The sequence below is a fragment of the Sphaeramia orbicularis genome, chromosome 10 (genome assembly GCF_902148855.1).
Source record: "Sphaeramia orbicularis chromosome 10, fSphaOr1.1, whole genome shotgun sequence".
In the NCBI taxonomy this organism is placed as follows: Eukaryota; Metazoa; Chordata; class Actinopteri; order Kurtiformes; family Apogonidae; genus Sphaeramia; species Sphaeramia orbicularis.
In genome coordinates, this window is record NC_043966.1 from 39,866,060 (window position 1) to 39,938,148 (window position 72,089).

The window sequence follows — 72,089 nt, forward strand, 5'->3', positions numbered from 1 at the left end:
AATTTCATGTAAGTGCTCTTTACACCTCAGTCTGTCAACATCAGCCATTATCTTCTTATTATCAGACAATATCACCGTCAAAAACTATATTTAATTTAAGTAATGTGACAAAACCTCAAGTACCTTGGCAAAGAGCTGTTTTTGACAGTTGAGTATAATCTACTGCTATGTCTGACAGCTGCTTTTAAGCCAGTGTTCTTTTTTTAAAAAATATTTTTAACAATAATGTATTGAGTGTATGAAGCCTCCACAGCAAGTCTGGACAACTGCAGTATTTTCAAACAAAAAAACCCAAAAAGTTTTACTTACTTATTATTTTTTTGTACTTACCCTGACTCTGACGACTGAAGAGTAATGGAAAATGTATGAAGCCCACCATTATCACATACTCCAAATAAATGAATAAATAACTTAATCCATAAAGACCTAAATAGTCACTGGTGACCCAAACCATCTACTGATCTAAACTGTTTAATATCTGTTGATCCACTAATCCAATCAATACATGTAAATAATTGGTGTAAAATACAGTTTGTCATCTTTTCATGCATTAGTGTTTTTCTCTCTCTTTTTGTTGTATTGATAATTTATTTCCTGCTACTTTATATTATACTTGAATGGAGTAACTGTAGCACACAATAATCCCCCCTGGCATTGATAAAGTATTCTTATTCTGTAGATTCCAAGGCCTTATTCTAAGTGAACGCAAACATCATTGTCATTTTCATGTGAGCACACACTAATGAAAACAACTATAAACACTATTTAACATTTCAGTGATCTTACATTTCTGTAAACATACACACATGACTTTTAGTTCAATTCAGATGCTACTTTATTTGCACGCCATATGTTAGAGAAATTCTAGCATCATCATCCATGTCTTAGTTCTAAGATGTGGTGATAGGTTATGTGTGCTGCTGTTTGCACATTTTACCCTGTTCTCTGTCCTCCATCTGCATCTGCAGACAACATGCGTCCAGACCAAGGTTCAGACACATACTGTGCTTAACCTGCTTTTGTCCTTCAGGAATGTGCAGATGTGCATCATTTGTTCTGTCGTCTACAATGGGAAGTGCATTCAGGCATAAATTCTTCAATGTCCTATACTGAGCAATCTGTGCAGGATCTACATCTATGTCTATGTCTATATAAAACATCCCTACACCACGGTAGAAACAGTGTATTGATGAGACTCAGAGCTTTGAAAATAAAATAAAAGTGTCATAGTAATAATAGTTATAATAACAGTATTAAGACATAATATCAAGTATAATAATGTGTCTGTTTAATTTGATTACAGATGACATGACCATTAACTATACAGTTTTCCATCCAAATGCATTGCAAATTTTACATGTAAAAATATATAAAACTAGAAGCACTCGTAGAGTGCAGACTTCCGCCAAGGCAAATCTGTGCCCCCCCCCTGTGGCCCCCCCACCTCCGATCACTACCAAATTTTAATCATTTGTTCCTAGTGCCACTATCAACATTTCCTGAAATTTTCATCCAAATCCGTCCATAACTTTTTGAGTTATCTTGCACACAAATAGACAGACAGACAAACATACAAACCAACGCTGACAAAAACATAACCTCCTTGGCAGAGGTAATAAATTGCTGTTTTGACCCGCTGATATTAACCCTTTCATGCATGAATTATGAGAACCTCAATCAAGATTTTTTTCCTGAGTGTTTTTTTATTCCTCTTTAGGCATGAAAAAAATAATGTGATTTTATTTATTTATTTATGTTTTTGTATGGACCTATTTTTCACGGGGTTACAAAAATGTCCAGTCAGCTGAACACCGTATGTTTAATTTTTGAAGCTCAAAAACATACATTTACTGACATACTGTGTAAAAACTATGAAATAAAACATTTTTACCCTCCTGAGACCCAGCAATATATTTTTATCCTCTGCAGAGGACAAAAGTTTGACAGTTTTACTTGCTGTGCATTGCAAAGAATATTCCATTAAAAAATAAATAAATTAATAAATTATTATTATTATTATTATTATTATTATTATTAATAATAATAATAATAATAATAATAATAATAATAATAATAATAATAATAATAATAATAATAATATATATCTCTCTACTGTTGCATTATGCAGTTTCCAATCAAGACAACTGTTTAATGGTAAAAAGCTAAAATTTTCATATTCCTGGGTTTCAGGAGGTTAATGCTGCTAATCTGATGTTTTCTCACCTTTTAACATACTATAATACTAGTTATTACTCACTCAGATAATATGCAAAAAAAAAAAAAAAATTATATGAGGACAAAAAAACCCAAGACAGAACAGTTGACTGGCATAGTGTTATACACACTCTGCAGGAAGGAGTTTTCTTTTCACCAAAGCACTTCCAGCTTAAAATACTAAATTAACGCGAAGAATACGTTAGTCTGGAATTCTGCTGGTGCTTCGGCTAATGCGTCACCCAGCTTGCAACAAACAAGTTAAGTGTATATATTCCCTTCTTTCTTGAGTCTGTTTGCTCATGCAAAATGAAACACGATTCTGCGTATCTCTGTTAGAGGGGTACATCTGTGGAATAATCTGGAGCAAAACTTAAAAATGTCTTCTTCAGTTTGTGCATTTAAAAGGATGTATAAATCCAGTATAATAACAAAATATAGAACATTATCTGAATAAGTGAATATCTAGTTATAACACAGAAGTACGCATAAAATAACATATTATTGTAATAAATTAATTATCATTGTATTGTAGTAAATATTTAAAGTGCAAACAAATATTATAGTTTATATTAAAAAAAACGGTTGATTATACAAATCTGATTGTGTGTGAGGTGACTAAAAAAGTGTATGTGAATGGCTTGTATGGATGCTTTGGGTTATTGTAAAAATATACAGAAGAAAAGGTGTGTTAACGAAGCAAAGGAAACGGATTTAATTTAATTATTAGTTTGTAAATAGGAGTGGGAGTCAATAAAGTTATATTTCTTCCCACTCCTTTTCGAGTGCAGAAAAATTTGGTCTGACCATGATGTATGGTTCTTTGTTATCTGATGATTCTATGTACTCAAAATAAAACTAAACGACTACTACTGTTACTACTAATATAGATTTAAAATGAATGATATTTAATCATGATTTATCAAAATTAATCTGCAGCAACCCTGTGATTAATCTGATTAAAAATTTTAATCGTTTGATGGCATTAATTTAAACCCATCTCCTCTTATATGATGTCTGTGTATGTATCACATAACATTGTTCATAGGGTTTTGCATTAAAAATGTCTGTCTGTAAATAAGTTTGCATGATATGATGATTTAATTGGGTCTAGCTCAAGCAGTTCTGAAGCTCTTATATTTATGCAGCAACAAAAATACAACAGTTGTTTTGTTTTTCTTCCAAAGTTCAGCCAAAGAGGGTAAATGGGCTGTTTCTGGGGTGATTTTAGCTGAGTCCTGTACACTGAACGCCTTTAATGTAATTAATTCTGTTCACTGTACCATGTCTTTCCTTTTGCATTTGAATACACTTTACATATTCCACTTAAACTGTATCTGTATTTTTAATATTTTACCTTTTCTTGGTTGGTTCTATTTGCTTAGATTTGACACTATGCTTTCACATGATTGCATTTCGAAATGTAATGTAAATGTAATTCTTTCACTTCACACTAGCCTTAGGTACATTTTCTACTTGACTATTTTTGCCTACATTTTCTCTTGTACATGTGCCAAATGTCTAAATGATGATACAGTGAGATTAGTCAGAACTCATGGTGTGCTGCCAGCACTTCTTTTGCTCCGTATGATCAACTCTGAAACAGTTTTTTAGTGACAGCTGTGAACAAAAAAGAACAAGAGAGGGAAAAAGCTTACTTTCTGGTTGACTGAACAGACAGCAGTTGCCTTTCCTTTTCTATATCACTCACCGCAAGAAAGAGTCTTGTCTGTGTGGAGTTTAGTCCCAGAGGGATGCATTGTAGGGCGAGAGGCCTCAGACCCGTTTGTGACCTTTCTTGAACGAACGCCAGGGGGTAGGAATGAACCGGAACAAGGTCTTGAACTCGCGATCGGCCAGGTTGGCCATTTTCTGCTGCTTTCTCCTGTCTGACTGCATGGTTGTCTGTGCTGTGTGATTGTCAGGCTTGGCATTTTTACTCTCTCACTGCTCTTTGTGCCATTTTTTTTTTCAAATATATAATAAGATATAACATGCTTTTGTTCCCTTCCATTACCTTCATGGTTTCCTTCTTTCATGTCCTGTCATTTTATTTTAACCCATAAAAACCCAAACAGCCACTGGCGACCAAAACCATCTACTGATTTCAAATGTTTAACACCTGTTGATCCACTAATCCTGTCAATACGTGTACGTCAGTGGCGGCTGCTCGTCTTTCAGAGAGGGGAAGCTCATTGTCGGCTTACATAGGGGTGGCCATGGCTCAGGTGGTAGAGCGGGTTGTCCAATAACCGAAGGGTTGGTGGTTCGAATCCCGCTCTGTCCATGTGCTGTGCTGGCTAGACACTTCACCCCCCTTGCCTCCAGTGCTGCTACTTACACTGGTGTATGAATACGTGTGAATGTTTGGTGGTGGTCGGAGGGGCCGTAGGCGCAGATTGACAGCCACACTTCTGTCAGTCTGCCCCAAGGCAACTGTGGCTACATCTGTAGCCACACCACCTCTCACCAGAGGGAGAATGTGAGAGCAAAGGAATAATGGATCCTCTGTACGCGCTTTGAGTGTGTGTTCATAGAAAAGCGCTGTATAAATCTAATCCATTATTATTATTATTATTATTATTATTATTATTATTATTATTACATAAATAAAAAAGTCAAGTTATTTAAACATAAATTCGTCCCTCTGTTCCTTTTTAAGAAAATGGTCAGTGACCTTATTGTACCAAGTAAACGAGAAAATGTTGAAATTATGTTAAATTGAAACAAGGAAGTATAATGAGTGTGTTTTATTTACAGTGCAAGAAATGAACAAGTAATTTCGTAGTGGTTTCTCTCTCGATTTCACAGCAGCATGCGTGATGGTATTAAACTGAACTCTGTCAAGTAAAGGGGAAGATCTCAAAGTAGCTGTCAATCAAACGGGATTCAGCCTTTCGACTGATCCTCCAATCAGCACGTGGAAGCCCAGCGTCCAGCCCGGCCGAGCTCCGCCCACAGCTCCATTCACCCCCAGAGATGCTGAGCATCTGGGGGCGGGACAACATCGTGGCATTTATCCAATTACCGTCCAGTTTTGAGGCAATGAAAAAAACTGTTCCACTCAGTCCCATTGAAGTGCATGGACGCTGAGTGTCTATGAGCAAATGCACTGAGCAGAGATCGAATGAGAAAACAGCGCAACGGGAATGTATGAGAAGTGAACAACATCAAATCTGTTGATTTGTGATAAAGCTGATTCTGAACGAACTCGTCTGTGAGATGAACGTGTTCCAACACATTTGTAGTCAATGAAATGTCAACACAACCGCACATATTTAACCATTTAATTTTCATAATTTTAGGGGAAGCTGAGCTTCCCTTGCAGTCTATGAGAAACCACCTCTGATGTACATTATTCATGTAAAATGCAGTTTTTTCGTTACTTCATGGTCATCAGATATGACCCATTTGGACGTTCAGAGGCTCTGAAGTGAATGTGGACAACAGTGATTGATCACTGTTGTTATTCAATGTTTAAGGTCATCGAAGCAGCCATTCCAAACGTAGAACACTCCTCTTTCAAATGGCCACTGACTCATTCTGTGACAATGCTTGAGAACTGAAGCCATGCGTCATTCATTCTTTTTGAATAACCTTGTATTATAATAAATGGGGATAAATCACTTAAGAAAGGTTAAATACAGAGAAAAATTCATTTGGCAACTGCCACAAAGTAGCACTGGGTCTTTATGAGTTAACCCTTTTGTGCATGAATTATGAGAACCTTAGTCAAGATTTTTTTCTGGAGTATTTTTATTCCTCTTGAGGCATGAAAAAAACAAAGCGATTGAAATTTTTTATGAACTTCTTTTTTCTGGAATTACAAAAAGGTCCACTCAGCTGGACGCCAAGCGTTTAATTTTTGACGCAAAGATCATCAGAAAGTGATACACTATGTGAAAACTATGAAATAAAAAAAAGTTTTCATTCAGCTAATCTGATGTTTTCTCACATTTTAATACATACTAATACTAATTATTACTAACTTCATGGAGATAATATGCAAAAAAAAAGAAAGACAAACTTAATAAAACGTTATTAATTGATTTAAAACATATTACTGCAGATCAGGTTTATCCAGAATAGCAAAGTTACAGTAATGGTGTGAATTGTAGTGTATGGGATGATGCATAAGTGTCTCTTATTATGAGATATTACGGAAAGCAATTTTGAATTTTATACTGTGTTTAAGTCACTCTAGAAATGTTGTGATTTTTACAATTGTTAACTCTGACTTTTATGCAGATTCTACACTTGTTAAATACTGGCACCAGGATCTTTATACTTATTATTGAAGATAGGGTGTGTGCATGCATGTTGTTTTTATATATATAAAACCATTATTATTATTATTATTATTATTATTATTATTATTTTTTTTTTTTTTTTTTTTTTTTTTTTTTTTTTTTTATGTTTATTATACTCTATGGACTGTAACTATTTACATGTCTGATACAAATAAATAAATGGAAATGAAAAATGAATGTCCACTGTGTTGGGTGATATCAAACTAAAACAACAAAACCCATGAATATACAAAATGACAGCTGTAGAATATGTCCACTGCAGTGACCACTATGCATGAAAGGGTTAAGATCCTCCTTATAAATCACCACAGAACACCCCTTGTGGTCCTTAGGGTGCCCTGCGGGGCTGCTTCAGGAGAACAGGGTACAGAACCCGCTGTCACTGATTTATTTCATACATTTTATGGACAGAATTACAGGATTGCATCTTTGCTTTGTGTAGATCAGTCGTCCTTTTGGCTTCATTGATCTACTCCAAGTCCGAGTCCGTGGTTCTCAAATGGAAGAGGAAAGGATTGCCCACTTTGTGTTATAGAAACATGACTCCACTTTTCAACGAATGTAGCCGACCCTAACAAATATTTGCAATGACTGATGATTAGACTGTTAGTTACAGCAGCAGATGACGTTCATCACCAATTTTTCATCAAATCTGTTAAACCTGAGTGATAGCCTAAGTACACAATTCTGTTAGTCTTTCTGTGATTATGGACCTGAATCACTTCTGTCATGTTGAACAACTTCGAAGTATACTCCACCACAAGCCATCTGTTTGTTTACATACCAAACTGAAACCGAACCCAAACTGTCACTCGGGCCTTTTCAGAATTCCACACAGCCACAGCAGCAAGAAGCAATGAAGCCGTTTCCATGTTTGTTGCTGCTGCAGCCATACTGCAGCTGTGTGGAATTCCCATTTCCACAATGCACTTTGCAACAAAATTTCCGAAAAGGCTAAAGTAACATATCAGTTTAGTATTTAGTATTTAGTATTTTGAATGTGCTCTGATTTGTATATATAGGAAACAGCCAAACTCATCGTTGGTGAAGTCTGGTACTCCCCAGGGGCTGCCATTTTTGAATGAACAGAATTTCTAAGCACTGATAGGGAATGGAAGGTGTCCTCAGGACAGTAAATCTACTTTTTGTGGATGATGGAATCCAACTGGGGTCAAAAAGCTGTGACTTCAGACTCATACTTGGATGACAGTAATCACCTCCAACTCTGTTTTTTAACTGGAAAAGGTTGGTAAACTGCCTAATGTTGGGAATGAGAAAGTACTCCAACTGGTAGAGTTTATTTTCTTGGGATCGTGTCCATGAGTAGGGAATGATGGAACAGGAAACTGACAGGTCAGGGAGTGTGTCTGCAGTGTTGTGGATGTTGTACTAGTCTAGCTGAGCCAAAGGTCAAAGTTCACTTTATACTGTTCAATCTATGCACCTATACACTGTAAGCCTGGACTTTGTATTAACTAAAATGCTTTAATTACAATGTACTTAAATGATTTAAGTTTTATTACATTACTATAAAATGTTAAGTATAATCTACTAATTTGTAGACATAGTCAAAGGTATGAAAATTTTTTACGTTGAATGGAATTAAATCACTAAGTTTTGGTCATGACCACACCTTTTTATCTCCACATTGCATTGTGGGTATTGGGCATGTTGTTGAAAATGTGTTATTTGTCTGTGCAGGGGTTCAGCGGGGTTGTGGTGTTAGTGTTAATTTTGACTTAATGTGTGTATGGCAGTGTTTATTGGCCTTTTTGTGTTTTTGTATTTTTGCACAGCTGCACCATGAGTCAGAGCCATAGGAAGAACAATAGGTTTCCTGTTCATCTCAAAATGCTTTTGTTTGTCTAGCACGTCCTGCACTGGTTAATTACTTTGAGCTAACGTCCTGCTTAACTTCAATACATGCTACAATATTAAATTGAATAATTATACAAAGCAATTTGTATTGCACAAGATTTTAATTTAAATCAACTTGGAACTGAGTACAATGAACTGATGATATTAAGTCTAATGATTATACAAAGCAACAAATTTTAAGCTAAATTAACTTGGCATTTATTGTGTTGTGTAGTGTGTTGTAATGGTTTAACTATGAAAGACAAGAACAGTCTGCATGCTATGGAAAAAATTTGCTCCAAGATCATTGGAGTCAGACTCAGAGACTGGTCTTCCCTCTCGGAGCTTCAGGTGGTGAAAAAAGCCCAGTCCAACATCAGGGACCCTCACCATGTGTTGCATCTGAAGTTTGTTTTGATGCCTTCAGGCCGGCGTTACCACGCTCCTCAGAGGAGAACCAACAGATATTCAAAATCTTTTATTCCCTCAGCTATCACACTTTTAAACTCTGACAGAAGCCATTTTAGTCATTTTATATGATTTTTTTTTTTTTTTTTTAATATATTAGCAGAACCAACAGGGTATTTTAGTCTTTTAGTCTGCATTCAATCAATCAATCAAACTTTATTTCTATAGCACTTTTCATACATGTTACATGTAGCACAAAGTGCTTCACAACAAAACCGCCCACTGTCCCGCGGTTGCAAATAAAAATACAAGCAACAAAGTAAAGTTTACAGTAAGGGTTTAATTAAAAGCTAGACTAAAAAGATAAAGTTTTAAGTTTTCTTTTAAAAATATGAATATGCATTGGTATTTATTGATTACACTGGTCAACAACAAATTTATTGTTTAAGTTTTTTGAGCTGATTTAGGATAATTTTGGTGTGCTGAATCCAAAAATCACATTAATTTTGCTCAATCAGGTCAACTTTCTGAACTATGCTACATATTGGCTTTTTAACATTTTTGCTTACATTTATGGGCATTTTCACATCATATGATAAAAAATTCTTTCATATTTCTTGCAATAAACGAGTTCTGAAGATTTTACTTTTGCCAATTTATGATTAATTTTTTTTTTAATATTACAGGTGAATGAAATGGCTTCGACTAGAAGATCTTGCAAAAATAAGCCTGATGTATTCTGCTACATCTGCGGTGAATACACCATTTTACCTAACAGGAATCAAGTCACAAGTTTCATAAAGTGTGCTTACCAATCTTATTTTGGTATTATTATTATATTTTGTGAGAAGATCAATTTTTTCAAAATCAAATTAGCAAAAAAACCTGACCTGATTGAGAAAAACAGATGTCATTTTTGGATTTAGCAGTGCAAAATGATTCTAATTCAGTTGAAAAAACCTAGACAACTTGCAAAAAAAATTTTTTTGTAACCCAGTGTTATTTATTGTTGATTATTTAAATGCATTTATTCATAGTTGCTTTCAATTGTCCTGTATTTGTGCACTGATTTATTTATGTTTGTCACATTGCACTTTGGATGTGGGCTGATGTCTGGGCTGATGTTCTATGGTAAGCTGCAAATGAATTGTCCATATGGGATAAATAAAGTTTTCTGAATCTGTACTTAAAATAGTAATTCCATTCAAATCAAGCATTTAAGTTTAATACACTTAAGTTTTCATTACTTAATTTTTTTAAGGCAACCGGTTTCCTCAAATTTTTTAAGTAAACTCAGCTTATCCGGTCTTACAGTGTACCCTGTATGATGGACACAGACTGGGTAGTTCTGCCTTGGTTCCCTGGTTCTGTCTCAGAGGTAGAAGTAGACACTGGGTCTTCTGGGAAGAGGATCAGAGTGGAGCTGTTGTTCCTCCACTTACACTACAGTCAGTTCAGATAATTCAGGCATCTGATTAGGATTTGTCCTCATGGCTTCCCAGGTGAGGTGCTTCAGGCATGTCTAACCAATGGGAGACCCCAGGGCAGATGACTGGGATTAAACCTTGGCTTAGCTTTAAGAGCTGGAGGGGGTTTCCAGGGAGATGGAGGCGTGGCCATTTGTGCTTAAGCTGCTGCTCCTGTGACCCAGACCTGCATAAGTGGAAGAAAACGGATATTAATTTTCAAATCAGGGTGAAATATTATGAACTGTCAGACAGGTGGAGCCCATGTCAGATTAAGTATAAATCTATTATACAAAGTCTATCCACACCATTTTAAATGTACTGTTCTACTGGTTCATCTGTGATTACTGAGGATCATTTGGACTTTAGCACAGAATATAGCCTTAATTTTATTTATTTTATTGGTTTATTTAATAGGGACCATGCACATTTTTTAACATTGCTGTATAAAAAATACACCTATGTAAATATGCCCTAATAATAATAATAATAATAATAATAATAATAATAATAATAATAAGAAGAAGAAGAAGAAGAAGAAGAAGAATGTACTGTATGTCACACCAAATCCTAACCTTACAATTGGGTTAGGGTTATGTTTAAGATAACAAAAGAAATTTAAGGGAAAAATGTATATATTCGACTACATTTTGAAGGGAACATATTGTCACTGTCAGGCGGAAGTCCATTTTTGGTCTTTTTTTTTTTCATAAAACAATTCCATTGGTCAGTCATCGTGTTTGCCTGATGGTTTTAGAAACATTTAACCAATAAAAAGTGTTGAAATTGGCTTGTAACTACATCTTTTAACTCCATTCATTTATTTAGAATATACATGATTTTTGTAGTTTCCTGAAAAAGAACCATTTTGGACATAAGAGTTTTCTGCCCGACAACAACAATATTCTGTTTTCTGTGTTTAATGCAGTTAAATACACGTCTTAGATCTGTGGTTCTCAACCTTTTTTCAGTGATGTACCCCCTGTGAAATATTTTTTCAGCCAAGTACCCCCTAACCAGCGCAAGGCATTTTTGGTTGAAAAAACCCCCCCAACTTAAAACAGAATGCTGTGCCATCAGTATCTGATTTATTAAACTTTGGAACTCCATTTGTAGTGGTCTCTCTTGAACTATTTGGAAATAAAAAGATATAACTAAAAAAAGACAGAAATAATTTGTGCGCATAAAAATAATTATCAACATGAAGTGTCCTCCTTTGGGATCATAGTAAGGATCTGTTCTCAAAAAGAAATAATTAACTTAATTATAAATAAAGATTTGTCTACATAAAAATAATTTTCAACATAAAGTGTCCTCTTGTGGGATCAGACAGTTTCCTCTTAAAAAAGTCAGGTGGCTTACCAACGCGACATCCATGTTTTGTCTTAAAAACCTCTTTAGCCTGATCAGCCCGCCCGCGGGCCGAAAAAATTATATTAATATTCATCTACTATAAAAATATAATAAATCAGGACAATGGATGTTTTTTTCAACTTTCGCTCAAAGTTTAGACCCTAATGTTAATAAAACTACATCAAAAGTGTATTTTAGTGCAAACTTTAATGTTCAAACATGATTTTTAATCTTTGTGGGGTGAAATATACGCTATTAAAAATCCCCGACACGAACAATTAATTTATGCATATCATCGTCAGTCCAGCCGAAAAAAAACAGGTGAGGATAAAAAATTCTAACTTCTCTTTTAGTTTGTTACAGTTTACTCAGGCATAGTAATAGATACAATATTTTAGACAATGGGAATAGATTCTGTGAGGTCCCTAAATGTCCATAGACACCAAGAACATCCATATGAACCTTATTATTATGAAGTAATTCTTCATTTACTTTGGGTATGTTTTTTTAAGCGTTTTTCCCCTAAAAAATATGGTCAGGGTTAAACAGATTAAGATGACGCTGCAGATGTGCTGGCTTCATGCTACTGTTAACTCGTTTCTCCCCACAGAAAAAACACAGTGCCTTGGGTGGGTTGCAACTTGTGGACGTAAATCCAAATAAAACAAAATCTTCAAGATAAAGCTGGAATTTTGCCGGCTCTGGTTTGGCCTTCTTTGCCACTTGTCCCTCCGTTTTTTCAAAAGAATTACGCTTCAACCACGACTCCATTGTGTGAATTTTCAAGTGATTGACAGGCGATGCTAGGTGGCATAAAGGGTGGGGAAGCAAAATTTACAATGAACATTTAGTTGTTTTTTCTCAGCAGGCACTACGTCAGTTGTTTTGAAACCTTATATAACATATATTGATGTCATAATCATACCTAACACTATTATCCATACCTTTTCAGAAACTTTTGCCCATATGAGTAATCAGGAAAGCAAACGTCAAAGAGTGTGTGATTTGCTGAATGCACTCGTCACACCAAAGGAGATTTCAAAAATAGTTGGAGTGTCCATAAAGACTGTTTATAATGGAAAGAAGAGAATGACTATGAGCAAAACTATTACAAGAAAGTCTGGAAGTGGAGGAAGCAACAAAAAACATACCAAAGCTTTATTAAAGCTCTCAAATCCAAAATCCTAAAGGATCCAACCAAATCCATGAGAAAAATGGCAATTGAACTTGAGGTAGACAACAAGACCGTTAGAAATGCAGTAAAATATGATTTGAAGTTAAAATCTTACACAAGAACACCAAAACATTTGTTGACAACAGCAACAAATCCAACTTTAGCAATTTTTGGGAATCATGTTTATGGCCGCCTTCTAGCCCAGATCTAAACCCTCTGGATTCTGCTATTTGGGGCGTTTTAGAACATGCTACCAATAGAACATCACACAGCAATGTCGACTTTCTTAAAGATACTATTAAAGAAGAATGGGAGAAGTTGTCACCCGAATATTTGAGGAACACTTGCACAAGTTTCAGGAAGTGTGTGAAGGCAGTTATTGAGAAAGAAGGAGGACACATAGAATAAAAACATTTTCTATTATGTCAATTTTCTTGTAGCAAATAGTCTCATGACTTTCAATAAACTAATTGGTCATACACTGTCTTTCAATCCCTGCCTCAAAATATTGTAAATTTTGCTTCCCCACCCTGTATGACAGGTTGGGTCGAACCATTCTGGTATGGGGGAGACTCTGGGTTTTTTAGGATGATGAAATTGAATAGCCTACTGAATATAAAATTCATTTTATGAACTTATATATTTTCCTGAAACATTTAATTATTTTTAAAGGATTTTTGCATGGATGCTACTTTTTAAATATATTTTAAAATCTCATGTACCCCCTGGAGTGCCTTTACGTACCTCCATTTGAGAACCACTGATATATTCCAATTATCATTTTTACAAGCGCATTGTTATTAGAATCAATATCGTGCTTTATTTTTTTGTTATAAAAGTCCCTTAGTGCGTAGAAGTGTGTTTTTAGGTCTAGATATGACCATACCATGGTGATAAAGGCATTTTAATGTTTAACCCTTTCATGCATTGTGGTCACTACAGTGGACAGTTCTTCTCCAGCGGTTCTCTTGTAAATTCATAGGTTTTGTTGTTTTAGTTCCATATGAGCCAACACAGTGGACACTTGTGCAACATCCCATAATACACTGCAATTCATACCATTACTATAACTTTGCTGTTCTTGATAAACCTGATCTGCAGTAACATGTTTAAGTGTAAATCAGTTGTTATTTGTTAGACAAAAAGAGTTGTTTTTTGCATATTATATGAGGTAATAACTTGCATTAGAGTATGTTAAAATGTGAGAAAACATCAAATTAGCAGCCTTAAAAATGTTTGTATTTCATTGTTTTCATTTTACTTTCTGATATTGGGTTTTAAATACATATTTCTTTACTTAAAAAATTAAATGCATGGACATTTTTGTAACTCCATGAAAAAAAACTTGATTGCAATATTTTTTTTATGCCTAAGGAGGTATAAAACACTCCAGAAATAAAAAAAAATATTGACAAAGGTTCTCATAATTCATGCATGAAAGGGTTTTTCTTCCAGTTTGGTATCGTACCAAATTAGGTTTATAGATTGCCATTGACTCAGAATATATGTGAATACATTTTGGGAGACGTAGGTCAAAGTTCAAATTTTGTATGAATTTTTTTAATCTTTTTTTTTTTTTCCTCCATTTACTTATAATGGGTGAAATTTTGTTTATAAAAACATCAATTTTGTTTCAATTTACTTCAAAGTTGGCCCATGTATAGAGGCAATTGATATACTGACATTAGCACATGCTTAGACATGATGACATCAGCTGGATCGATGCCAAAATACGCTACAATACGTGCGAGGGGTGGGGTTTATTGTGCCTGGGACCACTTGTTCTGACTTTTTTTTTGGTTTTTTTGCTTCTTTTACTGACTTAATAGGCCAAAATAAAAGAAGACGCACAGGCACATATTCATTTTCTCTATATTTTGACCCTCTGCCGCACAGTAAGTTGGCTTTATTTTAGCCATAAATCTCTCCCTGGACTATTTTAAAATGCACACTTAATGTTTTGGTTTACAAGGAGGTGTTTTGAACTGTGGCATAAGCCTGCCTGATCACAATCAAAGAATGTGTGGCTTTCATGGGTTTGTAACTGATAGGGTCTACTGGGCTCAGCCTGTGGCCTGAGGCATGTGCGCTATCATTTATACAGTTCAGTCGGAGGTGGATGTGGTCTTGATCACATGTTGTAAACCTAATCAGTCTTCTGATCCAAAGTATCATAACACAGCTAAAGAAGACAGATGATGAACGTAAGTGATAGGCTGGTGGAGGAAATTGCTGCTGCCACTTGAGGGATATTCATCTGTTCATGGCCAGGGACGTTCTAAACTATAAAACTGGTTACAACCCGTCACTGTCTAATCACTCAGCGCTCAAGTGTTTTTCTTTTGTATCTCAGCAACCATGGCTTCACTGTTATGAATGACAGCCATAAAACATAAGAAGAGGGTTTTACCTTTCTTCCTCTTTGTTTTCCTTCTTCCATAATGCCTTTTCTGCCTCAATGACCACTCTGACATTTACTATTACTATTAACCCTTTAACCCATGAGACATTATTCCAGGTAAACGTTCTGCTGTGAATTGTCGTCTGTTTCAGTGTCATTAAAGCTGCTGTGAGTATTTTTTTGTGTTCCTTTTCTTCAGTGGTTTTGTTTTACTGTGTGTTTTAAGGTTAAAACAGGTGGAATAACAGAAAAAGACAAAGAGAGGATCTGAAGTTTTATAGTTTTTACTAAATAAGGTAGTCAGAATGTACATCAATAAGGGATTTAGGATGTTGAACATGAACTGTGAACTGGAATACACTGAACAACAACAAGGATTTGAATTTTGACCCACTAGGTTTTGTTTTGTCTTTTTTTCTAAATCAGTTCAACTGCTTTTTGGCACCTGGTTGAACTGCAAAAAGCAGTTATACATTCAAAACTCAGCCAAAAAAAAAAAAAAGGAAAGGAAAAATCCCCACAACACTGCAAACAGCAGTTAAAACAAAAAACTACAAGGAAAACTGTTTTTTAAAAAAAGCCCAAACCGTCTTTTTATAGTGAGTCAGTCTCACCCATTGCTCTGTGTTTTACCACAGCCACCAGGGGTGCACTGAGCATGCTCAGATATCTATGGAAAGAACAAGGTCTATTCTATCAACACGTTTGAAATATTTCCTATTGAGCAAACGGTTGAATTTTTATGAATATTTCAAATAAATCATACATTCAGAACGCTCACCACAGACACGTCAGAGGTTAAAGGGTTAAATGTTGACATTTACTCATGAAGGTCTTAGTCATTGTTCGTTGGCTGACTCAAAGAGTTTCTATTTATGTTACATGGGCTGTATGTAATATTAAGTCAGCTGACCTCTACATTTTGTATTGCTTTTATGTAAGACGTTCACCAGGTGGACATTAATGCAGTATCCCTGCAGGAACCTTAGGGCTAGAATAATTCGCCCACATGAAATGTGTAGAGCTTCTTTTTTGTTTAATGTTTCTTTAACATTACTGCAACAGGATTCAAAATCCTGTTTTTACTCTTATATTTGAGACAAACATGAGTTTATGCTGATAAATCAGTATGATTAAAAATTGCTGATTTGTTGGTGTTACTATTTTTTGTCATATCACATCATATATCCTGTCATCTGTTCAGAAATTTACATTATTACATGTCCAACTATTACATAAATGGCTAACTGGCAAAGAAGCAAATTTTTTGTGACTTTATCATCATAAGTACATTGACTGTTCATTTCTTATTGATTTTGTATACTATGTAGTTAGGTTTTTTTTATACTATATGTGACAGCCCTGCACCTTTTGGGCACTAGGGGCACTGTAGAGTTTATCTTTCAGATGTAGATGTGACAGGTGTGACACACCTATTTAAGCAGTTCGACATGGATGCTGACTCTCTCTGCTCTCTTCCCTGGTCTGATGTGGTCTGGTCTGTGCCTGCCTGGTCCACATGCTCCTCTCAACTGGCGTTTTTGTAGCACACTGTATTTTGTTCATTGTTAGTTTGACTTAATAAATCACTGTTGTATTTTTACCACCTCGTTCGTCTCCGTTTTTGTCCAGCTTCAGAGCCAGGTTGTGACACTATAACTGTAAGGAATAAGAATCAGAACTTTTTTAAAGTCTGCGCTACGATTGGGAATTTAGCAACTAGCTTTTTACAAGTGATAGCTAGCAAACCTCACTTGTTCGCTGGGCGTGTTTTATAATAAACAGACTGCCGACACTCAGAGTCATGTGATTTATTAAAAATGGACAAAACAATGCTTACTTTTAAACCTTATTATACTGTGGTACATACTACTTCTTTACTGCACACGAATAACTCCGTCTTATTACATTGTACTTTGTGAAGCAGGACAACATTTCTTACCATCTTCTTATCAAATGCAACCATGAATATTTAATCTTTGTAATTGTTTTACTTGGAGGCCCATCTGAAAAGCAGAACAAAGCTTTAATTCAATGCTCAGTGCTAATGTCATCAGATTTATTCAGATAAAATGCCAGATGGCTGTTATTCAGTTGGATATAAACCTAGCAAACAAAGCTTGTTAGCCTGTCGAATACAACTGCTGATACCCACAGACATTTAATTTGTTGGAAAAGAGAAAACAATGCCTCTGTACTTGATTTAAAACCATATTTTGCCGCGGCGCAAGGATTTGTGCTCCTCAGTAATAAATCCATCTTATTGCTTTGTGTTTGAGTAAGGAGAGGGACATTTTATATAGGCCTGTTTCTACAGCTCACCAAGTCCTGCATGAGTTTAAAAGGAAATGAGAAATCGATGTTCATCTCAGCGTTTTGCATCTCTCCCGTGAGCTTTTTAATCAGAACTACTAATCACCTGATAATGTCAAATTAATGAACCTTGGCAAAATGTACTTGTGCACATGTGTTCTGTACTTCCAGTCTCTGTTTAATTCTTCTAATCATCTGGCATTATTACAATACTGAACCCAGGAAAGCAGTGGTTCTGCAGTGTGTGCATGTGTTTGCATACATGTATGTGAGTGTAAATTCACGGCAGTAATTTCCGGGATCTGTGTCAGAAGGTTAATGATGCATGAGTTCATTAATCAGGACAAATGAAGTGTTGTTATAACAAGACGTGACATTATTGAGTGTTTGTGTATGTGTGCAATAAGCATGCAGTCAGGGCCGTCTTAATAGCATTATGGGCCCCCGGGCAAGGCAGTGTACTGTGGCCCCTACGACAACTACTTACTTATTATTGGCTTGAAGTCAGTGATCTTCAGGATGTCATTTTCCGAGTACATCAGTGAAAGCCAGTTCAAACGATGCTGCCCCAGTGCGTTACGAAGCAAATTTTTTTTATAAGTTTCAGTCTTTAAGTTAATTTTGCCACTGGCTCTCTCACCTTAGTGCCGCTAGATGTCAAGATGCCTCTGTCTTGTCTATATATGTTGTGTGTCTCTAAGTGTCTGTATGTTTTGTGTGTTCGTGTGTGTATTTTTATAGATTATGTATGAAATTTCAACATTCGGGAATACATATTTCAAATTGTCAGAAATTATTTTTCTATGCAAATGCTAATGCAAAATAAAAAAAAAAAATGTTAAAAAATTCTTGAGAAATTGCAGTACAAAATAAAAAAAATGTATATAAAAAATAATGAAAAATTGGAGTACAACATAAACACAATTATTTAAAAAATAATTGAAAAAAGCAGAAAATAACTTAAATTAGCAACTAATGAAGTACCTATAAGCCTTTGATCGGTAGGTATCATATCCTCCTGAGACCCAGGAAAGTGAAAGTTTTAGCTTTTTTACATTGAAAAATTGTCTTGATTAGAAACTGCATAATTCAACGTTTTTTGTTTTTTTTTTCAGATATATTTTTAAAATGAATTTTATTTATTTATTTTTTAATGGAATGTCCTTTGCAATGGTCAGCATTTTTTAAGTAAAACCGACACTTTTGTCCCCTACAGTGGACAAAAATGCAGTGCAGGGTCCTATGGCGCTGCTAGCAATTGTGGGCCCCATGAAAGCTAAACGTCATAAAATTCAGTACCTTGCTGATTTCTCTGAGTGCAGGGGGTTGGGGGTGGGTTGGGTATGTATGTGGGGTAGGGGCTGCAGTTATATACATAACTAACATAACTAAGGTGTGAAGCGGCTTCTATGCCTCTATTATACCACGGACCTTACACAAAATTTTCACAACTTCTAACCTGTATCCACTGGACCCCTCCACTACTCTATGGACCCCACCAGAAATGCTGGGCCCCATGAATTTGTCACGTTTACCCCCCCTTTATGGCACCCCGGGCTGGGTCTCTGGAGGATATGACACAAGGTTATGGATAGGAATTGAGAATCGGTTCTTTTTGAGAACTGGATCCCAGTAGCTTGATTCCTTGGAATCGTTTGCCTGCCTGCTTAACGATTCTGCTTATCGATTCCTCCTTCGTTGCACATGCACAATGATGTCACGTGTATGCTGCACTGTTTTGGTCAGAACCTAGCCAACATGGCATTGAGGCAGAAACGGTCTAAAAATATGACACCAGGTCCACTGGAACACTGTCAAAGCTTCCATGTCTTCAAAAGGGTGGAATCCCTCCAACATACTCAAACATTTGTCCACAGCATGTGAATCATTTACAGGAATGTCACGTATTTGATACTCTACTTAGCAGGGCTTGTGAATCTAGCGGCAGAGAGAGCACCAGGCCGTCATCTGGGCCCAGTTCAGGTGTGGGCAACAAATGTCCTGCCCCTCAAATACAAGGTTCCGAAGGTAGGGGAAGGAAATGAGGTGCACAACAATGGGAGCAAAGCTGAGCCGATTCGAGCTGGTTCCACGTAGTGGAAATGCGGCAATAGAGGAAATAGGGAAGTGTCTTAAGTTTCACTTTCACTGTACGGTGCCCCCCCTGAACCAGGCCCGGCGCCATCTGTTATTATTATTTGTGCGTACTGTATATGTTATATTTTCTGTGCAGAGAGGGAAATATAAAAGACAGTTAATGCAAACACACCCGTTTGTACTCTTTTATCCCTTCACCCAATGAGAATTGGTAAGAAAATTGATAAGGAATAGGATTGAGAAGCAAAATCGATAACGGAATAAGAATCGTTAAATTCTTTTAGATTCCCATCCCTATACAAGGTGCATTGAAGGGTCAACATACACAGATTAGTATGGGGCCCCTACGCTTGTGGGGCCCATGGACAAGTGCCCATCAGGCCCATGTGTTAAGACGGCCCTGCACGCAGCTTCATGCAGCTTTTTCTGTACTTACAGCTATTGTTAAATAAAATAGTTCAGTTAATTTGCAATTTATGAGATTATGTAATAATAGAGTTTGAAAGTGTTCACACTGCAGCTATGCTTGAACTTCTAGAGCAATCTGGTACAATATTCAGCATCGTTCATGTAGCACAGATGGGTCATGAGTGAAGTTTCTAACTTTCACTTCCTCTAGTTTGGGAAGGTCAGGGACTCAAGTATTACACACTCTATGGTGATGAGACAACTTTCTCTCATTTAGATGCAAATTTATTAGAATGACTCAAACAATTATAGGATAATAATATGATGAATAACACTGATATTAAATGTAGGAGAGTTTCTGATGGTCAGTGAACCGGCAACTGTTTAATATTCTGTAGCCTATTCAGTAACAGAAAAAAAAAAAAACAAAACAAGCCTTTAACAAAATTCCAAAGACACTTATTTTAAGCAGAAAACTAGAGGATCTGATAGGGACACACGAACATACGGAATTTAGAAATTAGGTGGAAACAGCTGGGATTGTTGTGTTACCATCTGGATTTACTTGTTTTGTGCAACCCAACATCAGAAAAAACCCCAAAATATATCGATAGAGTTTTTAAGAAGATGGCTTAAATGGCATTAAATAGGAGATTGATCTAATGAAATGTATGTTGCCAGTTCTTATGGCATCTGGCATGCTATACGTATGCATTTTCATCCTTTTGCGTGTAATTCAATGCCATTTGATCACGTGTCAATTTACACCAAGATCTCTGGTTGTAATAACCCTAACCCTAACCCTCAGTGCGAGATATTTGAACAAACACATGGAAAGTGTATAATACGTACAGATAACACGCCAATTACCATAATTTCCAGTCTATAAGCCGCTACTTTTTTCCACACACTGTGAACCCGCAGCTCAAAAATGATGCAGCTTATTTATGTTTTCCGTTGCCAAAGTGTGAATGTAAATTGTGTAAGAATTCCTATGACTATTCATTTATTCTGTGCACCTTCTGTATGTTGTTTTTGGAGTGCCAGGTAATCAGCCTACTCCGTCATTCAGGTATGAGGACATGTTTCTCTGACACTTTTGTAAATAATGCAATATATCATTTTTTCTCCTATACGCTCTAATGACTTCCAGTCTTACACTAACCCATAAATGGATGCGGACACAAGCCTTTAATCACCTGTTCCACTGCTGGTATATCAATACTTTTGACTGCTCCATCAGTCTTTCCAGCTGAACATGTCAACATCCAACAGTGGAAGAGCGGCTGTGTGTATACTTGGCCTTTACCCAATGGCCGAGGCTAATAAGGTTCCCTGTATTATTCTAAATATTTTACCTGCACTCATAAAAAAACATCATATTCATCATAGGTTTTGTTTTGAAACAACGCCTCACGATAATGAACATATTAACCCATAAAGACCCAAACAGCAACTGATGACCAAAACCACCTACTGATCTAAACTGTTTAATACCTGGTGATCCACTAATCCTATCAATACATGTAAATAATTGATGTAAAATACAGTTTATCATCTTTTCATGGTCATCAGATATGACCCATTTGGACGTTCCGAGGCTCTGTAGTTACCATGGAAACACCATCATCTTTAACAACATTAATTCACCAGTAAAACCCATGGAGTTGGATCCATGACAGTGGTTATACATGCTTATTTTTGTGTTCAGTTATTGATATCTTTGCTTAAAAAGTCACTTTTTTTCTGTTTTCTTTGTTTTTTCATCTTTAATCTGAGCTTCCATGAACATCTGCATGATCAGGAAAATAACCCTTTCATGCATACTGGTCACTACAGTGAACAGCTATTCTACAGCTGTTCTCTTATATATTCATGGGTTTTGTTGTTTTAGTTCCATATCAGCCAACACAGTGGACACTTGTGTATCATCCCATACACTGACATTCATATCATTCCTGTAACTTTGCTGTTCTCAATTAACCTGATCTGCAGTAACATGTTTGAATGTAAATCAATTGCTAATTGTTATTAGACTGTAATTTACAGGGTCTTTTTTTTTTTTTTTTTTTTTAATTTTTTTTTTCTTTTTGCATATTATCTCCATGAAGTGAGTAATAACTAGTATTAGAGTATGTAAAAATATACAGTATAATGTGTAAAAAATATTTTTATTTCATAGTTTTCACACTTTATATCAGTAAATATATGTTTCTTTGCCTCAAAAATTAAACACATGGTGTCCAGCTGAGTGGACATTTTTGCAACTGTGAAAAATAGGTTCATTAAAAAATGTCAATGTCGTGCCTGAAGAACAATAAAAATATTGATTAAGATTCTCCTAATTCATGCATGAAAGGGTTAAATAGAAGGGAAAAAAACATGATTTTCACTGAAAAAATACAAAATACAGAGGATAATATTACATTAAATTAGGGGTGCAACAGTACTCGTACCATTAGGGATGAGAATTGTTAAAAATTTAATGATTCTGATTCCATTATCGATTTCGCTTATCGATCTGATTCCTTATCAATTCTTTTATCGATTCTCACTGGGTGAGGGAATGAAAGAGAACAAACGGGTGTGTTTGCATTAACTGTCTTTTATATTTCCATCCCTGCACAGAAAATATATCATATACAGTATGTACAAATAATAATAACAGATGAAGCTGGGCCTGGTTCGGGGGGGTGGGGGCGGCGGCATGCAGTGAAAGTGAAACTAAAGACGTGTTACTAATTCCTCTATTGCCACATTTCTACTACATGGAACCGGTTCGGTTCGGCTTGTCTCCCATTGTTGTGCACCTCATTTCCTTTCCCCTACCTTCGGGAACTTGTATTTGGGTACGACATTTGTCGCCCGCACTGGAACTGGGCCCAGTGTTCACTCTGCTGCTACATTCACAAGCACTGCTAAGTAGGGTTATCAAATACATGATATTCCTGTAAAGTCACATGCTGTGGACAAATGTTTGAGGATATTGGAGGGATTCCACCCTTTTGAAGACATGGAAGCTTCGACAGTGTTCCAAGTAAGTGGACCTGGTGTCGTCTTTTTAGACCATTTCTGCCTCAACACCATGTTGGCTACGTTCTGACCAAAACAATGAAGTTTACGCATGCAGAAATGATAAGCAGAATCATTAAGCAGGTAGGCAAACAATTACAAGAAATCGAGCTACTGGAAGCCGATTCTCAAAAAGAACCGGTTCTCGATTCCCATCCTTACCGTACCTTTCGGTACACCCCTCACAGTTCGTTATGAGCATGTATGGCTCATTTGTCATTTTCAAATGACATTTCCAGACAACTCACGTTTATATTAGAGCTTTGCAAGACGACTGACTTACAGAAGTCTTCTGTCATTGGTTGGAGCTGGATGCGGAGCCCGTCTAAAGCAGGACCCAGCTGTCCGGCTCGACCTGGTGTACAGCCCTTCTATTTCCAACTACCCCTCTCAATATAAACATTAGTACTCCATATTAGTAAAACCTCCTCTGTCGTCGCCATGTTTGTTATTATTGACTTTCATCTTCCTCTCAAAAAACTTTACTCTTCTTCATGGTATTCAGACAGTACGGTAATTAAGAGTGCCGCCCTCTGGTGGATTGATTTAGAAATGCTCATTCCAACGTACATGACACATGGAAGTATGAAGGCAGTGATGCATGACGACAATAGAAATGGACGCACCTATTTATGTACAGAAAGTGAACATAAATTAGCCTTAAGGGTCTGCATCAGCTCCCAGTTATGTTCTCCCAGTCATACAGCTGGGCTCTGTATCCGAACCATACCGTACCATGAACCATGACTCAAGAACTGCCGAACCGTGGATACCCTGTACCGCTGCATCCCTACAATAAATGGTGACAAATCATTTAAGAAAGGTTAAATCTAGAGGGAAATTCATTTGGGAACTGGCACAAAAATAGAACTGGGTCTTTATGGGCTAATCTACAGTCGTGGAAAAAATTATTAGACCATCAAACGTAATAAAAAACAATGGTTATGCAATCAAGTACTAACTCCTGTGTGTATCATGTGACTAAAACAGACAGAAAAGAAAACATGGAATGCCTAAAAGCACTGTTTTTGTCAGTACAATGCCACAGATAATGATTTAAGAACTGAAATGATTTTTCAGTTATTATCAATAAAACACGGAAAATGGATAGGTATCAGCTCTGAAATTAAACTCTTATGAGCTCTTTTTGTTGTTATCATTATATTTGTCCAAACAAATGTACCTTTAGTTGTACCAGGAATTAATATGAACATGAAATTTAAGAAAACAAGGGTGGTTTAATAATTTTTTCTGCAACTGTATACTGCAAATATGTACATAGAAGTCCTATTTGTATCCTTTAGTTGCATTTTATATCACTCTGTGCTACCTTTAGAGAATAGATTGATGAAAAATCGTCCAAGAAAATGATCAGATTTAGTCTTTAATAGAATCAGTCTTCCTCCTTCTCTTCAAATGTTTGTCCAATGACTCTGTGCTGAAATCCTATCCATGCTGTTTTATATCCTGTTGTTGGCAAATGAAGCCCGAGGCTGGTGAGCTGTGATTTTCAGCCACAGTCCAAATCAGCTGCAGTCATGATCAGTTACCATCATTACCTCTGCCTTTGTGAATGCGCTGCCCATCGATAACCCATGTGGCGTACAGGGGTGGTAAGGCATTAGCTTTATGAGAGCTTAGATGGACTGGATTAAGGAACTGGAGGATGTAAAGCCATGTGCATGAGTATGTGTCAGGGGGCTGAGGCACATATGGCTCATTATTAATACATACCGTTAGCCTCGTAGCATAACAGCCTAAGTCATACAGTACACCGCAGGCGTCAAATATACGACCCATGGGCTAAAACCGGCCAACCAGAGGGTCCGATCCGGCCTGTGGGATGAATTTGGGAAATACAAAAATTACACTAAAGATATTAACAATAAAGGATGTTAAAATCATTTTCATTCAGGTTCCACATACAGACCAGTATGATCTAATGTGGGTCAGACCAGTAAATTACTATCATAACATATAAATAAGGACAAAATTACATGAAAATGTGAATAACTTGAACAAATATGAACAACCTACAATGTCTTAAGAGAAATAAGAGCAATTTTAACAATATTCTGCCTTTTACTAAATCTTTTGTGTGTTTCTAAATCCATTATCATCTGTAAATTGTAATGTAGATGATAATAATGAGGGTTAATATTGTTACGATTGCACTTATTTTTTTCTGAAGACATTTCAGGTTGTTCATGTTATTCAGATTTTTAAGCTAACTTTGTAGATGTACACATTTTCATAATGGAATTGTACTTTTTTCATTCTTATTATTATATTTGTCCGGTCCACTTCAGATCATATTGGGTTGTATGTGGCCCCTGAACTAAAATGAGTTTGACACCCCTACAGTACATGGACAAAAGTATTGGGACACGTTGAATTCAGGTGTTTCTTTTCTAACAGGGTTCTGGGATACTAAACAATAATGACACATTTCATAATATAGTTTTATATTGTCATAAATATCATTGCATTGGTTACTTCTGTGCAGTAGTTAGCACTGGTGCATCACAGCAAGAAGGTCCTGGGTTCGATTCCAACATCAGTCGATGGGGGTGGGACCTTTCTGTGTGGAGTTTGCATGTTCTCCCCATGTCTGCGTGGGTTCTCTACAGGTACTCTGGCTCCTCCCACCATCCAAAGACATGCACTGATAGGTGTGAATGTGAGAGTGATTGTTTGTCTCTATATGTCAACCCTGCGATGAACTGGTGACTTGTCCAGGGTGTACCCCGCCTTCGCCCATAAGTAGCTGGGATAGGCTGACCCTAGTGAGGATAAAGCGGGATCAGAAAATGAATGAATGAATGGTTACTTTTGTTTAAATTATCTTTGCTTCCAAAATGCCTCAGAGATGGTTTTTACTTAATTTCTCACAAAATTGATTTTTTTCCTTTGTTATTTTTACCTATGGCTATGATTTTAAATGTTCTACCTCTTTTCATGCTCTGATTGTAAATAATACTTTTCTACCTCAACTACCTACTTTATTCACATCTCACTTAGGAAGAAAAATCTCCCATTAACCCTATAATGCGAAATGTATTATATCTGATACATAAGTTTTGAAGCCCTCAACATGATCAGTGTGATTTAAAAAAAAGAAAACAAACTGATGTATACAATTAGATGCATGCAATACACAGATAATCCACCAGGGGGGAAACATTTGTTCACCAGAGGCCTTTCCAGTGACATTACATTAATGAGGAAGGAGGCAGAACTTTGCCAATTTTGAAAAGGAATTACCAATTTGTTAGACATGTTTGTGTTATATTATGTTTATGTTTGTTAAAAAATAATGATATTTGAGCATTGAGACCCGCTGTATCAAATATGATACAAAATTCAAACTCATACATGGAAATTGATATTTGAAAAATAAATAAATAAATAAATAAGTTTTTGGTTGTTCAGAAGGACCAATGGCTCCAGTTTCAAAGAACTGGAATTTTCTGTCAATGATTATATGGTTCAGCCTTTACAGGGTTAAACATGAAGGAAATATTGATGTTTATAAACTGGGGGGGCGGCCATGGCTCAGCTGGTAGATCAGGTTGTCCAATAACCGAAGGGCTGGCGGTTCGAATCCCGCTCTGTCCATGTGCTGTTATGTCCTTCACCCCCCTTGCCTCCAGTGCTGCTACTCACACTGGTGTATGAATGTGTGTGAATGTTTGGTGGTGGTCGGAGGGGCCGTAGGCGCAGATTGGCAGCCACGCTTCCGTCAGTCTGCCCCAGGGCAGCTGTGGATACATATGTAGTTTACCACCACCAGAGGGAGGATGTGAGAGTGAATGAATAATGGATCCACTGTGTGCGCTTTGAGTATGCGTTCATAGAAAAGCGCTATATAAATCTAATCCATTATTATTATTATTATTATTATTATTATTATTATTAACTCTTTGGACAAAAATATTAGGATACATCATGTCTACAGCTGTAAGATGTCCTGTTCATGCTGATTTGAGATAACAACATCAGTGTTAATAATCAATATAATATTTATCACAATTTAAAATCATATTATGACATTTGTCATATTGTTTTGTATCCCAGACCCTTCTTACCATACCATACCATACCATACCATACCATACCATACCATACCATACCATACCATACCAACTTTATTTATAATGCACTTTAAGAACTTTACAGCTGGCCAAAGTGCCGTACACCAAACATAAAACAAGGGATTAAATAAGTAAATAAGTAAGTAAAACTAGTGATAACACAGGGTGTAAAGCGGGCTAAGAACAACAAAATACAACCATCATAAAAACAAAGACAAATTAAAATCTGATGAAAAACAGCATAAAAAAACAGACATGTCACTCATTGATAAAAAGCCAATGAGAAAAAGTACATTTTTAGACGTGATTTAAAGACAGGTAAAGACTGAGCCTGTCTAACAACTAAGGACAACTGGTTCCACAACTTCGGGGTGACAACAGAAAAGGTACGGTCCCCACGAAGCCTCTTTTTAGTTTTTGGAACCACAAGCTGCAGCTGATCTGCTGACCTGAGAGCACAAGGGGGGGCGTAGGGGTGGATCAGGTCCGACAGGTAGGAGGGGGCAAGGCCATTCAAACATTTAAAAGCAAATAGAAGAATTTTAAGATCAACTCTAAAACATACTGGCAACCAATGGAGTGAAGCTAAAACTGGTGAAATATATTAGAAGAGAAACACCTGAATTCAACATGTCCCAATACTTTCGTCCATATAGTGTATGACTTAGGCAATAATAGTATGAGGTTAACAGTATGTGTTGCTATGGATTTTCATGCTACACATCCAACTGTACGTGTGCTTTTATGACTCTAATGGTGATCTATGTTTGGTTGCGGTTGAACATTTTGTTGAAGTGGAACTAGTAAACAGTTTCAGGGAAAATGACTCACACACACACACACACACACACACACACATTTATACATATATATATTTATAGGTTCTTACATCCTTAGGTGTCTTACATACTGCAAATTTCCCTCCAGGTCAGAGTCTGAGTTCATTCCTGTGTGTGTCTGTCAGGCATTGACAGTAGTTGTGCTGCTGATGAGGGCTTACTATACATGCAGGGTGAATAATTCCTACTTAGCTGGCTACACGCTGCGCCCACCAGGTCGTGAAAGTCACTTTGTGTCGTAGTAATTGGCAGAGTGATCCGCCGCATGGTGATTAGGCAGCTTGGCATTGCTCAAGATGTCTGTATTTCCTGGGGAGATGAAAAAGGCAGCACTGGAGGGAAAGATGTCACACCAGTTGAATACATATTGTTATAGAGTACACACACACACACACACACACACACACACACGCACACCCACGCACACACAGGTGCATTTATGTACAATAAGAGCCACAGTCGTTATGGGTATGCTAACAGGTATGCTTCTTCTTAACCCTTTAGCAGGTAAGTGACTATTTTTGGTCATTTCCACAAAAATAAAATATAGGGCCAATCCTGTGTCTCAGTGACGTCAAGATGCATGTTGGTTTTTATAACTATAAAGGGAGTCAGAGAGATTTTATATTGATTTTGAGGCTGTAAATAGTGAATATGAGTGATGCTTGTCAGTTTATGACCTTAGAACAGTTGTTTTATTGCATGTGTTTACTTCTTAGCAAGTGCTGCTCAGACGTTTTATGGCAAGAGGAGGGAGACTGTTGTCACGGATACCAACAAGAAGGTAGATGATGATGTCCAATAACACACTAAGGTTGAAATTTTGACTTTCAGAGTATTTCAGTGACTGCCCTATAAAGGGTTCATATGCCTACTGCCAGAGGATGTCTGTAAATTCATTTAAATTTGATATATATGAACATGTTTCAGTAATTCCAAAGCCACAATGAAAGTTAGAATAAAGATTACATTTTAGGGATTACAAGTCGCCACCTGGATTTAACTAAGACAATAGTTCAGATCCTTCCATGAGATAATAACTGCATTATTTAATATATTTCTGTCTCAACAAGTTCTTTAACTCTGACTGATCCAGTGAGTAGCTTCTCATTTCTTAAACAGCCATCAGTTTGATGTGTTTGGAATGTGTTTCAATGGAAAAAAAGGTCATGTGGTCTCATGAGTCCAGATTGGGTGAGGAGAGAGGTGGATTAATATACTGAATAACTACTATAACTCCTGAATAATGAGCAGGAGAACTAATAGCAATGAGTAGTTACACCTCTCATTCATATATTTAACCCACCTACTGCGTCTGTCTTTGTCTCAGACCCCTGAGTTACAATATAGTGGTAAGCTTTTCTTTCTTTTTTTGCCCTATCATGCTAAAAATATCCTCTTTACTTCAACTCTTTCACTCTTTAAAAACATATATTATTAAAATCATAGTATGTTGTAGTGTATTAAATAGAAACACACTACAATATAAAATATGTAGATGACAGAATAGTAAATGACTTCAATTCAAGACACACTAAGAAACAGGCTTTAATATACTGTCAGTTTAAAACTTCATACATCTGACTGTTTATTCCTTGAATGTCAGTGGGTGCTTCTATGAAAATGGGTTTATTTTAGTACTTTTGTCAGCTTTTTAGACCCAGTAATACAAGGTAAATGTAGACATATTTCCCCCCAGGATGTACCTTATAATGACCTCAGATAAATGCAAAAAAATAAAAAATAAAAATTATCCTCGTGCTCTGAGCCATCCCAAAATTAATGAATTTTTAATAAAATATTGGGGCCAAAAATAGGAAGAAAATTGGGACATGAAAAACTACCTAGGTGTCAGTGCAAACACGACTGTAAACAGTCTTATATAGCGCTGGAAAGAAAGACACTGTGTTAAACTTGATGATCCTAGTGGTTTTTCTAATCCAGACATGCAGGTTTTTCATGAATATTAGTCTCATTCCAGGTTTTGTATGTAACCCATCGTGTCCACTTGTGTTACATACAGAGCCCGCCCAATTAAATGCATATAAATCGTAAGTGATTTTGCAACAGTGGTCATTTTTGTGAAACACTCTGCCTTGAATATTTAGTTCAGTTCCCAAAATGTACCTGTGAGAGACTAAAGAGATATAATTTTTTATTTTTTGGTAATTTTTGTGTCCTTTTGACTGTGTTACATGCAGATTTTTGCATTAAATATAATGTAAAATAATATAAAAATGTGTTTTGTCTGAAAAATAGTTTATCTTTTATCTCAGTAAGTGTTTATTTTTAAAATAGACCCAAAGTGCTTCCACATTTCATCACATTAGTCTACATCTGGTTTGAATTTTTAGCCCCCATGTCCTGTTTTTAGGGACCAGTTTCATAGAAGCACCCAAATCTGTTCTTTATTATGGCATATTTTGCAAAGTAAGATTTTAGTCATGTTGCACAATCCTCATGAAAGGAATATGTTATCATTAAAAAGATTAAAAGAACATTAAAAAAAAAAAAATCAAATAGGAAAAAAAGAATTGACACAGCAGTAATACATCATTACAGTTATTTTAAAGGATATTTTGTAGCATAAACCGGTAGTCACAACAGTGATACAGATTGATTTTGATTTGATTTAGTGACTTATTCCAAACATGCAATGAAATTTAACATATATGTGAACAAGCATTCATTCATTATCTGAGCCCGCTTTATCCTCACTGGGGTCATGGTGGTCGCTTGGAGCCTATCCCAGCTATTTACGGGTGAAGGCCGGATTCACCCTGGACATTTTGCCAGTTCATCGCAGGGCTGAACATATAGAGACAAACAGTCACTCTCACATTCACACTTATAGGCAATTTAGATTAACCAATTAACCTATCAGTGCATGTGTTTGGATGGTGGGAGGAAGCCGGAGTACCCGGAGAGAACCCACGCAGACACGGGGAGAACATGCAAACTCCACACAGAAAGGTCCCACCCCCCGTTGACTGGTGTTGGAATCGAACCCAGGACCTTCTTGCTGTGAGGCACGAGTGCTAACCACTGCACCACTGTGTCGCACAAAAGTAACCAATGCAATGATATTTATGACAATATAAAACTATATTATGAAATTTGTCATTATTGTTTAGTAGCCCAGACCCCTGTTAGAAAAGAAACACCTGAATTCAAAGTGTCCCAATACTTTTGTCCACGTACTGCAGGGGTGTCAAACTCACGCGAACAAGCAAAACATGCATAATAATACAAATATCAATAATCATAACATTCTTAGACAGAAGAACAGCACAATAGTTCCATTTACATGCCTGAAAAGGGGTGGGAAGATAAAATTAGCATGACATTATTGTTACTATTAATACTGTTATAAAATAAATAGTTTAGTTTAGTTTATTGTACCGTGGACAATCCCAATTAATCAACATTGTCAATAACAGGAAAAAGGGGCAGCTGTAGCCAACATGGGTAGTATCCTGCTGTATTCCCCGGCCTGATGACAATAGGCACCCTAAAAAAATATACATTGCAACGCATGAATTAACAATGAATTAAAAATTAAATAAACTGGAGACAGAAGAGATCAGGGGTTTGGCTTGTCTTTGTTTAGGTATTATTAAACTGGGGAGATTACTAGGGATGGGAATCGAGAACCGATTCTTTTTGAGAACTGGATCCCGGTAGCTCAATTCCATGGAATCGTTTGCCTGCCTGCTTAACGATTCTGCTTATCGATTCCTCCTTTGTTGCGCATGACGTCACATGTACGCTGCATTGTTTTGGTCAGAATGTAGCCAACATGGCGTTGAGGCAGAAACGGTCTAAAAAGATGACACCAGGTCCACTGGAACACTGTCAAAGCTTCCATGTCTTCAAAAGGGTGGAATCCCTCCAATCTGCTCAAACATTTGTCCACAGCATGGGATTCATTTGATTCGCTTAGTGGCGCTTGTGAATCTAGAGGCAGAGTGAACTCCAGGCCGTCATCCGGGCCCAGTTCAGGGCAACAAACGTCGTAGCCCCTGAAATACAAGTTTGCGAAGGTAGGGGAAAGGAAATAAGGTGCACAACAATGGGAGACAGGCAGAGTTGAACCGGTTCCACGTAAATGTGGTAATACAGGAATTAGTAAAGCGTCTTTAGTTTCACTTTCACTGCACCCCCCCACCCCCCTCAACCGGAACCGTCGTCATCTGTTATTATTACAGTCTACTCTCGTTATACCGCCAACTTCCGTTAACGGCCAAATTGGCGGTATAGCGAAAATGGCGTTACAACGGGTTACGTCCATAATGTGCATGTCTTTACTATATGATGTCTATGCTGCCTCCGTTAACCCGTTCTAATTGTGTTTCTAAATAAATCTTGATTCTGTTATGTTGTAAGGGATCATTTAAAGTGGGGAAACATTTCAAGCATTATTATACCGTGTCGGGAAATGACACCCCATCATCTTGAGGCTTTGGCTTAATCCCACGTCCTCTTCTCGACATCCTGACCTACTGAGTGTTCTGCGACAAATGAACGGTGGCCGTTCCGTAGACCTACTCGTAGCTTGTCGCGATCAGCGTCTGGCGCGTTTGTTTCAGTGCATTGTTAAAATTTATGTGTACTCGATGGCAATCACGCTGGCGGTATAACGGTCGGGAAATCAATGGTATAAGTGTTGTTTGTGCATGGAACTGGGCTGGCGGATGGCGATAGGCGGAAATGGCGGTAGCTAATGGAATAATGCATTGGGGATTTTTGTGCAATGGTTTTGGTCGGCGGTGAGCGAAAATGGCTGTATAACGGCGGGCAGTTTAACGAGAGTAGACTGTATTTGTGCATATTGTATATGTTATATTTTCTGTGCAGAGATGGAAATATAAAAGACAGTTAATGCAAACACACCCGTTTTACTCTTTTATTCCCTCACCCAATGAGAACGGATAAGAGAATCGATAAGGAATCAGATCGATAAGCAAAATCAATAATGGAATCGGAATCGTTAAATCCTTATCGATTCCCATCCCTAGTACTATATATGTATGTACATGTGTTACACTGTATATGATCCCACACATGTAGGCAGTCAGGGGTTGATACTGTATGTTTTAATGCTGTTTTCTACTCTGCTCACACTTCCTCTTCTTCGGTGCCTTTCACTTCACCTCAGTCTCTGTCCCCTCAATCTGTCTGACACACAGTTATTGCACTAACCCTGCTTATAGCATGATGGCACAGTTTATCCACTGAACTCTGAACAGGGCTCACCTCCGGGTCTGTCCTTTCTCCTTTTCTGTCCCTATATGGATGTTTTCTGATTTCTGTCTTCCTGATGACATTGCTCTCTTTCTCCTTTTCTCGTTGCCCTCCATCCTCTGCTTCCATCCTGTAGTCTGTTTGTGCTAACGGCTAACGTCTTCTTTACTGCAGCGTTTCCATGCCTATTATTCTTTTCATAGTGGCATTTTTACATCCTTTTTGCACCTTATATCCTGTTTGTCCATTCTCCTGTACGGTTATGTCTTAGATTCATATCGTCCTTGTGTTTTCTGTTACACTTTCTTTCCTTTTTAATCCATAAAGACCCAAACAGCCATGAACAAAACAAAACAAACAAAAGCATCTACTGATCTAAACTGTTTAATATCTGTTGATCCACGAATCCTATCAATACATGTAAATAATTGGTGTAAAATGCAGTTTTTCATCTTTTCATGGTCATCAGATGGAGTTGGATCAATGACAGTGAATGGAGACACTTGTTTAATGTTCAGTTAATGATGTATTTTCTGATAAAGCCACTTTTTCTTCATGTTTTTCTGTTTTTGACATATTAACCCTCAACTTTAATCTGAGCTTTTATGAACCATTTCCCAAATGACTTTTTTTTTTTTTTTTTATCTTTAACCTTTCTGAAAAGATTTATCACCATTTATTATAATATTATCCTCTGCATTTGTTGCTTTGTCAGTGAAAATCAGACATTTTCTGAAATATAATGCACTGAATTATGACTCATGTAGATGTTCATAAAAGCTTAGATTAAAGTTGAGGGTTATTATACATATATATATATATATATATATATATATATATATATATATATACATATATATGAGAAAAACGTGACTTTTAAAGCAAAAGCTATCATTAACTGAACATAAACCCAGTGTTTCTATCCAGTGTCATTGATCCAAATCTATGGGTTGTACTGGTGAATCAGTGCTGTAGAAGGTTAATGGTGTTTCCACGGTAACTACGGATCCTCTGAACATCCAAATGGGTCATATCTGATGACCATGAAAAGATGACAAACTGTCTTTTACACTAATTATTTACATGTATGGATAGGATTAGTGGAACGTTTTAGATCAATAGATGGTTTTGACAGTGGATGGAGAGTTATTGATATATTTGCTGAAAAAGTCACTTTTTCTTCAGTTTTCTTTGTTTTGTGATATAAGAACCCTCAACTTTAATCCAAGTTTTAATGAACATCTACATGATTAGTAAAAGTAAATATAGGAAAATATGTGATTGTCACTGAAAAAGCACAAAATACATATAATTAATGGCAATAAATCACTTAAGAGAGGTTAAATAGAAAGAAAAATGTATTTTGGAACTGCCATAAAAGTAACACTGTAACAAATGACTGTAAAAAAAACAGTAAATTTTGTACAGCATCATGCTGTTATTTGTAAATACAGTATAATGCTGTAAATAATGAGGTCTTTAAGGTGCAAATTTAAAACAGTAAGCTACTGCAAAATTTGACAGTATTATACAGTATTTTCTTCAATTCCTTAATTGCTGTCCGCCCAGAACTGGTCTGAACAAAATCATCTGGCATCAAATCCCACCAGCTCATTTAGAAAAGATTCAATCCAATGAATGTTAACTATAGACTTGCTGCATCAAAGGTAAGTGGTTCTTTTTTGAAGCAGAAGGATAAAATAAAAGAGAAAATGACTGAGGATAACTGATTTCACCTGGACTTAACCCCATACAGCACGGGAACAGAGGTCACCTGATGCTTCTACCAACACTGCCAGAACTCCATCCTGCTCCAGTTGTTCATTTATCAAGGTAATTGTGATTTTATCAACATAACTGTGGCATTTTGGGTTAATTAAACATTAAATTGCTTCCATAAACTGCGTTCACATTGGACACAACTTGCACAGTATAACACGCTTGATAATACTGCTTCATATTTCAGGGTGCTGACCATATGTAGCAAACATGCAGCTAATTTAAGTTGAAACATACTTGCTAGCAGCGAAGTGGACACTGTTAAACTAAACAGCATGTCAGTTTACATGGTTATATATAATAGTGGCATCTCTTGTTTGAGCTTTTCTAGCAATGTTCATGATTTTGTATTTTAAAATGTGATTTGAAATGTTAAAATCCTAGCTTTTCGCTGTGTTATACCATAAATATTACATTAACTTGTTTGACCCTGACCATATTTTCAGGGGAAAAACGCCTAAAAAGACATACCCAAAGTAAATGAAGAATTACTTATAATACTTATAATAATAAGGTCCATATGGATGTTCTTGGTGTCTATGGACATTTAGAGACCTCAAAGAATCTATTCCCATTGTCTAAAATATTGTATCTATTACTATGCCTGAGTAAACTGTAACAAACTAAAAGAGAAATTAGAATTTTTTTATCCTCGCCTGTTTTTTTTTCGGCTGGATTGACAATGATATGCATAAATTAATTGTTCGTGTTGGAGATTTTTTATATTTCACCCCACAAAGATTAAAAATCATGTTTGAACATTAAAGTTTGCACTAAAATACACTTCTGATGTACTTTTATTAACATTAGGCTCTAAACTTTGAGCAAAAGTTGAAAAAAACATCCATTGTCCTGATTTATTATATTTTTATGGATGAATATTAATATAATTTTTTTGGCCCACGGGCCGGCTGATAGGGCTAAAGGGTTTTTAAATATGTTTTACAGTAATATATTGTTTCTTGGAATACGGTAGTTACTGTAAAATGCAGCAACTGTGGCTAACAGTATTTTACTGTAAAAGGTACATTATGTACAGCCCAGTACCGTGATACTTTTTACAGTAAGAAACTGTAGTTGCAGATTACAGTAGAGATACTGTAGAACAGGGGTGTCAAACTCATTTTAGTTCAGGGGCCACATTCACCTCAATATGATCTCAAGTGGGCCGGACCAGTAAAATAATAACAGTGAAAACAGTAAAATTACATTAGGATAATGTTTATATCCACAATGTTTCCTTAAAAAATCTGAAAAACATTAACAATTTGAAATGTCTGAGAAAAAACATGGGGAATTTTAACAATATTCTGCCTCACCTTATCATTTACACATGTGCATTGCAACTTACATTACAATTACAAATACATAAAGCATTTAGTAACGGGTAGAATATTGGTAAAACTGTATTTACTTCTCTTAAGACATTTCAAGTTGTTCGTATTTGTTCAGGTTATTCACATTTTTTGTTTGTTAATATAAATATTTTCATGTCATTTTACTTTTTTACACTAAAAACAAAGATCAAATCTGCAGTTGTCATTATTTATAGGTTATTATGATAATATTTTACTGGTCTGACCCAACTGAGATCTAATTGGTCTGTATGTGGAACGTGAATTAAAATGGTTTTTACACCATTGATTGATAATTTCTTCAGTGTCACTCTTGTATTTCACAAATTCATCCTACGGGCCAGACTGGACCCTTTGGCGGGCCAGATTTGGCCCCTGGGCCGCATGTTTGACACCTGTGCTGTAGAATAACAGTAGCATGCTGCCAACTCTAGCTGCCAGTATTTTACTGTTATTTAATGGTAAAATTTGTTACAGTGTGGGTCTTTATGGGTTTAGACTCAAGACTACACCCAAAAACCAGTGAAGTGTGGCGCAACTTCTGGTGTTGAAAATCTGCACCGTCTGTAGTCACTGTGAAAGTATTGAAAAATTGGTCACGAAAAAAATTCTTATGTTTTAAGTTCAAAATTGAGTGGTGCATTTTTAAATCCTTGGAGTGTATTTAATAGTTGCAGCTGTGTCTGTCCTCTCTACTGTCATTTTTTCCTTAAAGAGGAGGTTAGCAACAAATTGTAGCCTGTGAGAAAGAGGAGAGACAAAGGGCACAGTCTGCACTTGACAGATTTGACAGTCACTTTACCATAATTACTTGTGTCAGCGCTACCTCGCTTGTGTTGCTGAACGCCACCCGTCTGTCCTGTTTATATCAGCACACCAGTGGGAACCTGCCTTTTCCCACATGAAGACTGTAAAGGTCAAATTCACATCCACCGTGACAGATGACCACCCGTCTGCCTGTTTGAGACTTGCAAGCACCTGCCACACACTGACTGTGAGAAACTAGTGCCTTCTATCCAACGCCAAAGATCCCATTAAAATAATAGACAGCTTTTCTGAAATGAAAAGGTGTGGGACCATTTTAGAAGAGTATGTTTGGTGAGAGTTCATATGGCACAGGCTCAGTGTGTAAACACATATTAAAGTAAATATTTTATGATTAAAGGGTTTGGCACCCTGATGTAAACATTTTTATACAGTAGTCATCTTTTTGTACAGCATATGTTTAACACAAGCTGTGGTTCCATAAAATAATAAGTGAATCTGACATGAAGTTTTTGAAAAGTCACGAAAAAGTAAATGCAAACCATGTTTTTCCATTAAATGTGTTGGAATGAATAAACAAGGTTGCACAGTGCAGTCTGTAAGTGTTCATAAGGGGTTTGTTATGAAGCACAGTTAAAAGTGCAAAACATTCTGTTGCTGTTTTCTAGATAAAACTGGTGTGAGTTGTTTTATTTCTGTTTTTCCTCAAAGAAGAATTTGGTTTTATCAATTCACACCTGTTGCTGTTACCAGTTATATTTTTGCATTTATAGGACTTTCCAGAATGATGCCAGGGATCAGGTAGAACAAAAATTTTCGCTATTTATCACTATTTATTTGGGGAGGGGGTATTTCCCATTATACACCTTAAGTCTTATTTGAAAAACAAACAAAAGAGCCTCCCAAAAAGTAACTAAGTAAATGAATAAATACATAAAAAAAAAATATCTGCAAAAGTTAGAAAAAGTTATTTTTTAGTTTCACCTTGTTCCAAAATTGGGTGGTGGTGGGGGGGTGGAATTTGGAATGCCAGAATTTGAAAACACACCCCTTCCCTCTGCAGCTCTCTCCTTCTTGTCCAAATCAAAGACTAAATATGAAGACAGCTGACCTGATGCTCTTTCACATCACTATGTTATTTAATAAAGAATTAACATCCTTGGACAGTCAATGAATACAGGACTTCTTATGTAACAGGAAACAGCAGGTTGCAGTAAATTGTATCTTTTCAGCTTTGAAACCGTTTAACCCTGGAGTTCCTCAGGGATCCGTGTTGTGTCCTTCACTATGTGTCGCATGTCCAAATGATTTTCCAAGCATGAGATTACCTGATGGATATTATCAACATTTAGGATAATACTACCACTGACTCAGTATATTTTCAACATATCTGTTGTATCACTAATTCATGTTGTGAGTGGTGGTTATTGAAACTAAATCCAGAAGAAACGTAAACATTTATATCTTAAAGAACCAAAACATGGATGGAAGAGGTAAATGATACAAATTGTGCAGTGGTTTAAGAAAGCTTATGATTGTAATTATTAAGAACTTTTGAAACAAAAACAGAGTATCTTACATTCCACATATCCTTGGTGAAGTCTCATCTTGAATTTACAAGTTCACTCTGGTGTCCATATGAATGGGCATTGGGTGACAAGCATCTTCACAAGGCATGCACTACTGGGATGTCATGTGACGCAGTCTCCTTGGCCTGTGGAAAGAACAAGGCATTTGTGCTGTAGTTATTTTGAGGGAAAGGCCATGTCTGGTCCCAATATAGTGTCTGAGGAGTACAATGCCAAATACTGTGACCTAAAATCAATACAAAAAGCCATTTTCACTTAAAAAGCTTCAGTGATGGACATGATGTTACACATACTGCATGTTCATCTCCAGGTCTTGCTGTGGAAGGATGCAGATTAGATGGAAGCACCTGCAGCAATTAGAGAGGTCTGCACATTTTAGCAGGAGGTTCCAAAAGGAGGGATTATGGTAGTTACTGTTCCAACCCAGGCAGTGAGTGGGTAGCAGTCCAGTTAATGTGCTTGATGTCCCCAGTTGCAGTTGCTCTATAATCCTTCTTATGCAGACCTTTCCACACGTTGTTAGTACTGACTCAGTGCTGTAAATAGGTCTGCCACCCACCCTATTGTTTGGGAACTGGAGTAGAAGTTATCTGGGTTGTTTGGTTCTTATATGACGCTGAGAGCAGGATGCTGGGACCGTGCATATGTTTGAGCATATAAGGAATATTGCTTATCGATCCGATTCCTTATCGATTCTCATTGGGTGAGGGAATAAAAGAGTACAAATGGGTGTGTTTGCATTAACTGTCTTTTATATTTTCATCTCTGCACAGAAAATATAACATATACAGTATGTACAAATAATAACAGATGATGCTGGGCTGGTTTGCGGGGTGTGTGTGTGTGTGTGTGTGTGTGTGTGTGTGTGTGTGTGTGCAGTGAAAGTGAAACTAAAGGTGCTTTACTAATTCCTCTATTGCCGCATTTCTACTACATGGAACCGGTTCGACTTGGCTCAGCTTGTCTCCCATTGTTGTGCACCTCATTTCCTTTCCCTTCTTACCTTCGGAAACTTGTATTTGAGGAGTTACGTCGTTTGTTGCCCGCACCAGCATCGGCCCGCCGTTCACTCTGCCGTTACATTCACAAGCGCTGCTGAGTATCAAATACATGACATTCCTGTAAATGATTCACATGCTGTGGACAAATGTTTGAGGATATTGGAGGGATTCCACCCTTTTGAAGACATGGAAGCTTTGCAAGTGTTCCAAATAAGTGGACCTGGTGTCGTCTTTTTAGACCGTTTCTGCCTCAACACCATGTTGGCTACGTTCTGACCAAAACAATGCAGCATACGTGTGACGTCATTGTGCATGCACAATGAAGGCAGAATCGATAAGCAGAATCGTTAAGCAGGCAGGCAAATGATTCCAAGGAATCGAGCTACTGGGAACTGGTTCTCAAAAAGAACCGGTTCTTGATTCCCATCCCTAGTTGTTTGGTTCTTATATGATGCTGTGTGCAGGATGCTGGGACTGTGCATATGTTTGAGCATATAAGGAAGTGCATCATAATATTGAAGTAACTACATCCCTACAAAGAATATGCCATATAAGCATATGTTGGGTCATTGTCGGGTGTGGTTGCAACTCAGGGGTTGTTTTTCTTTCAAGTAGCAAGGGAGTCACAGGGTGTATTCACACCTACTTCTTTTGGTCCATGTAAAACAGACCAGAGTTCATTTCCAGGGAAACTTTTTTAGGGGTGAATACAAACATGCAAACTCTGATTCGAATCAAACAAGCAGACTCTGGGCTGGTTCATTTCTGGTGTGAGTATAACCAGCCCCAAGCCAAAACAAACCAAGGAACCATGTACATTTTTGTGCTTGACGAGCCACCGTAGCCACTGGAAGTAGCTGAGCCACATGGGTAGTCAGAGCTAATAGCAGCAGCCATGAGTTTTAGACAGACGTGGAGCAAAGAGGAGATTGAATGTCTCATTAACATTTGGTCAGATGTCCATATAACAAAACTGGCATTGAACGAGCTGTTCTTGATAGTTAACTTTTTTTTCGTAAATTTGTGTCTATAAAAGTAGAATACATATTCTGAAAATGATAACTGTACGTAGGACCTCCATGTTTGTTTTCATCACTACCTGCCATCTCTGATTCACCCGCCCCTGACTTTTCTGTTCAATACCAGTGTAGCTCGTCACATGCACGCTTGTGTTTACAAATTTTGGCCCTCTAGCAAAACGAACAATGAGAATACAATCCAACCCAAATGAAAAAAAAACAAAGTCTGTGTTCGATCTGAATCAAATAAGCAGACAAAAGGACTTTCCAGGTGTGAATGCACCCATAATGTATGGGAGTGATGCTGCAGTTAGAAGAAATCACCCCCCCTTATTTTGGCAGAATACATCAGGTGAGCCAGACTACTTGTTGTGCACTGAGGATAAAAATAAATGGAAAAGAACTGGAAGCGTCAATAGCACTAAGCATAGCAATTGTGAAGGAAGTGAGGTCCACCTTTTTTTTTTTTGTAAACTTCCTTTATTATCCCTGTAGGGAAATTTGTTCTCTGCATTTTACCCATTCTAATACTCACACAGTAGCTGTAGCATTAGTAACATTAGCAAGAACCACACATTAGGAGCAGTCAGCTGCCATTGAAGTCATTGTTGTAGTGATGTGTTGGTCACAAACGTAACAGCTCTTAGTGCTGACACTTTCAAGTGAATGGTAGGAACCGGTTTTTTTCTATTTTTTTCTGTTCAGGCCACATGTATTTGCTCTACTGCATTGTGTCCTTCTGAAAGTCACCTAACCCTAACCATAACCCTGTTTATAAGGCACATGTAGCCAGTCCTGATCCAAAGAGACGTAGGCCGTCCCAGCTGGGTCTGACGTCGATGATAAAATTTATCCATCCTCGGCTGTGATCCAGGGATGATTGAAAAATTCTGAAATGTTGTTCAAAATTAGTGACCAGGGGAGGCCATGGTTATTATTTGTTAGTTATTAGTTGGAAATAAATCCAAAATATCAAGTAAGTCCATAAGATCCACACTGAGAGAGACAAAGAGAGAGAGAGAGAGAGAGAGTATGCAACATATTTATTTTTGTACTTTAAAATGTATTTTTGTAGTTCTCTGTTCTATAAGCCATATAGATAACAAACATTTGACATAATGTATGTTTTGTACAATAGTAATCCATGATACACATAATTTAACATTATTTTTGGTGATTAATTGCAACAAAAAAATTAAAAACACTTTGGAGCTGATAGAGCCGGATCTTTTAATAGAACATTCCCATCACTATATTGTTGCTGTGAAGCATAAGTCACCAAACTTGTCCCATTCACTCTCAGAGTACCCCTATTGTGGTTATTTATTTATTTATTTATTTATTTATTTTTATGTTCATGGTACTCCAATCAATGGTGAGACAATGAGAGAAAATTACAATTACTACTGGAAGTTTCTTTCTTTCTTTCTTTATTATTATTATTATTATTTTATTTTAATTTTTTTACAGTACATGTTTTGTCTTTCAAAAGAGCTAATTTTTGAAGCCTTTTCGCTAAATATGTTATTATTAATATGCTATTAGAACCGTGACAATCAGACATAATTATTGTATTTTATATGCACATTATAATTAAAGTAGACTCTGGAAATGTGACAGTTTAGATTTTCCTCCATTTTCACCAAATAATACGCTCATTATGCACATTTTCCAACATGCAACTCTTAGCAACCTATTTGATTTTCATCCACTGGAAAGATTGACATTTATAGGAAACAGCATTGCCGGGTCAAGCAATTTCCAAGATACCATGGCGGCTGTGGGGGGGCTATGGAGAGGCTCTTTAACCTTGAACTAATGGAATATGTGTGCATTACGGCCTATAGATGGTCTTGTCTTGGGTGTGAAGAGGCACTTAGTACACCTGCTCATTGTGTTAATAGCGGAGGACGGTACAGTTTCCATTTGGTTCCATATGAGGTAGGTTTGGTAGATTTATCCTCTGGGGTTCATAAAACGATTGAAGTCTGAGAATAAATGCTCTTCTGCCTCATATTTTACTACCAGAACAATAAGCTGTTTCCAGGAGGTCTGGCTTCAAAATGGTTTCAATCTCTCAAACCAACACTTGCGCACACACACACACACACACACACGCACACACACACAAATCACTGTGTTTCAGTGGTAATTGTAAGAGCAAGCCACAGCCTGGCGATTATCGAACTGTCTGTCACAGAGAGTCTTGCACTTTACAGAGATCACGTACACAACATACAAGAGCAAACACACAGAAACACACAGTTGGCGTGCAGCAGTGATCCCAGCTGTCAGTGGGAGGACGCCACCTGCTAGTAAAGAGGCCAGTCCATTGACAAGAGCCATATAGGTGACAGCAACACACACACACACACACACACACACACACACACACACACACATACAGGTTGACATTGTCTCAGCATGAGCCATAATTTAACCCTCAAAGACCTAGAAAACAGCCGCTGCAGACCAGAAGCGTCTACTGATCTAATAGGTGTAATACCTTTAAACCACTTATCTGATCAGAACCATTAAATAATTCAGGTAAAATGCAGTTTTTCAGCTTTTCAGCACCATCAGATATGACCTGTTTGGACGTTCAGAGGCTCTGTAGTGAACATGAAAACACTGTCACAACGTGCAGCATTAATCCACCGATTAAACCCATGTAATTTGAAAAAATAAAAGTTAGCCTCATAGCATAATTACCTAAGTCATACACTACTGTGTGTATCAGAAAAAAAGCAGACCCTCAGAAAAAATTAAATAAAACCAAAATGTGAGGACATTTTTGAAAATCTGGTCATATGTGTTTATTGATCATGTAATTCTCCCTTGATTGACACCAGTGTCCTGGGTCAGTTTTCATGCTTCAGTGAACAACACTAATTTGAATTGTGCAAAATAAAAGTCTTTTGTGCATAGAAGTGCAAGGGTTAATATGAGATCTGTCACCATGGATGTCAAGTTCCATTGGTCTTTTACTTGCAAACATAAAACAGGAAAAATGGAACTTGCCATCCATGGTGACAGATCTCATATTAACCCTTGCACTTCTATGCACAAAAGACTTCTATTTTGCACAATTCAAAAAATGCAATACCACTGATGGCCACTAGATGCTGCTTCAGTACATGTCTATTGAACCTCAATCCAAAAACACAGAGACAATTTAGAGATTTTTATCCTGCCCCCCAAAGCAGAGGCAAGGGGGATTGTTTTTGGTTCGATTTGCTTGTTTGTTTGTTAACACTCCAGCAGCAAAACTATTGGTTGAATTCATACCAGATTGGGTTTATAGATTACCAGTAACCCAGAATAGATGTGGTAACATTTTCGGGAAAGTTGGTCAAGTTCAAATTATTTTATGAATTTTTAAAATCTTTTTATTTTTCTCATTTACGTATAATGGGCAAAGATTCAAATGTCTATAGCAGCAAAACTATTGGTTGAATTCTTACCAAATTTGGTTTATAGATTGCCAGTGACCCAGAATAGATCTGATTATATTTTGTGGAAAAAAGATCAAAGTTCAATTTTTTTTTTTTTTATGAATTTAAGAAATTCTTCTCCCATTTAGTTATAATGGTGAAATTTCTAATCCTACTATATAATACACATTTCGGCCCCGCCCCTTGTCCGTCCCATCGATGTCCGATCAATGTTGCAGCACGGGACATGGGAGGGCGTTTGCCGCTGTTGCACCACAGGAGGGCGTTATGGCACCACAATGCTGCTAGTGTCTATAAAAACATTATTTTTGTTTCATTTTACTTCAAACTTGGCACATGTATAGAGACATCAGCACAGACATACACATGATGACATCAGCTGGATTGATGCCAAAATACACTTCAGTACATGTGAGGGGCGGAATTTGTTGTGACTGGCACCACTTGTTTTTGTTTTTTTTTTTTCTGGTTTAACTCACTTTATGTGGGCCCTCTAATGGGTTATCTTTAAACTATTCCTCTGTTAATGAAATATTCACACCAGCAGGAAGTTTTAATGACAACTGGGGTTAATAAGTTACACTAATAAGATGTAGATGTTTCATGAGGATTAACATGTTATGATTATATTAAATAGAACTGGTAACTTTTGGGTACAAAATGTCAAGGATAATAATAAAACACAAACTTGACTCTTCAGAAGGGTCAGTTGATGATGTCAGTTTCACCTTATTTTACGGTCTGTTTAGTACAACACAGTAATTTAACCCTGTAAAGCCTGAACCATTAAATCATTGATTGAAAATTCCAGTTCTTTGCAACTGGAGCCTTTATTGGTCTTTCTGAACAACCAAAAAAATGTATTTTCAAATATCAATTTCCATGTATGAGTTTCAATTTTGTATCATATTTGATACATCAGGTCTCAATGCTCAAATATTATTATTTTTGAACAAACAAAAACATATTATAACACAAACATGTCTGCTAATTTTGAAAAGGAATTACCAATTTGTTAAAGTTCTTCCTCCTTCCTCATTAATGACAGTCTTGTAGTGTCACTGGAAAGGCCTCTGGTGAACGAATTCTTCCCCCATTATCTGTGTATTGCATGTATCTAATTGTATACATCAGGTTTTTCAAGAAAAAAAATATGACACGGATCATGTAGAGGACTACAAAACTCATGTATCAAATATGATACGTTTGGTGTTATAGGGTTAATCACAAATGAAAGGAGGAGATGTCGGTTTCACAAAAATCAAGTGAAACAAGGGATCATCTCAAAAGAAGATTTTATTCGGCACAGGAGGTAAAAACAAACACTCACAGCTGTCAGTGTCTAGCCAAATACAGAGAGAACTTCTTCGTGATCAGGCTTTTTCAAGGAGTCTACCGAGCTCTTACACATACATGTTTACACAAATGCTAGATAAGTCGTATCTCAGGTGTTGCCTCTGTGTCCTTGAAGAAGCCTTGCCCCAGTAAGATGGCTCTTCACAACTTGCATGAACCTTATACAGAGACAAAGTGTGTACAGAGTTCACATACAAGAATATGGGTAAAATAAATTACTAGTATAAATCCACAGAGACCATCTGTGTTAATGCAGGAGAATGCAGACCAAAATTCAGAATCAGTAACCAAGTTTTATGAAAATCTGAGCAGTAGTCATTGCATAATCCTACAAAAAAACAGACAGTATTTACATAATGTCTTTGGCAGAGGTAACAACTGATTGGATTGATGAAAGCATCTCTAGACATAAATGAATAAATTAAAAAAAAAAAAAAAGGATATCTGTGAACATCACTCTAGTAAACAACAACTGAAGACATTCTAGAAAGACAAAAAAAAAAAAGAGATGTCGATTATTGAATGAAGTGATCACAACAAAAACTCACGGTGCACTCATGGTTACATAAGGATAAGTGCGACAGAAGCCTAATTTAGATGCACAATGGTTTTATGGTTCAGTTAACAGTCATCATCATTAACATCTTAATCATCACCACACACTCCCTGTTGAGCCCAATCAGCTCCCATACCTCACCTTCATCTTTCTCTCTGTCCTTCTCACTTTCATCAGTTATTTCAGCCTCTGCACTTTACTCTCAGATGGTGGATATGTAATGGATGTAATGTAATGGACATGTATGGACGGTGGACACAAACACACCTGGCATTATATTTTTTATTATATTTTTTATACATTATTACGGACAAAATCTACTAAATAGGCAAATTAGGGAGAGCACAGCTATTATTCCTTTAACCCTCCAGTGTCCCGTCCAGCAAGACCCTTACTAAGCACCAAGTGTGCCTTTTTGGCACACTTGTGGAATAATGTAAAAAAAAAAAATGCATACAGTTTGTTTTTAATTCTTTTACACTTTTTTCTATTTCATCAACTTAAGCCATAAATAAAAATACCAAATACTCAATAATTGTCAAATTTTTTAACCCTTTAAATGCTGTTTGTAATGTAAACAAACCATTTTTTTTAATGCAAAAAACAAAACAAAAAAACAAAAAAAACAAAAAAAAATCAATATACTACATAAAAAGTGGATCACATATTATTTGATTTTTGCAGCCTGGTATATGTCAATGATTAACAGCAACATTGGTTGATTTGCATTATTATTTTTGGCACTAGGTCAAATGTTCAAAAATACTAGCATCTGTCACCAAGTGTGCCAAAAATGTACACCTATAAAGCAAACTATTAAATATTATATATTGATTTATTTTTCTGCTCTAATTTGATTTTATTTTTGTAAATCAAGGTCAGCCCTAATCATACATATCAAATGGAAGAAATAGTGCGTTTTAGGCACACTTGGGAGACAGATGCTAGTCTTGTAATTTTCTTTTGTTTACAATGTGCAAATTTTAGTTGGTGACCAGAATTTTAAAGATCATGCAAAAATGAACAACTTTTGAATTCTAACCTTATTTAAATTGTGAAAAATAATATAAAGTTTTTTAACAGGAAGTGCAAAGTGTGCCTAAAAGGAGCACCCGGATACCGGAGGGTTAACTAAACAGCTCTGAATGATGAAAACAAACTCTAGTCACTTTTCCATTGGACATCTGTGCAAAACTTTATCGACATTTACTAAACTTCGAAAAAACAGAAGCGCGTAATGTCGGTTTTTCCATTAAATCGCAAATGTGATGATTTGTTTATTTATTATTGCGAGACGACATGAAAAGTCATTCCATAAACATGGCAATGAATGTAAACATCATATTGATTCACAGATATATCTATTATTATTATATATTTCCCCTCTATCCCAGACTAAATTAAAATATGATTCAGTTTCCTGGTATGTCCACACATACCGCACCATATTTCTTTTAAAACTCTTCTTTTTCACTTGTTGTAACATCCATCAACATCTGGTTTTTTTTTTTTATTTATTTATTTTTTTATTTTATGTGACTCTAGTTGTGGAAAAAAAAGGTCTTTCCATTGCAGTTTTGTGTGATATACCAATTGCGCTATGCCTGAAAAAACACCTCTTGTCAGCGCAAAACTTTTAATTGAAAAATTGTGGCAAAATTGTCGTTTTTCCATCAGGTAAATTTTTATGCATTAGTTATATTCGTGCAATTTAAGGGTAAATGGAAAAGCAACTACTGACTCTTATAAAGACTGGTCATATTTCCCATATAGGGAAGGTGGGCGTTTTTTTAATTTGTATATTTATTTGCAATGTCACTACCAAATGTTAATAAGTATCATAAACTGAACCTTTAACACAAATGCAAGCATTTCATTTCAGTAATGACCAACAAGCTACTAAGAGAAGCAGGAAAATGGATATGTAGGTAAAACTGAAAAGGGGGCAGACATCCCACTAACAAGACAAATATGGATTCAGTCCATATTTGTACATGTGTTTGTCAGGAAATAGCATTGGAATTACAGACTGAGGAGAACCACATAAAGGTGAAGTTCTTAATGCTGGAATTGAAGGTGTCAGTGGATGAATTTAACAATTTTAGAAGCTTCAAATCCTTTCAAATCTTAGTTTTCAGCCACTTTGCACAGAAACATCTGGAGCAACACTGTGTGAAAATGACATGCAGTAAGAAAAAAAAAAAAAGATAAAAAAGAAAAACAAATCACTGACCTCTGACCTTACAACTTTCACTTGATATTTTAAGATATGCTTTATTGATCCCCCAAGAGGGAAATTCAAATGTACAGCAGCACAAGACAATATGCATCGATCAAATACACGAGAAAAATAAAAAGATAAAAAATAAATAAAAATTTGTTAAAGTGACTAATTACAAAAAGTAGTGATGATAATAATAAATCAAATAAGTATGCAGTAGATAGATAGATAGATAGATAGATAGATAGATAGATAGATAGATAGATAGATAGATAGATAGATAGATAGATAGATAGATAGATAGATAGATAGATAGATCACTGACTTTGGTGCAGCAGGTCAGTGGTTCGAATCCATGGATCCAGGTTGGCCCTTGGGCAAGGCCCTTTATGCTATACCTCAGACTGAGCATTAGAACAAGGTCCGCGTCAGGTGTTGGGGAACCAGGACATCCTGATGTTAAATCGGCTACTGGAACAAGACACACATGGAGCAGAGAACATGGCACTGATGGAGTGTTACTATGGTAGCAACCCCAGTGAGAGAGGGTACATGCAGAGGATGTGGGAGAAATGGTTGCTTCGAAACCCCTCCTTTTTTTTTTTTTTTTTTTTTTTTTTTTTAATATATAAATTTTTTTTTTTGTTTCCTCTCTGGGGTCACTTGGATTAAGATGACCTGAAGGCTTAAATAACTTTTGTGAAAGCAGGAGGGTATGAATTTGTCAAGTCCTTCTTCTTGGAGGGTCTCCTGACCTTTTTGGAGCAATAATTTCTTCTCAATATTGACACACACGTACCATCACCATGCATCTGTTTTGATTCTGTTTGTCACTCAACTCATAAACAAGTCATCCAAAGCAAAATATCATTCTACTTTAATTGATAAATCCTTAAAAATTTAAAAATTATGGTTTTAACAGTACGACCCCAACCCAAGTTTAGGTAAAACTGCTTTAAAAGACTTACACTCAAATAATTGCATATAATTAAAATAACTAAATACATTCATTAAAATAAAAAAAAAAAAGAATATAGATTCATGATTTGAATATAAATGAAGTAATGAGTATTTTAATGAGACACTTGATTAGTCAAAGGCCACATGGAGTGTGTCGACACAGAGGGTTACATCAGCGTCTTATAAAACACACACACTGAAGGTCTTCTGTCTGGGTGATGCTATGGCACACACGTACACCTTACATTTTGTCATTCCTTCTGTCAGTCTGCCGTGGGTTATGTTTGAACACGTTAATTGGTGGTGATTGATTTTTTTGCCCTCTAGGGTATGCACAAACACACACACACAAACACACACATACACACAATATAGACAGACATTAGTACTCTGGATACAAAAGCAGGTATGTGTTTGACAGGTGTGTGTGGGTTTAATAACATCACCCATCAGAACACACACTCTGACCTCTTTATTGTTGTGTACTGCATCATATGAGCAGACTCTTATTTGGTGGAGTCGGTATGTTCTGACAGGTCGTCAATACCTCGCTACCTTTTGTCAAATGTAAATGCACGTGTGTGTTCATTGGTGTGCATCGACTGTACTTTCATCTCCCATTGTTCGTCCTATAATAGACACTATTCACACAGTTCATCTACTGGTCTCTGGTCAGCACACATAAACATATCGACCTGTGAAGAATCCACATACTGAGGATTTCTGCACATAATGGATTTAGCAGCTAAGGGCGTTTTCACACAGCGTATTCAAGTTGAATGGGTGTAACAGGGCCGAAACAGTAGGTGGCAGTGTGGAAGGAATTCTGTCGCTATCCTACAAACGCGGAAGTCAGAAGAAGACAAACCCTTACCTACCTGTTTGAGGCAAAGAGAAGAAGAGCGACCTTCATTATCCCTGATATATCACAGATTGACTCGGTTGATAAGGCAAACCTGTGCTGCATGGATCCGAGACTGTTTCAGGAGACAACAGGAGCGCCACCAATGGTCTTGTGCAGAGGTGATTTCTCATAGACTGCAAGGGATGCTCGGCTTCCCCTAAAATTACAAAAATTAAATGGTTAAATATGTACGGTTGTGTTGACATTTCATTGACTACAAATGCGTTAGAACATGTTCACCTCAAAGACGAGTTCGTTCAGAATCAGCTTTATCACAAATCAATGGATTCGATGTTGTTCACTTCTCATACATTCCCGTTGCGCTGTTTTCTCATACGATCACTGCTCAGTGCATTTGCTCGTAGACGGTCAGCGTCCATGCACTTCAATGGGACCGAGTGGAACAGTTTTATTCATTGCCTCAAAACGATGTTGTCCCGCCCCCGGACGCCCGGCGTCTCTGGGGGTGAATGGAGCTGTGGGCGGAGCTCGGCCGGGCTGGACGCCAGGCTTCCATGTGCTGATTGGAGGATCAGTCGAAAGGCTGAATCCCATTTGATTGACAGCTATTTTGAGATCTACTCCTTCACTTGACAGAGTTCAGTTTAATACCATCGCGCATTCTGCTGTGAAATCGAGAGAGAAACCACTATGAAATGACTTGTTCATTTCTTGCACTGTAAATAAAACACACTCATTGTACTTCCTTGTTTCAATTTAACATAATTTCAACGTTTTCTTGTTTACTTGGTACGATAAGGTCACAGACCATTTTCTTAAAAACGAACGGAGGGCCGAATTTATGTTTAAATAACTTGACTTTTTTTGTTTTTTTGTATGTAAGCTGACAATGAGCTTCCCCTCTCTGAAAGAGAAGCAGCCACCACTGGACTTGTGGTGATTAACCCACTTCCATTGTCGGAGTGGTGATTAGGTCACTTCTGGACTCGGGCGCAGATTGCATTCACATGCCAACACACCATGCTGGAGTACAGACAGTCTGGACCCAGGACTACCTTCTCAACTGGACTCAGGCACGGTACTCAAGCATGGAACAGTTGCATTCACATGGATAAAATTAAGTGGACTTTGGGGTCCAGCGTACCCAAATACGGACTCGAGTACGCTGTGTGAAAATGGCCTAACTAGTCCACCCAATGTAAACTATAGCAAACGACACATGACTTAACCATCTACATACATGTATTCTCAGCTAAGAAGGCATGATTACATCGTACAGCACAGTGGTGCCTTGACTCACGAGTGCCTCAACTTGTGAGTTTTTCGTGTTCCTAGCTAACAAATTTTTTGCTTTTAGTTCCAAGTCCAAACTCTGAGTTACGAGCAAGCTTCAGATACGCCACCGCTAGTTGGCACAACATCCACTGTTCCCACTCTGAAGTGACAGCTAACTGGTGTTCTGTATGTTCGGTTCTTGAGGGAGCATTTTTTTTTTTATTTCAGGGAACATTTATACATGATTGTGTGATTCCATGAAGTTTGTGTGGTGTGAATTGTGTTGGAAAAACACAATCTTTGTGATGCTCATCAGTAAAGATGTTTGTCTGATATTGCTTTGTCACTGTGTCTTTGAATGTAGAAAAAATGCACTGCTCTTAAATTAAGAATGATTATTGATTAAAATAAGGAGAAAACATTGGTTGCATATGTGGCAAAGCATTGGTTGCACATTATTAGGCTCATTTCTAGATCATTGGTACTCAAAATAAGCGCAAATTCTGACCCAGAAGAGTAAGATACATGTTCAGAAAACAAGGTTGACATTCTTACACTGCCAAGATACTTTTTCTATCAGTACTTAAAGGGGTCATATTTTGCTAAACCCACTATTATTAGTCTTTGGTTCATTTATTTGTGTATTTGGACCCTAATAGTTCATAAAGTTTGAATTTGAACCCTCCAGGTGCTGCAAAGCTATCTTTATATTCATTCTGGAAAAAATTGAGTGGATTTCTACAACCTGTTTTAATTCCTGCTCAATTTGTTACGTTTTATAACTAGTTACATCACAACATTTGCACATATAATGTCATGTCTTCCAACAAACATTTGTCCGAGTACGCCATAATTGTTTATCAGCAGCAGCGGTTGTAGTCCATACTGAAAATAAGTCCAAACTTCGAATTGATTACCTAAAATGTTCAGTTGTTGGTTGTATTAACAAACACAAGTGGTTGAACGCAACAGAGTAGGACAGTCAACAACCACGAGGGGGTGGGGGTCATTTGCATTTAAAGGGCCAGCACTTTAAACGACCTTTCTGGTGTCATTTTCCAGAAATAGGGTCAAAGATGGACCTGCAGAGTTGAATTAATGAAGAATTCAGACCCAAGCATAGCATTTACAGTTTATGTTTTATGTTTTAAAATGCATAATTCCATTTTTTTAAAAAAGCAAAATATCATTCCTTTAAAACTAGAAAAAAAAAGAGATTAAAATCCCCAAAATAAGTAAATTTCCCTCTCTTGAAAATCACTTTTTACAGTGTACAGACAAACAGTCCAGTCCCAACACAGAGTTCACATTAGGACAGCAGCATGGAAGAATATTCCTAAATGGAGAAATTATATATAGAAAACAAAGCAATAATTAGTGTAGAATTGGAGCTAACATCAACAAAACACTGGGTCCCAGTAGGAAACAGACTCCAACTTCACAAACATCTGCATACAACAACAAAAAAAAAGCCCATGCAAATGCTCCCTGCTGAACCATCACTTATTGCCTACGTCTGCCAACCGCCTTAACTGTTTGCTGAGAAGTTCAATACGAACACCTGAAGCTGACTGCAAATACAGGCTGGAATGGAGGAGAATATTGCTCGCAGCTTAGTGTTTTCTCGGAAACAGCCTCGTAAGCAGAGCCAAATAACAGCATAATAAGACGTTGGAGTGGTCAGATATTTGATCTTTCGGTTCAGTAGCTGAGTAGGATTATAAAGTTGCCGCTGGAGGTTTGGCTACTTTAAAGTGGAACAGTCTACCCATGCTTGTAATTTAGTTTGGGTCTGGAAATACTATTGGGAAATGGGGAAAGAGAAAATATTAAAATGTTTTTTTGTTTTTTCCCCTCGGTGAATATTTACTCCTGTCTCCTCATTGTCCAGCCTTTCATCTCCTATCTTTCTATTTTAGTTCTTACTCAGTTTTTTCTTTTCATCTCATTGCTTAACTTTCCACATTTTGCCTTTCTCTGTATCTGTCAGTATTTGTCAGCTTTACTTCTACGTTTATCAGTATTTTCTTCCCTTGTGTTACATCTACTTTCTCTTCCCATCATTTCTATTCCCTTTTCTAAATCTCCTGATTTCCTGTTGCCAAGCAATAGAATGCATTACCTGAGCTAATATTAAACCTGTTACTAGATAATGGTCATATTAGATCATGACTTTGTTATCAGCAACAATATTACCTAAAAAGGAATCAAACAATGTTTTTTTTTGTTTTGTTTTTTTTAATTATTATTATTATTCATGTCTGATTTGTATGCAGGGTATCAGCTGCTTTATTAATTTGATAAATATCTTACATGTGTCTCTCCCATTCTTGCAAATCTCTTCCTCTTTTGTGTCTAAGATCATTTTATTTATTTATTTATTTATTTATTTATTTCAAACCCCGTTTCCAGAAATCCTGGGACATTTCCTTGAAACAACTGCAACTAAAATAACTGCTTTGTTGTTAATTAACCCTTTCATGCATAGTGGTCACTCCAGTGGACAGTTATTCTACAGCTGTTCTATTGTATATTTATGGATTTTTTTTTTGTTTTAGTTCCATATCAGTTAACACAGTGGATGCTTATGCATCATCCCAAACACTGTAATTCATACCATTACTGTAAATTTGCTGTTCTAGATAAACCTGCTCTTCACTAACATGTTTGACTGTCAAAAAAAAAAAAAAAAAAAAAAGCAAATTATTATTAAACTGTAATTAATAGGGTTTTTTTTGTTTGTTTGTTTGTTTTTTTGTTGCATATAATCTCCATGCAGGTATTGTTGAAATGTGAGAAAAAATCAAATTAGCAGCATTAACAATGTTTTTATCTCATAGTTTTCACACAGTATATCAGTAGATACATGTTTCTTTGCTTCTAAAATTAAATGCATGATTTTGTAACTCCATGTAAAATCGGTTCATAAAAAAAAAAAAAAAAGAAAAGAAAAAAAAATCAGTCATATTGGGGTTTTTTTTCATGCCTAAAGAGGAATAAAAACACTTAGGAAAAAATAAATCTTGATTAAGGTTCTCATAATTCATGCATGAAAGGGTTAATAACAAAAGCAAAAATAAAAGATTATTGCCTTAAGTGACCGAATTCTTCCTCTTTTTCTGCTTCTTGCTATTATTATTCATAATATTAATAATAATAAATGTACACAAATTTAAACACTGATGCCTGCAAAACATTTAATTGAGTGTGTAGCAGAATCTTAATATGTCTATACTGACAAAATACAATTAAAGCTATACCTACCGATGTGACATTTCTCACAGCATTTAGTAAAAATCTGAACTTGGACAACCCGCCTCCCTCCAAAGCTCCACCTGCTCCCCCTGCCTGAGCTCTGACGCTCCCCTCCTCTCACCTGATACGCTCGGTGGAAGTGGAGGTGGAGGAGGAGGTCCAGTCCATTTCGGTGTGGCTGCGGATCCCTCCCTCAGCAGTCATCACGTCATCCATCAGGAGACCCTGTATTTAAGGGTCTGGTCTGTGCAGCACTGGATCATTGTCTTCACAGCACCTCATCACCTGGGTGGAATACCATGAGGATGTGGACTCCGCCACTGTCCGTGGACATTTGAGGTTTCATAGTTCATTGGCAGATTTTTTTGCCTAATTACCTCCACCATGGAGGTTATGTTTTTGCCGGTGTTGGTTTGTCTGTTTGTCTGTCCATGTGCAAGATAACTCAAAAAGTTATGGACAGATTTGGATGAAAATTTCAGGAAATGTTGATCCAGGCACAAGGAACAAATGATTAAATTTTGGTGGTGATCGGGGGGTGGGTGGGCCACTGATCTGCCTTGGCGGAGGTCTGCGCTCTCCAAGTGCTTTTCTAGTTCAAGATTTTTTTGCTTAATTCAAGTAAAAAAAATCTGCCAACGGAACAGGTGAAAACTTTCTTGGTAAGATTTCTTGAAATAAGATTTTCAAGATCTATTGTCTAAAAATAAGTTCTTATATCTCACCGAAAAGTTACTCTTTAGGTGATTATGTCTTATTTTAAGTGTGATGAGATATTTTGACCAGAAATGAGAAAAATACACATGGTAAGATTTTGATTTTTGCAGTGAACAGGCTAACAAATAGAAAAGTATTGCCTGTAAACAGAACAGTCACTCGGTTGATGACGTAAGGGTTTCTCACTTCGGCGTTTGTTGGATAGCTACAGAATTCCTTCGACACCGCCACCTACTGTTTCATCCCTGTAACACCCACAGGTCGCAGTATGTGCTTGTGAATCCAACATCTGTGGGAAAGGTGTGAGTGTATCCAGGTACAAATAGGAGTTTGGTAGTTCCCATCTTTTATTTATGTGTCTTTACTCTACCATGTCTTTCATTTTGTTTCCTGTCGTCCTTAAACCTTCATGTTTTCTGGCTTTTTCTCCATGTCTCCTCCCTTTTGCTATCATTTCCACTCTTTCCATTCTTCACACATAAAGAAATATCACTTATGCTGTCAACATTTCCTCCATCTGTCACTTCTTTAACAAAAGGCTGAAAGAGCTCAGTCTGATGCATCTAAGTGCGTTTTCACATGGGGTATCCAAGCCTGTATCCGAGTATGTTGGACCCCAAAGTCCACTTAACATTATCAATGTGAATGCAAACGCTCCATGTGTGAGACCTAGAGAGCTCGACTAGTAGCTCGATTCCTTGGAATCGTTTGCCTGCCTGCTTAACGATTCTGCTTATCGATTCCGCCTTCGTTGTGCATGCGCGATGACGTCACACGTACGCTGCATTGTTTTGGTCAGAACGTGGCCAACGTGGTGTTGAGGCAGAAACGGTCTAAAAAGATGACACCAGGTCCACTTACTTGGAACACTGTCAAAGCTTCTATGTCTTCAAAAGGGTGGAATCCCTCCAATATCCTCAAACATTTGTCCACAGCATGTGAATAATTTACAGGAATGTCACGTATTTGATACGCTACTTAGCGGCGCTTGTGAATGTAGCGGCAGAGTGAACGCCGGGGTGGTTCCGGTGTGGGCAACAAACATAACTCCTCAAATACAAGTTTCCGAAGGTAAGAAGGGAAAGGAAATGAGATGCACAACAACGGGAGACGAGCTGAGCCGAGTCGAACTGGATCCACGTAGTAGAAGTGCGGCAATAGAGGAATTAGTAAAGCGTCTTTAGTTTCACTTTCATAGTACGCCCCCCCCCGAACCGGGTCCAGTATCATCCGTTATTATTATTTGTTCATACTGTATATGTTATATTTTCTTTGCAGAGATGGAAATATAAAAGACAGCTAATACAAACACACCCGTTTGTACTCTTTTATTCCATCACCCAATGAGAATCGATAAGGAATCGGATCGATAAGCAATATCGAAAATGGAATTGGAATCGTTAAATTCTTAACGATTCCCATCCCTAGCGAGTACCATACCCGAATCCAGCTGAGAAGGTAGTCCTGGGTACGGACTGAGTGGATTTCATTAGGGAAAGCTGCCATGTGAAAGTGATCCGTCCCCGAGACCACAAGTGACCTAATCACCATGAGAACATAGATGGCACTCCTGTTGTCTCCTGAAAAAGCCTCGGATCTGTGCAGCATGGGCTCACCTTATCGACTGAACCACTCGGTGATATATCAGGGACAGCAAAGGTCGCTCTTCTTCTCTTTGCCTCAAACAGGCTAAAACAAGAAAGTATTGCCTGTGAACAGAACAGTTGCTTGGTAGATGACATGAGGGTTTGTCACTTTGGCGTTTGTTGGATAGCTACAGAATTCTTTCGACACTGCCACCTACTGTTTTGACCCTATAACACCCGCTCATTCTTGGGCACAGGCCGTGGTATGTGCTTGTGAATGCAACATCTGAGCGTATCCAGGTACGCAGTCTGAAAACATCCTTAAATGTTGCAACTTCTCTGGAAAAGAGTTTGGCATTTCCCATCCTTTGCTATTCATGTGCCTTTACTCTACCGTGTCATTCATTTTGTTTCCTGTCTTCCTTAAACCTTCATGTTTTTTCACTTTTTCTCCATGTCTTCTCTCTTGTGCTATCATTTCCACTCTTTCCATTCTTCACAAATAAAGAAATATCACTGTCTGTCAACATTTCCTCCATCTGTCACTTCTGTAACAAAAGGCTGAAAGAGCTCAGTGTGATGCAACTTAGAACACACATACAAAGTGGCTGCAAGATATGCTTCAAGCCACGCAAATCCAAAGAATAAGTTGAAATGCACCATAGGTCTGTGTGTTGTTGCTTTCAAAAGTAATCATAATGACAGTATGATTATTTAACACTGGCCTCAAGGCAAAGTAAACACAGGGAAGGAGTCTGCAAATCCAAACAAAACAATGATTCTACATTATGGTTTTAAATTAGGGGACGGGATCTCTCTCTACTTTGCACCTTGTGCCTTAAATTGGCTAAATATGATCCTGCGACATGTTTTTTCCTCACCTTTCTTGCACTTTGCCCTTTATCATCCTCCTTCGCCGTGACTGTCCCTCTCATCTCTTACCTGTAGTTTCTTTAATTATCTCCAGATCCTGTTCTCGGTTTCTCCCACCGACTTGCTTCTACTCTGCTCTCCTTTTCTGCAACAACTGCAACAAATTTGAACCTTTTATTGCCGCCGTGACCAGAATTTTAAAAGCAACACTATCACTTGTTTGACTCCAGGACTGTCTGAAATGAGCAGACGTTTTACTGACATGGTTCCTTGCCTTTTCAGCTGAATAAAACCAAAATGTTTGCAGGGGACTGACACAAAACTGTGAAATGGAAGCAAGAAGAAGTGATATACTGCGTCCAGGGTTATATGACTATTGTAGTTTCCAGTTCAGTAGACAGCCTGGGAGTAGGAGAATTATGTTTGTTAGCTTTTAAGACAGTAGTACAATCTAAAAGAATAAGCAGGATTATTGACTTCTGTTTAAATGTATCACAAATCAATGGTAGAAACAGTGGGCGAGTAAAAAATGCCCCAAAAGGTGAAAAAGTTAAGTATACAGTTAGGGATGGGAATCGAGAACCGGTTCTTTTTGAGACCCGGTTCCCAGTAGCTCGATTCCTTGGAATTGTTTGCCTGCCCGCTTAACGATTGTGCTTATCGATTCCGCCTTTGTTGTGCATGCGCGATGACGTCACACGTACACTGCATCGTTTTGGTCAGAACATAACCAACATGGTGTTGAGGCAGAAACGGTCTAAAAAGACGACACCAGGTCCACTTATTTGGAACACTTGCAAAGCTTCCATGTCTTCAAAAGGGTGGGATCCCTCCAATATCCTCAAACATTTGTCCACAGCATGTGACTCATTTACAGGAATGTCACGTATTTGATACGCTACTTAGCAGTGCGCTTGTGAATGTAGCGGCAGAGTGAACGCTGGGTCGGTTCCGGTGTGGGCAACAGACGTCGTAACTCCTCAAATACAAGTTTCCGAAGGTAAGAAGGGAAAGGAAATGAGATGCACAACAACGGGAGCCGAGCCGAGTCGAACTGGATCCACGTAGTAGAAGTGCGGCAATAGAGGAATTAGTAACGCGTCTTTAGTTTCACTTTCATAGTACGCCCCCCCCACACCGGGCCCAGTATCATCTGTTATTATTCATACATACTGTAGATGTTATATTTTCTGTGTAGAGATGGAAATATAAAAGACAGTTAATATGGGCCGGTTCTGGTGTGAGAAACAAACGTCGTAACTCCTCAAATACAAGTTTCCGAAGGTAAGAAGGGAAAAGAAATGAGGTGCACAACAACAGGAGACAAGCCGAGCCGAGTCGAACCGGTTCCACGTAGTAGAAATGTGGCAATACAGGAATCAGTAAAGCATCTTTAGTTTCACTTTCACTGCACACACACACCCCCCCCCAAACCGGGCCCGGCGTCATCTGTTATTATTATTTGTACATACTGTATATGTTATATTTTCTGTGCAGAGATGGAAATATAAAAGACAGTTAATGCAAACACACCCGTTTGTACTCTTTTATTCCCTCACCCAATGAGAATCAATAAGGAATTGGATCGATAAGCAATATCGATAATGGAATCGGAATTGTTAAATTCTTAACGATTCCCATCCCTATATACACTAAACAAAACAACGAAGAAGAAGAAGGTCAAATATAATGACTTAGTAACCAAATGAAATGAAGGATGATATTTACAAAACTGACAAAAGAAAAGAAAATGTCATGAAACAATACAAGTGCAATCATTGGAGGATGTTGTCAGAGCTCACAGGGAATTCATGATCAAAATGATGACGACATACAGTTAATGATTAAATGGACAACATTTCTACAGCAATACTACACAATACTCCAGGAATCTGACATCAGATGGGGTAGGGAGAAGTTCCAATATGTTATATGAGACGTCAGGAGTCACTAGGTACATTTACTCAGCTCTTATGGTCCTGTCCAAGACTCAGTAAGAGTCGACAACAAGTCATGAAAATATTAAACTCATCATGGGTCAGGACATCCTATTTTTGCCTTATGTATCCTCAAATCCCCATGCAAGGTGGATCCACATTGCTGCTCAGTAGAAAACTCTTTATTAACCCTTAGGGGTCCACGGTCACGGCCCTGTGACTGAATCATGTGACATTTTCAACAACGTCATAGCATCGGTCACATAGACCACTGGGTCCGATAATTGCATTCAACAGTGTGGACTTGAAACACTCTCCTACTTTTTATTTGATGTTGGTAGAGTAAATACAGACTGGAGCAAACAAATGTGAAGAAACGTATGAAAATAAGGTGGGGCGGGCGTTATATTTCTGACCGTATCTTCGTATTTTTTTGCCCTTTTTCAAAACAAAAAAAACTGGGTGAATCTTTTCCCTTTGAACATCATTCCTTACATTAGTACCATTACTTCCTGGTACCTAACAAAGCAGGTACACTCACTGTTCATGCAGAGGTGGACCTTACAGACCCTGTAGACCATATTGGACCTGAGATTGTTGACTCGCTGTCCTCACTGTAGCTGGTGCTGTCACTGTCTTGTAATGTTTGCAGAAATTACCAAAAATAATAACTTGCCTGATAAAGGGTTAAATACATAATATTGGTCAAAAATATGTTAAAGAAACTATGATGTTACTGATTACTTTTGTGTAATATGGGCTAATGAAGGGTCTGGAACTTCTTTCTACAGAATTAAATATGGAACGATTGCATTGGCCGTTTGTTCTGAAACTTCTGACCAAATCCCACTAAGATCAATTGTGTTCAAACTACAGAATGAAGGATAGGAGGATGGACTTAAGAGCCTAGTGGAAAAAGGATTTGATCTCAATAGGGGGGGGGACATGACTAGGCACTGAAGTAGCTGTGAAAACAAAGGGAGTATATAGAAGTGAAAGCTGTGCTCAAGTAACAAAATATAGGATTCAGACTTAGTTACAGGCCTGGGCATGTAGTTTATAGGGATGGTACAGTGAGTTACAACTGAAGAAAAGGCAGATATGGGATAGAAGGGGGATAACAGTGGCAGCTCTGAAAAATCCATTCTCCGTTATGGATTGGATCAATCTGGAGATTTGGCAATTCAGCAGAAAGAGAGGGAAACCAAGAAAATACTAGGTTTAAGCAGAGGTGAGTGTAATGGCCCCAGGCTTTGTGTCAGGACAACTGATAAGTATATTTACTACCATGGTAATACATGTAGGATACAACACACCATCCGGGAGTCTCACAAAACACCAAGGCTAATGTAATGCACAAGTGGAGCAGATCTAATCCCAATATTTGGAGAATAAGGGAATATAAATATAGATTTGGAGTTGGGACCTTTAATGTGACATCATGGATGTATGTATACATTTTTTTCATTGTACATTCATTCAAATAGAGTCATATGGCTGTAAAAGAAGCATTCAATTTAAGTCAATTTAACATGGCAAAAAAAGAGGATGTACAAAAAAAAAACATAAGATGACAATAAAAAAAAAGAAACAAAAATTAATAAATATAACAAAGATACATCAGGGAGTTGTCTTAAATGTGGAATTAGAGACTCGTTAATCCACGCATTTTGGGAATGTAGTAAAATTCAAAGGATCTGGATGAATGTAGAACATTGGTTGTCCGAAGTGTCGGGTGTGAAATTTAATTTTGATTCATCACTTTGTGCATTTCAAGATACGTTACAAGATACAGTGAAGTATCCACATAGGTGGATTCTATTTTTTTCATCAACTGTATTGAAAAAAACTGATGCTTGAGCACTGAAAATCTACCTACACGCCTTCATTGTTGCACTGGAAATGAGAGTTGAGTTATTATTTGAACATAGAAAAGGCAATGGCCACAGAAAAGAACAAATTAAGTCAATGTGAAATTATATGGGGAAAAGTGTTAGAAAAATTGATAATGTAAAAGCGAAAAAAGTCCAGGTATAAGGATGTTGGGGTTGAAAAATATATAAAATAAAAATTATATGACATTATATATATATATATATATATATATATATATATATATATATATATATATATATATATATATATATATAATTTTAGTTTCTTGGGGGGGGGTGTTTTGTTGTCTTTCTTGTTTGTCTCAAGTTGATTTTGTGATTTGTTTTGGTTTGTTTGTACTCATTGAAAGTATATGTATTGGTTTAGTGGACTGAAAAAGTTTAAATAAAATTATATAGAAAAAAGAAACAAACTAATTGAAACTGATGTAACAAGATGCATCACGACATAAAAAAACACAAACAAAAATTTTAAAAATGCAAATAAAAAAGAACAAAAGGTGAAAATCTGTAAAAGGTGCGAGAGGCCATTGAAGGCTAAATTTGAAAAAGAACTAAAAAAAAAACCTAAACATAAAATTGGTAACAAACCATGAAAATATTCAGTGTGAAAATAACAAAAGAGATGTAAAAGTAAAATATATAAATTACCAAACCAGAGAAAAGAACAAAAAAGGTGAATATTTTGTGATTGACTTAATTATTTTCTCGCCATGTCATGGATCAATGATGTTTATTGATGAACTTGTGATTTATACTGTATATAAGGACACTCACACAAGCAATGAAATGCATTCTCTTAATTAAAGTTGTAATGTCTGGGAAATCTAAGCAGCTAAATTCTGGACAACCTTGCAACAGAACTGGAACAAATAAGGACATTATTCATTTTCCTGTTGCCAGGATTTTAAGAGAAGGGTTCCAACTTTGAGTGGAGATATATGTATACACACACACACACACACACACACACACACACACACACACACATATGTGTATATATATATATATATATATATATATATATATATATATATATATACACACACACACACACACACACACACATATATAATATATATTTATATATATATATATACACACACACACACACACACACACACACACATATATATATATATATATATATATATATATATATATATATATATACACACACACACACACATATATATATATGTATATTAAAGGAAGACATTGAGAAATTGGGTGATTCCTGCTGCTCCAAGGATATCAGCAGGGTGCTTTAGTTACTTTACTGAATGTTTATCCTCTGAGATCTGAAAGGAAATTCTACTAAAAAAATAAAAAAGTCTTTGAATTATTTATCTCAGAGTCACAGTATATCCCGATTCCAGACATTAATGATAGATTTCACCCGACCCTAGACACATCAAAACCCTTCAACAGTAGCAGGAGCAGTAGGGTTTTCATGTATCTTGGGATGTTTCATGTATCCTGAGTCTTGGAAATCTTCCTTGGACTTCACTACTTAGACTGCACATGACTGCATTATTAATTTTATAGTGTTTTATTAATATTGAATGATGAGGGAGCTCGGATTCGCACATATGAGGGATCTTGATTCAACAAAGAGGGACTATGCATTTTATTTCTCATCTGCATTCTTTCTATTCCAGGCTCAGCTATTCTTACATTACAAAGATATTTATATGGGGGAAGAAATATAAATACTGGTACCATGGACTTCTCAGAAACGTAACCCTTTAACAACGGCAATCTCCGGCGCTGCATTTTGCACTTTACAGCATTTAAACGACTGTAACTCCTGAACCACTTGAACTATCGACAAAATTCAAATGGCATCAGAAAAGTGAGATCCTGAGCTTTCTGACACTATATAACACTTTACAGCACCAATGTGGGACTCTATTACAAATAGAAAGGAACTGTTCAGAGACTTCCACACAGGCTAAAAAATGCTCGGAAATAACAAAAAATATGAAGCCATAATATGGATACTGAACAGGGCCGGAGCGGACTCCTTTTTCAGCCCAGGAGTTTAATGCCCAAACCTTCCCACTTTTTCCATGGAGGAGGAATTTGAATTAATGAAACTTTCAGCTAGCTCTTCCAATGCCTTTTTATTGGGTATAAGTTCAGGTATATATTGGTAAGTTAACGGTAGTGGTGGGCGGATTGATCCAAATATCGATAGTATTGATACCATGTCGGTATCGGTATCAGATCCATACTAGCATGGTGAGATCGATACTTTAGTTTCTTTTTTTTTTCTTGTACTCATTGCTGCAGTTTCTGAACACTACCTGAAAAGAAGAATTTGTTTTCTGGTGATCATTATATGCACCTTGTTTATTTATGAAAAAAATTCCAGACGTGACAATATATGGGGAAAAATTGTTTTGTTACTGTTCTATTGTTTCTGAAAAAAATTTACTTTGATGATAAAGTATTTTCTGTTTAATTATAAACTTTGTCCAAATTCTGTCCTGGGTTTTAACTATTTAATAGTAAAAAAGAAAACATCACAAAACACTTACAGGTCATGAAAATTAATTGAAATGTAGCAATTTGATGATGCATCCACCTTGATTATTGAAACGTAACAGTATTGATATCGGCAAAACTGGCCCTATATTTACTTGGTATCGGATTGATACCAAAATATGGAGTATGGCACACCACTAGTTAACAGAAAAGACTTCACTTTAACAATATGTTTAATTTAAATTTAAATCAGGTAAAGATTTATAAGCTTATATCTATCTATCTATCTATCTATCTATCTATCTATCTATCTATCTATCTATCTATCTATCTATCTATCTATCTATCTATCTATCTATCTATCTATATATATGATAAAGATGAAAATGTATTTACTTTTGTACAGGAGCAATAAATTGAAATTAAAATACTTTGAAATTAAATTTCATTTTTCTTCCCAACAGAGAGGTGCTCTATTGGTGGGTAGTGGCGGATCCAGAAAACATGAAGGGGGGGGGGATTGTCATATTCCTCATATTCCTGGACTGCTTGCCTTGCTTACAGAACATACTGTGCATTACAGTCATATTTTCCAACACAACATACACTTTATAGTAAATGGTAAATGGACTGAACTTATATAGTGCATTTTCTACACTTTCATGGTGCCCAAAGCACTTTACAAAGCCTCACATTCACCCATTCTCACTCACATTCATACACCAGTGGGCGACAATTTAATGTGAATTAATCCTGAAGCTTAAATATAAACGTCAGAGCCCAAAAAGTACCAAGACAATCAGATAGCCAGTACATTTCCACTGGAGGTTTGGCTGAGCAGAGAGTGCTTCAGACTGCATTGTGGAAGACTGGGGTTCCATTTGCGGTCAAAGCAGCATTTTTCTCTGTAGATTTTCAAACAGGGGGGGCACAGCACCAAGGGCTTCAGTACCTTCACTTTTCTTTGACCTGGGCTTTTGGGCTCCACCTGGCCTCCTCCTGCCCTCCATCACCACCAGCTGACACTTGGCACTATTCTGTTGCTATATCTAATTTTACTGCTCTAGAAAATACGGCTCATGGGCTCAACCAACTTAAGCATTTGGGAGGGAAGAACTTCCTCAGATGGTAGAACCCATCTAATCTACTGTGATGTAGAGGCTATGCTGTCAGATGAATATGGAATGAATGCAAGAAGAAGATAAGTGTCCAAATTATTTTGGACATGAGCCGTCCCCTTGGGCCACTCCACCCTTGATACTGAATGTTCAAGACCAAAATGCATGGATGAGCAGATGTAAAATAGTTGAAAGTTTATTTCTGCAGTCTCAAAAGTTTCATTATGGACATTTACAGCTGTTCCTGATCATAAATATGCTAATAAACTTAAAGCATTTTTTTTTCTCCTTTTTTTTTTTTTTTTTTTTTTTTTTTACTAAAACACTCTGTTTTAAGCATTTATTATTCATAATAATGATCATTAATGGCCAGATTTTGAAAGTTAAGTTCTTCCTGAAAACAAAGGTGCAAAATAATTGACAAAAAAGGCATTTTCTGACACTTTTATTGCTAAGAAAACATGAAGACACCCAGGCAAACAGGACAATTTTCCCTCAGACTGGATGAAAGGAAATGAAATGAAAGCTCTGCTCACACTAGTGATGATTAGATTCACTCCTGATTTGAGACAACAGGTAATTTCCTCGATAAACTTAAAGAGGGTTCAGATAAACCTGAGTGTGAATGTCATCAGTCAGTAAGTCTGTGGAACTAAGATGAAAAAAAAACAACAACAACTTTACATCCTATTTTGCCTAAAAGAATACATTAAATCTCCCCCTAGATGGTTAATCTAGATCAGGTGGATTTCACACAACTAGAGCAGTAGGCTGTTATTGAGGCTCAATGCAAAATAAGCTTTTGATCATATCACGTTGGGAGTTTTTATAAAGAGCATTACATAAATTTGGATTTCATCAGGCATTTATTAAAACCATTCAAATGTACAATAGCCAAAGGGCAAGAATAGAAAGAAATGGAGCCATATTAAAACCCATTCAGCCTGGAAACAGGAACCAGACAGGACTCTCCAATACATTTTTTACCATTTGCAATGTGTGCTCAACTTCACTAAAGAAAATTCACTTCCTTTCAATTCCTTTCATTTCATTTCAATTCAATTTAATGTACAGGGGTTGGACAAAATAATGGAAACACCTTAAAAAATCAACAAAATATAATTTAATATGGTATAGGTCCGCCTTTTGCGGCAATTACAGCCTCAATTCTCCGAGGTATTGATTCATACAACTTGTGAATTGTTTCCAAAGGAATTTTAAGCCATTCTTCAGTTAGAATACCCTCCAACTCTTTTAGAGACGATGGCGGTGGAAATTGACGTCTTACTTGAATCTCTAAAACTGACCATAAATGCTCAATAATGTTGAGGTCTGGGGACTGTGCCGGCCATACGAGATGCTCAACTTCATTAGAATGTTCCACATGCCATTCTTTAACAATTCTAGCTGTATGGATTGGGGCATTATCATCTTGAGGTGAAGGTGTTTCCATTATTTTGTGCAACCCCTGTACTTGTGTTTATATAGCACCAATCACAAGACACAATTATGTTAAGACACTTCTCAAATTAAGACCAAGGCCTTGAAGTACTAACCGGACTCTAGGTGGGCAGCCAAGTTCCACTATAACAGGGGTCTTAAAGGTGCTGGAGACTTTCGTGACCAGTTTTTCATCAGATCTGTAAAACCTCAGTCACATCCTCAGTATCATGAATCTGTAAGTCTTTCTGTGATTACTCACCTGAATCTTTTGCATTACAGTGAACAATTTCAAAGTGCCATCCACCATAAACAAACCATGTGTTTACAAACTGACCCGGGAGGTCACTCGGGCATCTTTGGAATTTTGTCGCAACGTGCATTGTGGGAAACGGAGGTTCGCGCAGCCACCTGACAGCAGCAGTGCCACCATAACACCATATGGTGTTATATGGATGAAACAAACACGCGGAAACGGCTGGAGGAATATGCATAGAGGGAAGGGAGTTCCTGCCGTTTCTGTTCCAGCTGTCGCTGTAAGGTGGCTGCGCAAGCCTTCGCTTCCCACAATGCACGTCGTGACAAAATTCTGAACATGTCTGAGTGACCTCCCAGCTCGTTTGTAAACACATGGACTGTTTATGGTGGATTGCGCTAAGAAATTGTTCACCGTAATGCAAGAGATTCGGGATTCAACACGGAAGTCAGTAATCCATGTGGAAAGGAGCTGAAGGTCTGGAGGTCCTGCTGGAGGTCTTAACATGACACATTTTCAAACAACATTATAAATATAGGAAACAACCTATGGGGTCTTTACAAGCTTGTGCAAAATAACAACAATAAAACGATTACCAGTTATTTAACTATAACAGCAAATATAACAAAAGAACAATAACTACAACAATATAGAGTTCACTGAAAGCAGGAGCTGGAGACAGTGAGGGAATTCTCTTTGTAGACTGTCACTCCACATTTCTGACATGTGTTGAATACCAGCCTCCAAGTTCTACACACTGTGTGTCCATTCCAGAACCAGGAGGGAGTGGAGGTGGGCATGGGGGTGTGTCTCATTTTTTAGTTCTTTAATCTTACTGTTATAATTTACCCTGGTAGTGGGGTAGCTTGTAACGATAGCACTCCTTGCCTTTGATATTAAGGAATTAATTCTGTGATATAGTTGGAGAAGTTGTAGGCGATTCTATTTGTAGTAGACAAGTTATTTTTGTTCTTCGAAAACCACTGGAAGATGTTTGTTGTTCAGGCCTATGAGACATTTTAATCCATGAAGACCCAGTGTTACTTTTGTGGCAGTTCCTAAATACTTTTTTCTTTATATTTCACCTTTCTTAAATGATTTATCACCATTTATTATAATATTATCCTCTGTATTTTATTTTTTTTTCAATGAAAACCATGTATTTTCCTGTATTTAATTTACTGATCATGTATGCTCACAGCGGCTTAGATTAAAGTTGAGGGTTATTATATAAGAAACAGTGAAAACTGAAGACAAGGTGACTTTTTCAGCAAAGATATCAATAACTGAACATGAGAACAAGTGTCTCCATCCACTGTCGTTTATCAAACTCCATGGGTTTTACTGGCGAATCAATGTTGTTGAAGGTGACAATGTTTCCATATTCACTACGGAGCCTCTGAACATCCAAATGGGTCATATCTGATGACCATGAAAAGATGACAAACTGCATTTTACATCAATTATTTACATGTATTTATATGATTAATGGGTCAGAAGTTATTAAATATTTTAGATCAATAGATGGTTTCGGTTGCCAGTTGCAGTTTGGGTTTTTATGGGTTAAAAAAGATTAAATCAGGCCACTTAAGATCAACTACTAACTACAATCATGATTTGGTACAAAGTCAATGTCCAGGAAAAGCTTGGTCGCACATGAGTAAAGCATTAAAAAAAAAGGTTTAAAAGAAATGTTCCTCTAATAAAGAGGTTTAGATATTCCACTGGCTCCCATGCCTTAATTAAACTGTACTCCATAGACTGTAAACTGCTGCTATTATGTGATTCCAAATGAGGACAATAACAAAGGAAAACGTTTGTGGTGGCATTTCCTCCTCTGCCAGCAATTTTTTTTTTTTTTTTTTTTCGAAAACACCCCGTAATCTGTCTTTCCCTGCTACTGTGAAGGTAAGAAGAGGAGAAACCTGTTTGTATGAGACAAGACTATGGGAAAGTTTTCTACAAGTGTGTAATTCCTTTGCAGAAGTGTGCCAAAAATACAGGATGCACAGGCCCTATGGTATCAGAACACACCGGTTATGTGGCTTTGAGAAGTACAGGAAAACAGAGGTGTGAGACTGAAGCAGGAACGAGAAGTAGGAGATGACAGGAAGGGGAAATCTGCAGGGGGGAGATGGAGGGAATGGAGAAAATTAAAGGTGGAATAGAGTGACAAAAAACAATACCTGAGTTGCCTTTAATGAAATGTCCAATTATGCTGGAAAATATTAGAAGTGTTGCATGAAATCTCTTCATCTTTAAACCACACCTTGTTCCATGTTATAAAGAGCAGTTTCCTTCTGTTGTCTGAAAAAAATCAACACCATCGGAAACAATGAAGCCATGAAGTGAAAAACTACTGTCCCTGTATTGTCCTTGAGCATGTTTATCATGAATGTATCACAGTTGATGAATACCTATAACTGGCCTTCATGTCTCAATACTGACCTTGAAAGAAGACGTTTACATCGAGTATTGTGGTGTTTTTTTGAACTTTTCACCTCATCAACAAAGTGAACGGTCCATAATTGCAAAGTTTCCATGGTGCCCTTGACTAGTTCAATGTTTGGCTGCAGGGAAAAACATAAACAAAAAGTATTATCATTTTTCTTTTTGTTGTTGTTTGACATGTTTAGTTCTTGTCATATCCTACAATGTTCAGTCAATGCAGTCATTACCAATATTCGATTTACTGCAACATTTCAGCCAGCGTTATCTATGTAACAGTTTATGGTGACCGTGGCTCAGGAGGTAGAGCGGGTCGTCCAATAACCAAAGGGTTGGTGTATGAATGTGTATGAATGTTTGGTGGTGGTTGGAGGGGTCGTTGGTATGGATTGGTAGCCACGCTTCTGCAGCTACATATGCACCAGTGGCGATTTCTCATAGACTGCAAGGGAAGCCCGGCTTCCCCTGAAATTACGAAAATTAAATGGTTAAATATGTACGGTTGTGTTGACATTTTATTGACTACAAATGTGTTAGAACACGTTCATCTCAAAGATGAGTTTGTTCAGAATCAGCTTTATCACAAATCAACGGACTCGATGTTGTTCACTTCTCATACATTCTCATTGCGCTGTTTTCTCATACGATCTCTGCTCAGTGCATTTGTCCGTAGACGTCGGGCGTCTCTGGGCTTCTATGGGACTGAGTGGAACAGTTTTTTTCATTGCCTCAAAACTGGACGGTAATTGGATAAATGCCACAATGTTGTCCCGCCCCCGGACGCCGGGCGTCTCTGGGGGTGAATGGAGCTGTGGGCGGAGCTCGGCCGGGCTGGATGCCAGAATCCCACGTGCTGATTGGAGGATCAGTCGAAAGGCTGAATCCCGTTTGATTGACAGCTATTTTCAGATCTACTCCTTCACTGACACAGTTCAGTTTAATACCATCACACATTCTGTTGTGAAATCGAAAGAGAAACCACTACGAAATTACTCGTTCATTTCTTGCACTGTAAATAAAACACACTCATTATACTTCCTTGTTTCAATTTAACATAATTTCAGCGTTTTCTTGTTTCAGTTACGTAATTTAATCATTTCTTGTTCAAGTTTAATATCGTTTTGTAGATAGTTAAATCAATCAAACTGTCGGCTAGGCCGGAGTGAAAGGAGCATCTGTAGTTTAAAAAGGCTGAAGTCTTACACCCATAACACAATGGACCAAGGCAATCTGAGCAGCCCAGCTCTGCTGGACATTGAGAGGACACTGGTCCAGTCCCTGGAAAAGACGCCTACTTGGTATGATAAGGTCATTGACCATTTTCTTAAAAAGGAACGGGGGGCCGAATGTATGTTTAAATAACTTCACTTTTTTTTTTTTTTTTTTGACGTAAGCTGACAATGAGCTTCTCCTGTCTGAAAGACGAGCAGCCGCCACTGATATGTACTCTACAACCACCGGAGTGTGAATGTGTGAGTGAATGTGTCAAGTCTCTTCTAATTTTTGGCAATGTTCTCGACTTGAAAGAACTTCTCTTTACTGGATGTTTTCCGTGGACTTCACTCAAAGAACCAGTCAATCAATAGTCCTTTTGCTTTTTCTTGAAGTAGCAGGTTTCAGTCAGTGTTTCATTCATTCAGCTAATCTTAAAGCTGAACATATGATGAGACGCTGCTGAAAATGGAGACTGGTATTGTTGAGTTCTGTGGAATAACTCACAGTTCAGACCAGATCCAAGACCTGTACCCTCTGTGCTGTTCATTTTATTAATCATATTCCTTGCATTAAAGCCAAAAGCATTGTACAAACTGCACTCACACTCCTGGTGTGACAGGAAAAAATGTAGACTGTGGTTTGAACTTGTATTTAAGGTCAAATAATGTGCTTATTTCTACTTATTTTTTCTAAGCTGTGAATTGATTGGGAAACCAGCTGAGCCAGGTGAGAGGATGGTGTTAAGTGCCAACTCAGCACTAGCCCGCCTTAAGTCCTGGCAGTTCCTCCTCAGAAACTGGTCACCAACTAATTTTACAACTTCAGCACTGAGGACCCTGAAGGTAGAAGAGAAATCATTAGAAATCAGTTGTGCTAAAAAATGAGCAAAGGGAACCTGTTTCTGTGCTGTTAAACATCCTTTCAGTTATTTACAAAGTGTAAAATACATTAAAATACATCATATATATATAATAGGGTTTTCATGAGAACCGATACTCATGATACCAGTCAATACTATGATAAAAAAACACGTCAATATTAATTTTTTAAGAATCGATACCATCGGTAGGCTACTACTCTTTCAGAATTGATGGGGGCATTTACGCACTGACAGTACACATGCAACAGGTAAAGGAACTCATGAAAGAATGACAACAGCTGCAGCTAAAGCTCCGCCTCTTCTAATGGACAAACAAGGGGCCAAAAGTTGTGAGTGGAAGTATTTCAGGTAGACGACCACTACGTGGTTATTCACAAGCAAAAGCCACTGTGTAAACGGTGCCACCGCAGAATTCAAACGAGGGGGGGGTACCACGAACCTAGCCAAACACCTTTGAGACAGGCATCTAGATCTGTTTAAAGAATTCAAGGTGAGTTCTGTTATAGATCAGTTTCATGATAACATAGGATGTA